Source organism: Dermacentor variabilis, chromosome 2 (assembly GCF_050947875.1).
Source record: "Dermacentor variabilis isolate Ectoservices chromosome 2, ASM5094787v1, whole genome shotgun sequence".
In the NCBI taxonomy this organism is placed as follows: Eukaryota; Metazoa; Arthropoda; class Arachnida; order Ixodida; family Ixodidae; genus Dermacentor; species Dermacentor variabilis.
In genome coordinates, this window is record NC_134569.1 from 140,684,955 (window position 1) to 140,757,043 (window position 72,089).

Sequence of the window (72,089 nt, forward strand, 5' to 3'; positions counted from 1 at the left end):
CAGTCTCCGAATATACAAGCCTCACCTTGACAACAGATATATGTAGGAGCAGTTCAGCAACAGCAGATTCAGCTTTCGCCCAGAAAATCCCTAATGTTTCTGTCACAAAGAACAAATCGTAGATAATATAGGGATCAGTGATTTGTTCTTTGTTGATAGAAAAGGTTCAGCTTTTCAAGAGGACACCAAGTTATTTCGAAATTACTTGAGATGTCACTGTAGGTGACAGGGCTCGCGAAGTTCATCAAAATGGAGTACTATCGCTACTAACCCTAGCTGCGAGTGATGGACGTTGTCTTTTAAGAAAACTTCGTAGTCGAGTGTCCAAATAAACTTGGTTCACAAATGGTACGGAAAACACCAGATAATATGCGATAGACCCTGACGTGCAGTTAACCATATCTGTGAAAACGAGGCGTACAATAGAAATAATTCATAAACGCTTCTACCACGAGATAGAAAAACAACAACAACATTGCTCTGTGCTCTTGTAAAGAGGCCAAATAACACATAAAGCGTCTGCTATTACACTGCAAAAAAAAAGGAAATATTATACTCTCCATCCGAGAAATTTTGTGAACATACATGCTCTGTATAGGAAGCCAATATCACTAGCTATGATCTTGGGAGCATGGCCATGTGTGCTTGTGTACGCGCTGTTTTGCACCTACCAGGGCCGCTTTGTGTGCACCAACGTGAACACTAGAAGGATGCTTGAGAAGCAGTCAGTAAGAAATTTTTGGAGGGTGTATGCGAACTTTAGAATTGTTCCCACTATATTCTTTTCTCTATACCTTATTCTATGCATTAAGAGTAGACGAGCAGCTGGCGTAATCTAACAGGCACCACTTCCTCGTGGATATACCTGACTAGCGAAGCATGCACCAAACTTGAATTTTCTACGTGTATTGTCTCCTGTTTCGCGACAACATGAAGCGCTAGTGTTTTCTTTTCGCTCTATATTGTTGCGCATCCCTACTTGTGCACCATCAATAACCTAGAACTTATACTTTGAAGTGATCTGGTCATGGAAAAGGCCTGTTGTCGTAAGTTCGGCACTCTGCCTGAGGAGATTAAACATCGCTGCAATCTGACGAGCTGTTGAAAAGCTCAACTGCCCAAAAATGTAGCTGTTCAATTTAGAGTACTTCACGGCATTCTATGTTAACTAGCTGGTGCAGGTATGTTCGTGCCTCAATTGAAAAATGTGTTGCCAAATTTAATAGCCAGGGCATTCCTGTACTCCGGGGAAGACTTTGCTAACTATTCTAAACTTCGCTATTTCAACGAGTTCACTGCGTCCCGAAACTCTCCTACAGTATATCTACGTTAGCCACCTACTTGCGGCTACGGTACGCCGCAACCACTACTTGTGGTGGGAAAGTTGGGCCCTACGTGCAGCCGCAGTCGTTGCTATTCTGGTCCTGTTTACCTTTTCATAAGTCTATGTGCAAAACAAATCTCGGAATATTGTAAGCTCCTGCGTCCGCCAGCGCTTCCATCCGTATTCAAGTTTCAGACAGACAAGGAAGGGCAAAACCTGTAGCGCAGATACAGCAGCTGCCGCCAGTCGTGTGTGGCAGTCTCCTGAGAAATCTGCTAGGCCAATTCCTTCTGGGAACTGCTTCCTTTGGTCGTCGGCTTCCGAGAAATTCCGAGAAACGACGAGAAAAAGTTGAAGCAGTAGTGTAAACCTAAGCTGCGTGGAGTTGAGTATTGAAGACACTTAAGCGCACCAGGGGCTCATTTTTGAGGAGGTTTATCCAAAGTCGCAGCAGCAGTAGCACAAATGCTGGATTGCTCGGCCATGAGGGATTATATTTTTTGAAAGCACTGGCTATGGCGCATAATGTCTGGCAAATTATGTTTAATATATGAAAAAACATTACCGACAGAATGAAAGAAAAATGGTGCAATAATGGCGTCAGAATGAAAGTTGGTGACCTGGAGAGCAAATGCAGCATAGTTCTTTTTTAGGAAAACATTATATAGCAATAGTCTCAATGAGAACACCACCTTTATGCGTTTCAGGTTATTATCACTGCGCGCTTTTCAAGCTAAGCAGAGGTCAGTGCAGCTTCTGTTCTGTAGCGTGCAGCCTGTCGCTGCTGCTCGTTATTTCATTTATTTTTCAAACTAAAGTATGTTCAGACTGCGGTCGTACCGCTAGAAAACGGTGCATCTGTCGTAAAGCTCGTATCGCGCATTACTAGCGTTAAGATTGTTAACAATGCTGGCCGTTCACATTGTAAGTTGCTTACATTATGCGTCTGAAGACTGGCTAACCGAAACGTCAGCTGACCAATTGCTTCTCAGTGGATTTCAACACGGCGAAACCACCGAAAAATTTGAAGCGAAGGCATCAAGAGAGAGAGAGAGAAAGGCAAAGGAAAGACAGAGAGGTTAACCAGAGATTATATCCGATTGGCTACCCTGTACAGGGGGAGGGGCAAGGGGAGGTGATAGGTCAGATAGAGAAGGATAAAAAAATATAAAAAAACACCTACACACACACGCACGCACGTACACACGAACTGTTTCTGTGGGCACTGTTACGCACTCTGCAAAGGCGTTCCTAGTGTTACGCAGTGTCACCGTAAAATCCTACGTCACACAGTGTACAGTCACAATTTGTCAGAGATTCGCGTGTCTTTTAAAGGCACCAAAAAAATACGGGCGCCGTTGCAGCTCGAACAACGCACACATACGTCATGGCTGTTGCTCTCACTGGGGATTGCTCTCCCTGGAGTTGCGTCACATGAAATTTAAAACCGGAACGTGTGGCGCTTCCTGGCCACGTCGGAACTGTCGCACCTGTACGAAACGTAAAACTAGTGGGCCTTCCAACAAATACGCTTGCATGTGTGACGGCCGTTCGTCTGTTAACGCTTCATGCGATTGTAGTCTGAACAATTTAGTTGCGCTTTTAGCGTTTGCGCTTGCGTCTTCTCGCGAAATATCTGCACATTAAGCACGTAATCTAAAAACAGCTTTAGACTACGAAGCGCGTAAGACAAGCGGATCTATATACCACGTGTGTCAGGTTGCCATAACATGGCTTTAAAAACAAAATGTCATGCCTTAGACAAACGAGAACCACGCTATAGTTCATGCAGTAGTCATAAGTTGTTCAGACGGTTCTTTTAAGCGTGTTTAGCGAGCTAATTAGTTTCGTCTATTCACGCAAAGTCTTACAGTATTCGTGTTAGAGGATATGTCGTATTACAATAGTTGTGAAGCGTGCTCGAAAACACAATCAAGTTCTTTGCTTGACATTATATTTTTCGTGCTTCATCTTTTAAGGCTATGAAGAAAGCCCGCGAAGTATCAAAATATGACTTGACTGGCACGATTGGATCGGGCGCCTTCCATCGCGTTTCTCAAGAACGACGCTTGCGTGCATATCTCAAAATAAAGCTAAGTGAGTGAAAAGAGAATACAGCGTGCACTTTGGTTCTCAAGGTCACCGTCCACCATCGTCTAAATGACAAGAGATTGGCTGGCGATTAAGAAAAATTGCAACACACTTGTCAGCAATTTTTTTTTGTACTACAGACGTGCGGGGTTCGTTTTTTCGTAAGTTCAAATTTTTGGAACAGCGTTAGACGACGGTGCAAGGAAGGCAACAAATGGGTGCGGACTAAAGAGCTTTGAGGTAATAGTTGCGCGGAAAGCTGCAAGGTGGAGAGAAGTAATTAATACAGGGAAAATGACATCCGCCCAAGCGTAGCTAAGTGCTACGAAGGAAACCCGTACGGGTTCCTCGATAGAAAAGCCTCGCATTTGAAGAAAAATACGTACTCATCCGGGACTCGAACCCGGGACGCCGCATTTCCGGGGCAGCCGATCTACTATCTGAGCTAACCAGGCGGCTAGCACATGGCAGGTCGAAGTCAAATTTGTCAACAACACGAAGTAAAGGCAAGAGTTTTACGTAAGCGTTCTACGGAAACCAGCAAGGTGGATAGAAATAATCAATAAAGGGAAAATGAGACATCCACCCAAACGTGTATAGCTAAGTGCTACAAAGGAAACCCATGCGGGTTCCCTGAACGAAAAGCCTCCCCCCCCCCCCCCCCCAGTTGAAGCAAAATTCATCCTAATCCTTTGGTCTCACTTAGCTACGTTTGGGTGGATGTCTCATTTTCCCTTTATTAACTAAAATACTTTATTCGAAAGAACATGTATCACAGGGTGTCCCAGCTAACGTTAACCAAGATCATAAATATAGAATATACGAGGACGCAATCAATGATGTTCGGTCAGCAGTGACGTACCGCATCAGGAGGCTTATTTTTAATAATTGAACTACGGATAATTGGATGAGAATTAACAAACTTAACTTTTTAATTACATAATTGACGGCACGAAGTTTGATAGAAAAGTAATAATTATGTTTTAAGAGACCCGTTGCTTTTATTTTTCAGTGTGATATGTATCGCGGAAATATTTGTTACGCGTTATAAAGAAAAGGCGCGAAATATACAAATAGCCACATGATTAAGCGTCCGCGCGCCGCAGAACCAGCGGTCCCAGGCGTTACGCGGAAGAACACCTGGTATCAAGCTGAACACAAGCTGGACTTCTCATATGGTCAAAAGTTGGCGTTAGTGGCCAATTGGCTCTTCTAATTCAAATGCCTTTAAGAAGAAAAAGCTAAGAGGCAGAAAGGGAAATAAACTCTTCCGTACAACAGTAACCACTTCAAACATAACATGTTGATAGTTATGTTCTGTCCAAAAGCACCACTATTATCATCATCATCACCCTCATCATCATCAACATCAACCTGGCTACGCCCACTGCAGGGTAAAGGCCTCTCCCATACTTCTCCAACTGCCCCAGTCATGTGCTAATTGTGGCCATGTTGTCCCTGTAAACTTGTTAATCTCATCCGCCCGTCTAACTTTCTGCCGCCCCTGCTACGCTTCCCTTCTCTTGGAATCCAGTCTGTAACCCTTAATGACTATCGGTTATCTTCCCTCATCATTACATGTCCTGCCCATGCCCCCCCCCCCCCCCCCCCAATTTCTTTTTCTTGATTTCAACTAAGGTGTCATTAACTCGTGTTTGTTCTCTCAACCAATCTGCTCTCTTCTTATCCCTTAACGTTACACCCACGATTCTTTTTTCCATAGCTCGTTGCGTCTTCCTCAATTTAAGTCGAACCCTTTTCGTAAGCCTCCAGGTTTCTGCCCCGTAGGTGAGTAGTGGTAAGACACAGCTGTTATACACTTTCCCTTGAGGGATAATGGCAACCTGATGTTCATGATATGAGAATGTCTGCCAAACGCACCCCAGCCCATTCTTTTTCTTCTCATTATTTCAATCTCATGATCCGCACCCGCGGTCACTACCTGCCCTAAGTAGATTTATTCCCTTACCCTTTCCAGTGCCTCGCTACCTATCGTAAGCTGCTCTTCTCTTCCGAGACTGTTAAACATTACACTATAGTTTCCTGCAGATTATTTTAGACCCACCCTTTTGCTTTGCCTGTCGAGGTCAGTGAGCCTGCATTGCAATTGCTCCCCTGAGTTACTAAGCAAGGCAAAATAATCAGCGAGTCGCAAGTTACTAAGGTATTCTCCATTAACTCTTATCCCCAATTCTTCCCTCTCCAGGTCTCTCAATACCTCCTGTAAACAGGCTGTGAATAGCATCGGAGAGCTCGCATCTCCATACCTGACGCCCCTCTTTATTGCGCTTTTGTTTCTTTATTTATGTAGGACTACGGTGGCTGTGGAGCCGGTATAGAGATCGTTCAGTATCTTCACATACGGCTAGTCACACCCTGATTCCGTAATGCCTGCATGACTGCTGAGGTTTCGACTGAATCAAACGCTTTCTCGTAATCAATGACACCTATATGTAAGGGTTCGTTATATTCCGCACATTTCTTTATCACCTAATTGACAGTGTGAATATTGTCCATTGTTGAGCGGTCTTTACGAAATCCCGCCTGTTCCTTTGGTTGAGGGAAGTCTAAGGTGTTCCTGATTCTATTTGCGATTGCCTTAGTAAATACTTTCTAGGCAGCACAGTAAGCTGAGTGGTCTATAATGTTTCAAGTCTTTGGCCTCCCCTTTCTTATGGATTAAGATTATGTTGGCGTTCTTCCAAGATTTCGGAACGCTCGAGGTCATGGGGTATTGCGTATACAGGGTGGCCAGGTTTTCAAGAATAATCTGCCAATCATCCTACAACAAATCTGCTGTTACCTGATCCTCCCCAGCTGCCTTCCCCCTTTGCATAGCTCCCAAGGCTTTCTTTACTTCTTCCGGCGTTACTTGTGAGATGGCAAATTCCTCTAGGCTATTCCCTCTTCCATTATCATCGTGGGTGCCACTCGTACTGTATAAATCTCTACAGAATTTATACAGCACCGCTATATTGACACGTAAATGAATGCTTTCGGGTCTGTGCGTGCATGTTCTTTTCCGACTGAAACATGACCATTTATTGAAGACTATTGAATTTTCCTCCATTGTAATCAGCTTAAATAAATTGGAATTATACTTTGTTCTGCATTAAAAACAGTAAAAATTGACTTTTCTCACTTCGTGCGTTGCAGCAACTTTCCTGATAGGTTTCTCTAGAGCGACTTCGCCCACATCAAATGAACGTCGCCTGATGTTGCACATCGAAAACTGGAAAGAGCAGCACGACCAAGGTGGAGGAGAGTGAAACACCTGATTGGCTGGCGCGCGCGCGTGACGTCACGCATTAGCGGATGACGAGGCGGGCGCTCAGCTATGAGCACCGCATCTGCAATGTGCATGTGCTGTGCCGTATTAACATGTCGCATTTTGGTTGGCAGCAAGTCTGCTACTTCGTGTGTTTGCTGAGGTGCCACCAAGGTTTTGGGCTTCAAAGGTGGCATGAGGATATGCTGTGAGTTACACAAAAAAATCTATCGCTGTATTCGGTAATCACCTTCGACAGTCTCTACCATAACCGTTTTGAAGAACAGTGCGTTACGTGTATGTGCAATAATGTGTTACAGCCATATATATATATATATATATATATATATATATATATATATATATATATATATATATATATATATATATATATATATATATATATATATATATATATATATTTAACGTCTTATTAATAATCAACCATTCTAATTTTGTAAAATATGAATGGTCGATTTTTATCTAAATAACTCCTTCGCTTTGTAATCTTTGGATGCCGCTATATTATCGCCTGCTTTCAATTGGAGTTGGGGCCAGTCATGCATCTGTCACACACTTTTCTCGTACCAACACCGCGGCATATGTACATCTGTTGTGAAAAAAGTGTATATGTTTACTCTAAATTATCGCAAAATCACCAAGCAACGTATGTGAACAGTATTAACTGCAAATTGCACGACAAAATTGGTCGTGTTCCATCTCTCTACTCGTTCTGAGAAATCTAAGAAAAAATTCTTACACGCGTCCTCTAGATTTGATTTTAATGGCCTCACGGGTCCCTACGCTTCCTTCTGTGAGCAGTGATGCCTAAAATTGTATTTCAAAAAGAAAAAAAAAGAATTGCCAGTGACATCATATAACCCAGGCCTAACACCATATAGGGAATGTCGTGCCATCATTCCCCTAATGCGCGGCAACCCCGCCCTTAATCAAGCGAGACGTGCCCGGCATTTCCGCGCGGAGCGTATCACGCGTAATGTGGCGAAGACTTCGCAAGTGCTCTTGCGTGCGGCATATTTTCGCACTCTGCATTTCTTGAATGTCATTCCCCGTTCGGGTCGCCTGCTGTGGATGCTTTTGTTTTCCCCGTGGGGAAGTTTCTTCCCAATGGGAAACCTTGGCTGCATCCGTGGCCACAGGTACGGCGACAACTTTGGCACCGGCGATTAATCTCTTGCTGGGTCGCGTGGGCGTTACTCAGCGTGACAGCTGCGTGACAGAGTGTACGCGTGAGCTTACGTGGTTAATCAACATGCGCCTTCCTGTCGTGGCAAGCGTGCGAGCAAACCCCCGGGCTTTAAAGACTTCAAAAATTTGGCATTACCCAGCGAGACCTCCGGCACGCTGTTTTGGATGATGATGGAGATACGGCGGGCGTTTCGTAAAAACGTTCTCCCAAACTTTTCCGTGCGCATAATTTTTTTTAAAATTTTCTTGTGTCTTTCCCTTCACATTCTTTTAGTCTATACGCTTCTATCGGTTGGAGATAGCGCGCTCCTCGATAGCAGCCCGTATCATACGGATAAAAAAGTTAATTAGACGTTGAATTTGGATGAAATTGGCAATCATACTCGCGCGATAGCAATGGTACCAAGAACAGAAATAGTGATGAAAACATACGACCCAAGAAATCACCTGGATAAGCATCGCCTTATTTTTTTCTCCCATGCACTATCTTTCTCTGCCTGCTTGCTTTTTTTTTCTGCCAGTCTCTGCCAGTGTTTCAGTCCTTCACAATAAGCCATTTTGTTCATTAATAAAATGCATTCTATTCATCTGAACTACATTGTGTTGGTATACAGAAGACAAAATTTAGTTCTCGTTCTTTGTTTCCATGTCATCTGAAAAGCAAATGTCAATAATTTCCCACCAGCTGTGACAAAGTAGAACACGAAAGTTATTTAAATCTGTGCCCTGTCATTCAACTCATGCCTTATTTTTTTTCAAGCCCTTTGACGGGGAATGCATACTTATTTACAAATTCCTTTACAACCCGCGCGAGTAAAGGCGAAATTTTCATCCGAAATTCTAACCTGAACTGTGGCCCACTAAAGTCATTTAGACTGCCGAGTCAAGAAATCCAGTTAACATGATAATCCCGTCGGTTTTGTACAAAAACGTACACTAGGACAACATACCACTGAAAGTAAACTATTTTCTGAACCGTAAATTACAAGATTAATTCGAATTGCGGCAAATAAATGGGATTTCACAGTACCAGACGTGCAATAAACCGATTTTTTGCGGCCGCCTACTATGGCAACAGAGGTAAGAAGGAATTATTCGAAACTTGGCTCTCGACAGACAAACAAAAGGGGGGTTTCTGTTTGCAGGCACAGAGACCATGGATTGCGCAAAGTGGCCTGTTTTCAGCGGATACATATTTTTAGGACTAACGTTCGGCCGTCTTTGGGAACTGTACAGGGGGATGATTTTTAAGCGTTACAACATTCTTAAAGATCGCCTGGGGCAGATGTCACAATTCTTGTCCTTGAGGCAGATTATTTGAAGAGGCGGACATTACAAGCCCGAGAAATCAAAACGCGTATTCGGGTATTTAACGCAAACACACTAATTAGCTTCTTCATTAATTACTTTACGACACATATTGCAATTCAAGGATTGTAGCCGGTGAGATTGCAAAACGTATCCACTTGAAATAAAATTCCAGGATAACACCAGTTTAGAGATATTGTTTCCCAAAGTGGTTGGACGAAATACATGGGCGTTCCAGATACTTTTGTGTTTCAATACATAAAAAGTGCGTTTTCTTTAAAAAAAAGTAAGTAGAACAACAGCGCATTTTTACGGCGACTTTGATGTCGCACATCTCCAAACTGGCGCAATTCTGGAAATTCATTCTAAGCAGGTATGCCTTGCAGACTTACCGGCTACGATTCGTAAATTGCAGTATGTACCGCAAAGTAAATAATTCAGACGATAATTAGTAAACTTTCGTTAATTAGTGGAGCATGTGTTATGATTTCTCGTGCAAGCAGTGTCTGCCTCTCTGAATAGTCCAGCTCAAGGACTAGAAATACGTTACCTGCAACAGGCGATATTTAAATATTCTGCAAAACTTAAAATTTGATCACCCTGTATATCAAGGTGGCAGGGTATTACGAATACACATGCAAGCACGCGCGCACATTCTTGAATGTACAGCGCGAAATTACGCAGTGCGAAAACAGTCCACGATACACACGACCACGCATTCAACGCCGTCCTCTGCTGCCAAGTCTAGGCTTTCAGTTACTTCGCACGGTGAATATTTTCGAAGTAAGCACATACAGATTGTTTCACAAAAATAATTGACCCTAAAACACAGCGACACATGCGGGAAAAAATATAATTGTACGTGTCTGTTTATGTGCATTGGTGCGTCGTACAAGCTGTTTGCGCTGGCACTAAACTTTAACCTAAAAACCTATCTGTATCTTTTAGGCCAACAAAATCTCTCGTACACCAATTACCAACGTTAGTTTACGTTGGTAAGCAAAGCATATGACGCTATGTGTTATTCACTATGCCGTCGAAAAAACAACCTTGCTACCTATTGCGAGGAACCAGATTGGGATCCCGTACCAATGCTTTCGAATATATGCCTCGTGGTGGCGCTAGTAGTACTAGCGCACGAGGCGGATAGGCTGCCATGATGTTGGTCTCGTATTGCCTCTAAAATTTAAGAGGTCAGTAATATACATAGCACTGATACTCTTACAATTTTGTTGGTCGAGAACGGAAGCGGTAGAGGCTGTGCTTAGTGAAGCTCAGATGATCGCACAACGATCGTGCCTCACCGAACATAATATGTATTGCTTGCCAACGACGACAAGCGAGAAGTGAAAGGCCCTAAAAGACGAGGCAGAGCGTCCGCTCAGCAGGAGCTTTCTCTCCGCGGGTGTTTGCAAAGCTTTTTTTGCATTGACTAAGAAATACTTTCAGGGCTCAATGTAGGATCAGTGCAATAACATTTTCTGCCCAGCAGACTTTCTATAACACACCTTGCATTAATATGGTGATTTAGTTGTTAAGTGAATGTCATCTTGAGGAGTCCATTTCGAACACCATAGGCAAAAATTACGCTGCCTGGTGTTGAATATTACGTAATGTATGGGCGTCGAGAAAAAAGTCGCAGTTTCGCCCGAAAGGCGCTGCACACGTTACGATAGCAAGTTAGTAGAAAGCTACACGAAGTAAGGGTAGTAGTTTTATCGGCCGTATAAACTTGTACACATTCGCTTACTAACTAAATCAACAATGATATAATATGTAAGCGTGACTGAACGAGGACGTAGAACGAAACAGACATACAGAGACAGAGCTTCTTTGTGTGCCTGCTTCTTTCTACGTCCTTCTTCAGTCGCGCTTACACATTCTATTATGAATTCCAACCAACTAGCCCGCCAACGTTTTTTAACTAAATTAGCTGGCACGGTGTCACACGCGCACAGGTAAACACGGACACATCTCGTTGATGAGCGCGGAAACGTGCTGTGAAAACGCTGGAGTGAGGAATCGCGGCAGCAGCAGCGATCGCATTGACCTTCGTGCATCTCTCGGTTCAACGCGTACGAAACGTCGCAAGCACAGCGCGCACGAAGCTACCGGCACTACGCGCACTCTGAAAACATCGCATGTCGCTTTGAAGACGGGGCCCGCGCGGGGGCGCACTTTGGCCACGTCGCAGATTTCTTTCAAGATACGGTCATAGAGAAAGAAACTATACGGCGCCCGCACGGCCGCGCTGTAAGCAGCAGCTGCCGGAGAATAACGGCCCCTCTCCCTCGCCTCACCCCCGGGCTTCGCGCGCGACAGGAGAGGGCGCGCTTTCGGCCCGCTTTCCTCGCTCACGCACGCGAGATTGAGCTGCCTTCGTTGGCTCACCTTCACACGCTTTCACTCGAATATACAGCATACTGCGAGTGGCGACGGTGCTATCGCCCTTGGACTTTACACGGAACCTCACGGCGATGGCGACGCCGACGGCAGAAATGCGCCTGGAGTGTCCATGTAATTGCCATCGGAATAATAGTATCTTCAGGAACGCTCAGGTTCCTCAAGCATATAGACAGGTAATACAATCCATGCTTCTATGAAAAAGAAAAAAAAGGAAACCTTACAGAACTGGTTTTCAGTTTCACTATTTGTGGTATTCTGTTCCTCACAAAATTTATTGAATGACAATGCGCACATCGCGCTCACGAAGTATTCCTATTCCATGAGCTCAGCGGAACCTCAACCTCAATAGTTGCAGACTTATTATTATAATTATGTTCAGAGGGACTGCGCGACTATCATGACGATTAGAACTTGTTGCTGGGCGAGTTGGTCGAGATCTTATGAATACATTGTTGCGCCAAAAGGAAAATAAATAATTAGGAGGGAGAGTAAGAAACGATAGGTTCATCGCTCGACCTGCCGTTTCTTACTTTCCCTCCTAAGCTTTTATTTTCCTTTTGGCGCAGCAATGCATTCATTATATCGTGACGACGGCACTAAGAGTTGTAACTCGTTGTGGACGGCGAGCGGGATATATCAAGCCTGAGTATTAATCATGTTGGTAAGGATTCATCACCATCAATCCTTACGAACTTACTCAACCTTCAGTTCTTTTACCAAGCTCTCCATTACAATGAAGCTCTTGGCAGGGATAACGTGATGATTATACTCCCATGTTATTCCTTTTCGTTCTACGACAGTGCTTCAAGCGGTGATCTGCCCATGTTACTTATTTTTTATTTATTATTCTTCATTATATCATCGTAACAGGCCCACCGTGAGCAATGGATCGCAAGAGAGGGGTAGTGAAAGGAGGCTTACATTACACTTCTTTTTGTCTGCAGACTTATTCATACAATATGCAGGGGCCCTATAACGTAAAACTATTCTAATATGTTTCTATTCCAATTTCCTGACGTCAAATTTGCGTAACCAGCGACGCAAGCACCGGGCGGTCACCCACAGGGTTGTCTGAACAGACCAATCAAACGCTCTCCTCGTTCATAGGAGGTCACTTTTGTTTGCTTGAAAAGCTAATAACATTGCCTACACTGAACGGGTTGCCGTATCTAATTGGCTGACAAGAGGCGAGAAGAACGCTCAAGTGGAGAGGGATTCACTGGAGCAGAGCCAGTCCACTGAAAATCGATAACCGGATGAAGAGGGTGGTGCCGGCGTCTGCGATTCGTCGGCTTTGCCTTACTCAGCTTGTGGTGGCTGGTCGAAAATCGCGGCGGCATGCAGCGGAAGCTTGAGAATGACGCTAAAATTGACCTTCAGCAAAGAAGAGTTGGCAGAATGAGGTAGTAAACGTGCCGAAAGTGCTTGAAAACGGTACACGGTCACGCAAGAAGTTTTATTATACGCAAATACACCCATGCTCTCCGGCAGGTGCGAGTAGCCAGCGTCTCAGTGATCGGCGGCAGCCATCTTTTATTGCTTTCCGAACGGGGCAGCCTGCGGCTATTCCAAAACAAATTCAGTTTTGTTCGGCCTAATAATGCGTCTTAATCGCGTACACATCACTTTGACGCGGTGAGTTCGTGCGGTTTTGTGACATCGCGTGACAGGCAGGTGAAGTGGGTGCAGCCCGAAAACTTTTTACCAATAGCCGAGGGCTAATGGCGAAAAGGGGTCGAATCAGAAATAACTGTTTTTCTTTTTTCTGTCAAATCATGCGTAATCAGTGTGTACACATCAAATCAGATGGGGAGGTATTGCGGTTTTCGTGACGTCGCGTGACAGAGAGGTGAAGTGGGGCATGGTCGAAAAAAGCTTTTGACCAATCGCGGAGGCCTGATAGCAGAATTGGAATAGAAAAGTTTGGAATAGTTTTACGTTATAGCGCCCCTGGTAAATTCGGCGCGATATATTTAAATCGTCAGCTTTCCATATATTTAAAATTTTTGCCGAATACCTTTAGGAAGGAAACGTGCTTCTCGATCAGCTTTTGATGAAGATCGGCATGCGCATGCCGCAGAAACAGAGAAGATGAAGACGAAGAAAGAGACATCTGGAAATCGTATACAGTTTTATCCCGCCTTTATTACAATTTGGTGCTCGATAAGCGTATTGGATATTAGATGCTGCTACAGGCTGCGGAATTTGCCTGAAATCTGCTGATCATCCGATAAAATATCGAATGCCATGTGGAGCAGTTTGATCTACAGAAAGAAGAGGAGTAGTAGCGCAACCTTGTCATTGAACGTGCCGAAGTCGGTGAGTAGTAGTTGCTTCGAGCGACGTTCTAAGCCGCCGCCCTCGTTCTTCTCTCCGTGCCCATTATAGCACGCAACGCGCCGAACGTGTTCTTCCTATCCATTAATGCAATGATAATTCTTAGGACACGTCGCATTTTCCTCGGGGTATCTATATTATCTGCAACCGTTTTCCCGACAACTTGGGTCGCTCGGTAGTCCATGGTGCAATGCGTAGCGCATTGGGCTGCTGGGCTGGCATCAGGGTTCACAACCAACCATTAGACCAACTGGGGTCTCTGGGTATGTGACCATGGGTATGTGTCTCTTCAGTGAACCTCTCCCCCCAATTTCGATCACTGGGTAAGTGTCACTGGTGTGTGCTTCTCTTGATCGGCAATAAAGTCCCTTCAAAATTTCTGCAGAACTGGACGGACTCGAACCCGCCTTATGCATATTTGGAACATTTTGTCCGAGTATATACCATCACTAGCTGACTTCCTGGTGGCGCCTCTAGATGGCACAGTGTGTTCAATGGGAAACGTGAGAGAGGAGCCCGGCTGCATACATGCCTCATGCATGACACATTCAGGCGTTGGCATTGCGCTGTGTCGCTAGATTGCTTCAACGCTAATTGAAATAAAGTCGATATTTATCGTGCATAGGTACTGCCCTGCCCGAATGTTTAAGCACGAAATGCTTTTAGCGCCCGTTCAGGGCAACCTTCAAGTGGCCTGAGCCAGAAACCAGAGCCGTCATCCGGGCACTCAAGCGAGAACAACCGGGGAAGTAGCGAGAACCAAACGAGATCCCCCCCCTTTTACAGGACCACATTACATACGCTAGTTACTCCCAAGCAAGCTACAAAAATTATTGCTTACGAGTTCTTCCTAATGTTTCTTCACAATATCACCCAAGCTTTAACTTCTAGTACGCTGAAGTTTTATCTGATTTCCAATAGAGGCGTTGAAAAGGCAGATACAGGACATGATACACGTTAATTGTGGGAAGTGGATCTACTGCGGTCGCCGAGCTGCTGTGTGGCGTGGCGCCGGACGCGTCTGGAAGCGCTGCTTTGCCTTCATGATGGTCCAACGACCAGACTTCTGTCAAATGTTCAAGTATCAGACATTTGTCATTCCAATATTTGGAATAACTTGCCGAAAGACATAACTTCTTTCTTATGTAACTTGAATCTTATGAATGAATAACTGCACTAAAAAAAATCTTATGACTCAATGTGCGACACTCACAGAGCTGTGGTGTGGCGTGCTGCCGGAAGTGCCACATGCGCTGCTTTGCCTTCATGGAGGAAAGAAAACGTTAGGAAAAAGCATTACGCCACGTAACCAGCCTTGGCAAGCGAACGCTCCGTGTAGCCAGCCCTTTGCTCAGTGCTGACTCAACACGGAACCTCTTGCGTCGAGATCACGGAGCAAGAATCGAGATTTGCTGAGATGTTTGGTCGCGTCTCCTTCAGGCGCTTAAATTTCTTCTAGCTGGGCAGTGCGCTCGGTCTCCTTGGCGTGTTTCGCTGCCTGTCGTGCACAACGCACCACGCCATACTGTGCACTGGTCCATATAGACGTTGCCCAGCTAGAAGAAGAAAATCGGCTGAAGTCGGCACGACTCTGCAACATTGCATTTTGATGCAATTACACGAGGGCATAAGCGCAGGTAGACTTCGTGCGACAGTCGCGCTTTCTCAATTTTCCTGAAGCAGCTGATCGCGATGCCAGCGTCACTTGTACGTATCGCTACTACCGAACTCGCTAGTTAGCTCTTAAACAAGTACTCCTGTCTCGCGTTTCTCTGGTCTGCTTTGTAAAATGTAATTACAGAGTTATACATGCCAGGACCACGACCCGACTATGAGGCACACGGCGAAGCTTGGAACTTTGCAACAATATTGACTGCCTGAGGTTTCTTCACGTTAGCCCAATTTACAGTACACGAGCGTTCTTGCATTAGCCTACGTCGGAAGGCAGCCGCTGTGGCTGGAATTGAGCCAGTAACCTCGAACTCACAAGCGTAACGCCATAACCTTTGAGCTACCACGGCGGGTATCAGCCGGTATCGAGAAGCTATAATAGCTGCAGGTGCTTGTGCAAGCGATCAAGCGCCAAATTTCTCGCTTTTTTTTTTCAACTAACCTTCACGCCGACGCAGGGTGCTGTTTCACCCTCGGAGCGCTCTGCGGGGCCAGTGTCGCCAAGCGGCAGCATATGCCAGACACGTCGGGATGCCCCCCTGTCACGTCGCCCGAGTCAGCAATCTGCCAGGCAGGCGCTGTTCTCCGAAGGCGCCCACACGTTCTGGAGCATGCGTACCGGAATGCAAGCTTCTCGCACATATCTGTGAGTGTTCAGGTCTTTCTTTAGCATTATCGAGCTGTGCCTGATATTTTACGCCAATTTGCAAGAGCACTAAAAAAAAAAGAAAAGACGGGATCCAGACGTGGCATTTTCGCTTACGTTTTTGTTTCTTTTACCTGTTCCTTATGTTATAAGGGTCACCGAAACTAACCTTGCGCCTGCATGGCTCGTTGAGTGCACTGCTAGGTTTCGATGCTTGGTTTTTCTGGCTCAAATACACGCCGTTCCTTCGCGCACGCAACCAATTGGGTCAGAAAAAGAGAAGGAAAAGCGGCAACGTCGGGCAATATGGACCGGCGACAGCACAAGTTATGTCAAAAATATTTTGCACGAGTAACAAGTATCGGTATCGCATCGTAGAAATGTGTCCTTTTCAACGAAAACAGAGGCGAAAAGTTCACTTGATGAAGCACCGTCACTAAACCGGAGTGCATTTAGGGCATGGAGGAAGCGAAAAACTTACCAAGTTAGGTTCGAACGCAAATAAACTGGCCTACTCACTCGCGTAACATACCTACGCCACCGCAGCCGACATGGATAAACGAAAGAAAATTCTAAGGGTTAAACCCTTAGAATTTTCTTTCGTTTATCCATGTCGCAGAAAAAGACGTGCTGCCTTGAGCACGAATGACGGTGCGAAGCCATGCCAACGGCAAGCATGGACATGGGTCACACTCAACCCTCCCCTTTTTTGCAGGGCTAAATAATTTCCGACGCCGAAACCAATCGGACGGCTTAGAGCCCATAAAGAAGCCCATCAATACTTCTTTTTGGGCGACTCGGTTCATCTTGAAACATGTGGGTAACAGCGCAAACAGACGATCACACGAAGGGAGGCACGTACACACAAGCGCTCGCTATGCTGAATTAGATATTCGGGACGCAGCTATCGAGGGTTCAGATTGCGAAGGAAAAGAAGAAAAATAATTGTTTCAGTTTTGTTGCGCTTGGTTGGTTCTATTGCGCTTGCGTTGCTGGCACGCTATCACCCTTGACATGTTTTTCCCCTTCATTTCCTTTGCTTCACTCTGGCATATGTAAGGCGTGCTATCCTTGCGATTAAAAGGATTTGTTGGTCAGCGCTTGTGTGTACGTGTCTTCCTTCTTGTGGTCGTCTGTTTGCGCTGTTACCCATATGTTTCAAAGAAGCCCACATACAGCACAGCGCCAGCGATTGAGTCGATGCTCCACGTTTTCCACTTTTGCCATGGACAGCGCTAGCTAACACATCAATACTTCTCCGGCTGCGCTACAAATGCTTGCCAATGCTTGTCTCAGCAGAGAAAGCACAGGACAGCCGCCACCAAGCTCGCGTAGTACACAGTTGCACACGGCGTGCATGCAGGTTTCTATCATCGCATCGTCGGCTCCCATCATCGTCGTTTCCAATCCGTGCCTCGTTATGACAAAATTGCCGCCCTCCGGCTGTTCAAGAAGACAAGTGTCGTTATGTCGCATGAGCTGATACAGCCCAGCCACGTACGTAAGGCGCGCAATGCTCGCAAAGCCAACCCGTATAGTTTAACGCACGTCCACGGGTGCATGAGGAAATTCGCGACGTTCTGCGTTCGCGCACTTCGATGCCGCAAAATTTTCGCCGGTGCGCAGCTCCGCCGCACATGCAGCTAATACTGTCGTGCATTCCGACCGTAATCGCATTTATCTTTCATGGGTGGTTATCCACAGTAGTGAAGAAAAAGATATGCTATTTTCTTATTGGGTCCTGCGAGATACTGTTCAGGAGGTTGGTGCTGCGTTGAGCCAGACCGCTAACTTTAGGGCGATAGTGGGGTGGTTTTTGATAGGGGCCCTCAAATGTAGGGGGGCCCCTATCGTTTAGCGTTTCGCCACAGCGCATACGTTGAACCCAAACGATATTATTGGGCTTGTGTTTCCGTGCGCTCCTAGCGCTAAACTAAAAAAAAAATAGCGTGGGTGTTCCAAACGCGCCTAACCGGCTTAGCGTCGTCTCAATGTCACCGCGAACATTTCAGAAATGCGTCAGCGCCTCCTCATTAAATATAATCAACACTCAGGTATACTTCTCTTTCTGAAAATTATTACGGATTGTACTATTTCATGTTTTATTTCTCTGGCACGGTGTTTTCATTTTCCTTCCGCGTGCAGTAAGGGCGCTGCAATTGCATGACGCTAACGCAAGCTGGTACTCTGAGGGACGTGAGCATGGCTAAAGAAGGGAGACAGAAGTGAGGCGCGTGTCCCTGAGGAATGAAACATGTACGACCGACTTTTACAGCGATAACTCTGCTACTGTAGATACAAACCTTGAAAGTGCCTCGTTCCGTCAGGCAGACCTTCAAATTGAGCCAACGTCAAACTGGGGCTTAACGTGCCACTATGAGCGGCTGCTGCATACGCCGCGTCGGCGCACATATCTTGAAAGCGACCTGTGATGTGAACAAAGTGCGCGGCCGCGCGGGCCTCATCTTCAAAGCGACCTGCCATGTGTACAAAGTGCGCCGAATGCTGGTAGCTTCTATCCTTAATTCACATAGCTGTGTACCAATTTCGTATCTATCGATGCTTCGCCATTCGGGCGAAACTGCTAGTAAACTGCCGAGGCGAAATCTCGGGAGCTCAGTGGCGCTGCTCACACACCATTCTCCTTTTCCGCACACGTGATAACACTACGGCGATGATGAAAAATGAGAGAGGGTGTCTCGGCTGCCTTTGTATACTGTGCTGCGGCCGCGAGGTCGCCACATCACCTCCCCTCCTTGAGAGTTAGCAAACGTTTATATAATAACTGATGTTGTTCAAAGGTCCTTAGGACGGAGCATCAAAGGTTCTACGACGAGGTGCCCTGGACCGGCGTCCACTACGTGTCCATTGCGCGGGGTATGCGGGCTTCTTGGATATTTCGCCCGTCTGCACTGTTGGAGCCTTGGCGGGTTGTGCAACAGTCACCAGGGCAGGTGAAACGCCGTCTACATCTTCAATGTACGCCGGCTTCGGCCGATCGAGTGACACTACTTTGTAACGAACACACAAGCCGATCGTGAATGGCTTCTAACCTAGACGTAGTATTCGGAACGGCCCGCCGTACGGAAGCTGGAGAGGCCGATGAACTGTGTTGTGGTGTACGAACACATTAGTGCTCGAAGAGAGTTCTGATGGTAGGTGCACCACACGTGGCGCTGCCCACCCCAGAGGGGTAGCGCGAAGGTTGTCCATTATGTCACCTAGTCTAAGTGCGTAGTTTAAGGCCGTGTCCTGCAGATAGCGGACTGCCCTTGAGGAGTTCTCCTGGAAGTTGGAGTGTCGTTCTGCAGACCAATTCAGCCGCGCTGCAACCAATGTCTGTATTGACATCCGTCCGGACTTCCAAGAGAATGAGTGGCATTGCCTACATCCAGCTGCGATCTTACATTCTAGCCAGCGCACTTTTCAGCTAGCGATGGAAACGCTCCCCCATGCCGTTGCTAATGGGGATGTAGGCGGTTGTTCTGATGTGAGAAGCGCTGATAAGACGAGTGACGCTGGCAAAAAGGAAAGATTTCAAGTGCCTGCCGTACGACGTCGTTATTACAGACGGCGCACCGAAACGAGTAATTCAGAGGTGGAGAAAGGCGTGGGCAACAGGGTAAGCGGTGATGTCCACAATAGGTATGGCTCCACCCAGCGCATGAATATGTCGATGCATGGCAGCCAATAGTTATGTCCTCGGCAAGGTATAATATAGGTTCGACATTGTTGAGGTGTAAATGGACGAGCCTTGCGTCGAGAGGCGCGAATGTTGCAACGGAGTCACAGAATGGCGATGAATTTTGGCCCGCTGACACGACATGCATCATCCTCCCGCGCCGCGAACGTCCCGATTGAACCTCGCCATGAGAAACGTTTACGTAGTTTTGATTCCCGCATAGGGTTGTTTGTGTATAGACAGGAAAACACGGCGACGTTGATTGCGGGGCCCAAATGGGCGTGGGTTGCCTGTGGACCTGTCGCAGCAAATCTGTTCGCATGATTCCGTGATCTGCATCCATTGTAGTTTGAGAGCACTTTTTCTCGTTAGTGGGCTCTTTAGCTCTCCGTCTCCAAGATGAGCTGCCGCCAGGGAATCGAAATGAGTTCCTTCTGCAGCGTTGACAGGCTTTATGGCGCTTCGCGAAAGGACATTTGTCACGACGTTGTCTCTTCCCTTGTCGACGTTGTCTGTCGTGAACTCGGAGATGTATGTTAGTTAGCGAAGTTCGCGGCCCGTATGTGTGCCACCGCCCGAGCGTATAGAGCGCTGAGCGTAAGTCATATCGTCTATTAAAATGAAAAGCTCGGCGACTTCCAGAAAATGACCGAAGTTGCATTTGCTGGAGTAGATGGCTAGCACTTCGCGCCCGAAGGTGCTGTTAGGGCACTCAGTAGGTGTGAGCTTCCTTGAGAAAAATGCAGCTGAGTGCCATGTACCGTCACTGAGTTGCGCCACGGCGCCGATAGTTGTGTGAGAAACCTCCATCACTACTCACTGTGGAACGCCCGGTCGTACATACGCCAGGAGAATCGCTTTTGCCAAGGCCTGTTTGCTTCGGTGGAAAGTGTCTTACCTATCGTCGTACCAAGACAGGTCGCTTGTGGAGCTTTCCGTTTCCTTCAGTAGTCTGTGGAGTGTCTCTATGATTTGGGCGCACTTAGAAACAAAACGGCGTAGGAGTCACGTAGTCACGTAGTCACGAAGTCACGTAGCTGATGCTTCGTAGTTAGCGGCGGAAAATGTGTGTGGCCATACTCCCGAGGCCGAGATTACACGTGTCCCAAGAATGGTAACTCCGGAACTCCAAGTTCACTCTTGACCCCACTAACGACAACGCTATGTCAAAATAGATGCCCAAAAACAACTAGTAAGTGATCTTTCTGTTGTTTTGGAGTGTTGCTCGCTATATTCAGGTCGTCAAGATAGGCGTCACAAAAAGTGAGGCCTCGCAGGATGCCGCCGGTGAATCTTTAGAACGTCTGACCTGCGTTGCAAAGGCCGAATGCCATGCGCAGGAATTCGAATATACCGAATGGCGTAGTGATGGCCGCCTTCGCGACGTATTCTGCTGCTACAGGTATCTGGTGGTACACTCGCACAAGCTTAAGTTTCGAAGCGATTGTTACGCCGTGCAGACGACCCGCCATTTTGTCATGAACATGTTCTATGGGATATATATCAGACTTCGTAAGACCGTTTAGCGCTAGATAGTCCCCGCAATGACGCCAACTCACCCGATGAAGGCTTAAAAACCATGTGGAGAGGAGATGCCCATGGGCTGGTAGAAGATTGAATGGTGGCCACCTTCAACATATGGTCAAATTCTTGCCTTTCCACCAGCAACTTTCGAGGTGGCAATCGACGTGGTCGCGCATGCACATGGTTTATCAGTGATAGCCATGTGCTGGCACACAGTGTTTGACTGGGGATCCGACTCGGCGTTGGTGCGTCAGGTCAGTAAGTTCGCTGAGTATGGAAGTGATGCGAAAAGCACCAGCTGGCCTGAACAGCGCCAGACTGAGCGGCGTATGTTTAGAAGGCTTGCGTTTAACATCACTGTGTAGGACGGGACCTAGCAGTCTCCGGTTACGCACGTCGACTAAGAGAACGAAGTGGCGCCGAAAATCCCCCCCGAGGATGACGAATTTCGCGTTAGCTAATGTGAGAATCCAGCGCATCTCTGCAGGCCTAAACTTATAGTTAAGGAGCGGATTCGGTATGTAGCGATGGCCTTATTGTTTACCGCTTGCGGTCCACGGGCGATGCTGGGACCACGCTTAGTTCGGCAGCTGTGTCAACGAGGAAGCGCAAGCCGCTGCTGTGGTCTGTTAGGAAGAAGGCGGCTGAGCGACTTTGGGGTGTGGCAGAGGCACTGATCGCCCTCAGGTTTTGTCCGGGGCGTTTTCCGAGAGCTGGCAAGGCAGTAAACATTTGCGCGAGGCATTGTGAAACTTGAGATGTCACCAACATAGCCTCTCGCACTTGGGAGGTGGCGTCGTAGCACACTGACCAGTTGACCGCGACGCTATGAGGATGGCAGCCACGGCGTCCACTAGGCATGAGATATCGTCCTTAGGCTCTTAAGGCAGCTCGTATTGAGACGGTTCGCTTGTGAGCGATAACCATAAGCTTGTCGGCTAACGCGCCTAGCTTGGATAGGTCTTTCTCCCATCAGGAAGCCACAATCATTCTGTAGTTAGGGGAATTCTCTAAAGAAATATTTGTTGGATCAGTACAGTGTCTAGACCGTCCACTCTCTTGCCCAGTAGTTACTGCGTATGACGCAGCAGCTAGCTTGGTGCACGGTCACCGAGGTTGACTTCATGGAGAAGCTGTTGCAACCGCTGGTCTTCAGGAGGCGTAACCATGCGAAGGAGTGTTGCCTTCAACGTGTCGTAAACGTTGTCTCCTGGTGGAGAAAGCAACAGGTCTCGAGCTTCACTAGCAGTTGACGGGACAGACTGCTCACCACGTGGTGGTATTTCGCGAGGTCTGCCGTAATGCGCCGTGCAGCGTATCGCGATACCACCTGGATCAACCAGAGTTCAGGGTTCGCCGTGCAGAAGGGAGGCAGTTTAACCTCGACAACGGAGAGTGTCGCCACCGTGAGGTGTGTCCATAGCACTTGCGGCTAGTCCGGGTCACTAATGTTGTGAGCGATGCGAGCGCAGATGAAGAAGGCAGGCAGAAGGCGAGGTGTACGTGCGACCCTGAGGAACAAAACACAACTGACTATTTCTGCTGCACTCAAACCTCGGCAGCTCGGTAGCGCACCCTCGAACCATTCCCCTTTCGCGAACACAACGCGATAACACTTCAGCGATGCTCAAAAAAGAGAGAGGGTGTCTCAGAGTCGTTTCTACACTGTGGTGTGGCTGTGAGCCCGCCACACCAGCAACCCTATTCTAAAGCACCTTCCCGATGGGGCAGACGACGAACGCAAATTCGTCGCTTGTTGGGGCACCCTAAGCTCTCGAACCCTATTCTAAAGCTCCCTAAACTCTTGAACACGCACTGCCGTCATACTTTATTCCGACACCACTGTCTTTAAACGATTTAAGTAAAGTGCATATTTTATGACTATATCACAACGAAACCGTAATACGAACCAGTATTGAAAATACGTGCGTGCTAGTGAGAGGACATTTATTGATAGGTGGAAACTGTAGCCGAGCAATAAATTTGGCACGCTACTACAGGTTTACTATTTAACAATCGATCAAAAGACGAGAGAACAGGAAGAAACTGAGACCAATCTACTTGCACCAAACCACCGAAACTTGCAAAAGGGAGCGTTGCGAACTGAACGCTCTGTTAAGTCAAGACTAGTGGCATAGGCAACAAGCAAAATGTTATGCGTTCGCTGTGGTCCATGGAGCCAAAAGCACTGTTCAGTTATTATCGGTGCCAAAGAGCTCGACTTTCTCCTACTTTGTTCATTTCACTGTGCTCACTGCGGCCCGTTTTTGGGCTTTCCTGAAAAATAATGGGCCTGTGTTGTTTCTTTTCTCTGGTCCCTTGATCCATCGTTCTAAATTAAACCTGTAGCAAAATGTCAAACCTTTTTCACGGCTAGCATCTCCACATATCAAAAATATTTATCTCACCAGCACGCACATAACTTCCGTAATGGTCGATGTTACGGTTCCCGCGTGGTGCATTCCTGGAATATGCAAATTGTGTACGCTGTGGATGAGCTATGCCATGTGCATAACTTACGAGGATAATGCGTGTTCCAGACACTATTTCAATAGGTTAGCGGCCTGCCAGTTATTGTTATATATATATATATATATATATATATATATATATATATATATATATATATATATATATATATATATATATATATATATATATATACATTTGAGTTCTTCAAACCATACCCACATCTATCAAACCTGTTTACGAAATTCTTATCCTGTTATCATTTCATATTGAACCCATAAGGCTGCCATCAATCTCGCATTCGATTTTCTCGTAACCGTTTTCTCTGGGATCCAGCCAAGACGTCCGGACCAGGGACCTGGTGTGCATGGTGGCGAGCATCGTGTCGATCGCGCTGGTGCTCGTCTCGGTCCATGCGATGATACAGGGGATCAGACCCGAGATAAAGAGCGTCGTGGTGGACGGACACTTCGGAAGCGTGCACGGGAGCGTCACCATCGTCGCTGGCGTGCTCGTCAGCTCGTTCCTGGGTGTGCCGTACGCCGACCAGAGGACGCTGCGGTTCGCCGCGCCCATACCTTGGCACAGGAAGTTGTATCAGTTCGACGCCACGTCGCCCGCACCCGCATGCGCCCAGTCCAACATCAAGCAAGGTTAGACAGCAGTACGCGATAAATTAAGTAACGAAATTCAGAGTTGAATAAAAACCAGGATGTAGCGTAAACGCCTGACGCGCCTTAGCCGGGAACGGTATGTTACTCAGATATCCCTGAAGGCAACAACAAATTTGGTTAACTCAATTGTAGTGGACGTCCAGGAAATGCGAAGCATTAAGTTTCTCTCTTTCCTAGAAGCGTGACAACTATCGAAGTAAGCAAAGTGCAGTAAGAAAATATTAGCACGAAGCAGAGATCAATAAGACAGAAAAAATACAAGCGCTGCTCTTTCCGCCATCAGCGATTGTATGAGTAGAGTAACTGTAGCGTAGCGAACGGTTATGTAAATATTCATATGGTGTAGTTTCTTAGATTTATAGTAAGGAAGACAGAATTTTTCGAGTGGCAATAATGTCATGGAAAACAAACTAAAATCCCAATGGCACATACCCAGTGGAGATACCCAGCAACATATACTCAGTGGCCTCAGGTTCATATAACCAGTGTATGTACCGAGTGGCCCTAGTGCACATATAGAGTGCAGATACCCAGTCACCCCGTGTTACAGAATTTCGGACCAACACCGGGATCAGCCCACCAAAGCGGCAAGACACTCCGACCGCGCACATGTGGCTGCAGTTGAAGAAGAATGCTTTGCATTGTTCAGTATTCTCACTCATCCTGCCATCTATAGCTTGATGTGGCCCATGATGTTGAACGAACTCTTACCTGAAAACCATATAACGCACAACGGCACAGAAAAATATATTTATTATTATTAAATAGGCTGACATAGTATATATAACAGCGCAAATGGGGATAGCTGTTATGCTTGAAACGAATAATATGCATCAAGCCTGTTTGGACAAGCAATATATTGCGCATTCCTATTGAAAAGCACTCATATGCCTCCCATATCCAATAATCGATACGAAACGTGCAGTATCCCATATAAAAACCTGTTTTTCTCGTATGCCATATGTCTATATTGATATAGGAGTTACGCAGGATATGTTTTTTTTTTTCACTAGAGAACGAAGCCTTACCAGACCTCTGTTATAAATTAACGGAATAAATTATCAGGTAATGCAAACACAATCAAAGAAAGGAGAGAATTGGGCGAGACATTGATGCAGATGGGAAATTTGCAGGTGACATATGGAGCCAGTAGTCGCAGCAAGAAGTGTCTGCAGAGTGTCGCGAGATGCCATTTTTCTGCAGCGAACTAGGATAGGACCTATACATTAGAGAAAAAAAGAACACTGCAAGTTGGAATTGGCATCGTCGCTTAACTACGCGTTACAAAGTTTTTACGAGCAGGACCAACGAATAAGCTAATTAATAAGGAGCAGCTTACTCTGGTAACTAGGTTACTGCAGTGTTTTTGCTCTAGTCGTCTATGGGGAGATCAGTAAATGATGACCTTGATTTCTTAGCTCATGCAGCATTGGCGTCATCGATGGCAATATCTCACTCCCTCCTACGTCGGAGGCTTGGCATACTCAGAAGTACGCCACCAGCACGGTCACTGATACGGATCAAAGGGCTGTCAGTCTGCATATAGTGTGACAAATCGAACAGTATATACTAGAAAGTCAGCGGCAAGAAAAACTCTAACAGGACATACCTATCGAACGCTTGAAGAAGCGGATACTAAATATACAACGGACCGGTGACTATGTTCTCATGTCCTGATGAAGGTATACAAAATTGAAAGCGCTGTAGATCACTGAAAGCGTTTTCGGTTGCCTCCAAAACGTGGTTGCTTAGTTCTAATATTTGTATACGTTGCATACGTCGTCAATTGTGCTTTTACGTTTTTGTTCTTGTAAACCGTAAGCTAATTTTCGTGATAATGAAAATTAAAATTACGGCAAATTGAGGCGCCATAGTGGTAGCCATAGTGGTGGCCATAGCCATAGTCATAGTCATAGTCATAGCCATAGTATTGCTAGCCATAGTGGTAGCCATAGTGGTGGTAGCCATATTAGTGGAGTGGTGCACATAGTGGTAGCCTGTAACCTAGGACAGCGAGCTGTGCATTCGCCTCTACATTTAATGGAGCACGCATCTTCCCCAGCGTCTGGAGAGCAGAGCTAAATTTTTATTTGTGACCGCGTTTCGCAAGGCTGCATGAAGTAACTCAGTGTCTTCCTGGCGCTTCACAGACAACGCTGAAACGCGCCCTTTTGATGTCTTTCAGATGAGATGAATATAAGCACATCGGAAGACTGTCTGCACCTTAACATCTGGACACCGTCGTGCGATGGACGTATCTGCCCGGGCAACCTAACCATCGTCTTCTTCATACATGGTGGTTTCTTTCAGGTATGCACCCTTTTCAAGCTGTATAACTTGAACGTCCATTACACATCTGACACTGCAAGACTAACTAAGCAAGGTCCTATTTTTATTGAGAATTCTATTTCCATAAACCTTTATAGCCTATTTATGATCTTTGCGAGTGTTTGTCCTATATACAAACTGGTGTTTCTTACGCCAAGACGGCGACCTCCATCCTACGCTTTGTGTTTCTCTTCAAGAAGGAATGCAGTTGAATTACCTTTTATAATTTAATAGTTTCTGAGATAAGCAAAGTCAATTTTGAGTGATCGTAATAGAGGATGTACTAACAGGAGCATAGTCCTGACCTGCCTGCAAAAAACAATGTGGATCTTGTAAGCACGCAAAAAGTATAGCATTCAGCACTTTCGGTACTCCCTGAATAATACCATTTGTCAAGCAAACATGAAGAAGTTATTTCATGGATTACAAGCCGACACTTTGAATAGGTTCATCAACACAGATTTCCACGCAACGCTTAAAAGCGTTGCGTAGAAATTTAAGCATGCGCATGACCGTGCAAGACCCAACGTGGTCCTCAACTACATCATGAACTTAAAGAAAGTGGAAATAACCGTGCAACTCAAGCTCTGCAGAGAGCAAAACAGTATGGCGACGCAAAAATGAATATTTCTTAACTTGCGATCTATTGTGTCAGTAGCAAACTGAGATTTGTATTTGAGAATATTTTTCCATAGGATGTTCTAATGTTCCCGTAGACAAAGGTACTTCACTGCACACCGAAATATTTTCTATGTTCAGTTGGAGCCTCTTGGTAATGCCTTTAATTGTTAAAGCAGCTTGCATCTAAATTGTCCGCGGCCAGAGTAATCCTTATTGTTGTTAAGTCGTTGCACTTACGTTTGTTCGTTAAGTGCAGGAAAAGCCCGACTGCCACGCAGACCTAGTCTTCTCTGCTCCATGAAGAGGGGGGGAGAACGCGACAGGCTTGCAATAATGTTTATCACTCTAATCACTTCCTTTTCTGACAAATTTTCCGACCCCGCATGCCGTGGCCGTCGCATGCGTGTAAACGATACAATTTATTTTTGTTGATACCGTTTTTCTCCAATACGCTCATCATCTACGTAGCTTTAGCTGCTCATTATTGCGACTTACGGTGTTTTGCTTGAGCCTCCCCATGCAACCTATGCTATATGACTCGAGATCGTTTACGTCGCAAGATGTCGACTTCCCCGCGTCCCTCATGATCACAAAGCCTGTAAAGCGACGATTGCGTTCTCTGCGAGAACGTATTCAACATATTAACGTTTGTTTTTATTTTACAGCTCTTGCACCAAGCAAGTTTAAATGACAGTCAATTATTGGCGCGTTCGACTGGTTATATACCACTCTCGAATTCGGTTTGCACCGTTGCGGAGCCCTCTCGAAATTGCAACCAGAGGAAACCTGCCCCAGTTGAACGGGCTATAGGTTTTCCCAGAGAAATCCGAACAGGCGACCGGGTTCCTGTCAGATTTCGACGGCGCCCTCAGCTCGAAGGTGGGAGCGCCTCCGACCTCTCGGAGCTGCAGCACGGCGCTCCGAATAAACCGGGCGAATGTGTTCCGAGCCCTCGATTTTGACCAATCGAACGTACACTGCACTGCGAGAGAGCGCTCCCAAGCACTAGAAAGCGACCAGTCGAATGTAACGTAAGTAAGCAGTTTTTTTTCTTTTTATCTGCGCTATCGCACTACACAGGCGGGCAGCAACAACGACCCGTACCACGACGGCCGGATTCTGGCGGCGGTTGGTGAAGTGATGGTCGTGGTCCCAAACTGGCGCCTGGGCCGGCTGGGCTTCGTCAGCATGGCGACTGCCGATTCGCCCCTGAACGTGGGCTTCATGGACCAGGCCGAGGCGTTCCAGTGGGTCAGGCACAATGCGGAGCCTTTCGGCGGCAACGCCTCGGACATCGTAATCGTTGCGCACGCCTCGGGCGCGTCTGCACTCGGCTACCACATGTTCGCCGGCGAAGGGATGGTGCCGGGCGCTCGAAAGTTGGTCTTCATGAGCGAGAGCCCATTCACCAGGTGGAACCGCAGTGCCCGTTAAAAAATGAAAAAAAAAATCTGTTTTGCAACATTACAAGTGAAATACTGTAATGTTACTCGTGTAAAGCCCGCAGCACCACTTTAGAATGCGAAAATTAGCAAAGATGTTTCACTAAGCCACACGCGAATACTCGCGTGCTGACTCGTTTCCGCAAGCCGCAGCGAGATGGCACTAGTCCGCGCCAGAAAAATTGGTCGTCGACTTTAAATGTTCTCATACTCCACCGCCAGTGGTTATATTTAGTTGCATAGCAGTCTGAGTGCGGTCACAGGCTTGAAGGAGTAGCTCTAAGCCTGCCTCGTGCATGGCCCGCACCTGGCGAATATTCAGAAAGAAAGTGCGGGGCTTGCGCGTGTAAATACGGTTTTTTGCCGTTTCGCGGTTACAGCTGAAAGCTAAATGAAAGCTACAGCTGAAAGCTAAAAACGGTTACAGCTAAATGAAAACATTGAGCCGCCTTGTATCCTTACGTTATCGGCCTAGAAGATTATCATTGTTTTCCCTGGGCCAATATATGACTTTGTCGCGTTGAAGAAGGCCACCGACTGTCACGCTCCCGCTGCTCGAGTGGAAAGGCGCGCGCCACAACGTACGAGTTGACAAAATCTCCCCTTCCTTCACTGTCGTTCCAAGTAAATCAGTGACTGCAGGAGTCACACCAGAGGTACCATTGTCGAAAATATTATTACGATATCATCGAACGATGCTCAAGGGACGAGCCGCCGCGAGAACGACGACGAAGTGGGTCCATACCCATGGCGCGAGCGAGTGTTGGCCTTGTGGTCTGGCTCCAGTGTAAATAGCCTGTATATAGCCTCTTTCATCTGTTTCTTTCCACATGTAACATTCTGGTGGAGGTCAGCGATCGTCGTCCTCGCCACGGAACTCCGAAGTGGTCGGTACATCGAGCTTGTCAACATGCCTCCCGGTGACGAGACCGCCTCTGCAACGGCTTCGGCTTGTCTGACTGCTCCAATCATCACGGTTACACAACATCGCGACCCTGGTGTGTTCTCTGGCCTGCAGGGTGAGGACGTTGACGAATGGATCAAGCTCTATGAACACGCCAGTGCTAATAACAGGCGGGACCCGACGATCATGCTCGCGAATGTCATCTTTTATGTCGGCGGCACCCCACGCGTGTATCCCCGAACGCATGACGACGAGATAAACAGTTGGGACAGTTTCAAAGAAAAGCTCAGGAAACTGTTCAGCGACCCCACTGGGCGCAAGGCTGCCGCGAGAAAAGCTCTTGCGTCTCGTGTTCAGACATCTACAGAGCCGTATGTTTCATGCATCCTGGACGTCTTGGCTCTCTGCCGCAAAACTGACGATACTATGAAGCAGATAAAGTGTCGCACGTGCTAAAAGGCATCGTCGACGATGCTTTCAATTTGCTTGTTTTCGGCCACGTCTCGACTATCGACGCCATCGTCAAAGAATGCCGTCGCCTTGAACAAGCTAAGAGCCGCCGTATCACACATCACATCACGCGGCTACCCAACACTGCTGCTACGTCGACAAGTGAGGGTCGGCCGCGTCAGATCACCCCCTGTGACGACGTAACCCGTATTGTTCGCCGCGAGCTCGAGGCTGCCCATTTGCCAGCTTTCTCCGCGACGCATCCCGATTCACCAGCAACCACGATTGCGATGATTAAGGCCGTCGTCAGACAGGAATTTGAAAACATAGGTCTCAACTCCGTGTGTTCATCGTCTCCACCCACGGTTCCCCAGTTCTGTAGCAGCCCTCCTGGTCCCCGGCAGTCCTTTTCTGCCACATGTTGCCGCAACCCGTCCGAATGGCATACCCCTGATGACAGGCCAATCTGCTTCCACTGCTGTCGCATGGGCCACATCGCTCGTCACTGCCGCAACCGATGGCCACCACCTCCTCGGACATACACCGCCGCTCATTCCCGCCCCTTTGGACCTTCTGTTCCCTATGCCACCTGCCATTAACCCGTTGCCGCTGATGCACCTGCCCCGAATCTTCACTACAGCCGCTCGCCCTCACCTCGACGCCATCAGTCTCGTTCGCCCCAACCCCGTCGCTTCTCCCCGTCGCCTATCGCCTCCCGGATCCAGCCGGAAAACTAGGCACTGCAGCTTCTGGAGGTGAAGCTGCGTTGTCCACACTGCCCTCAAATCCTCTGCTCACGTTACACACGAACCAAAACCTTCTTGACGTTGACGTTGATGGCTATCCTATCATGGCACACATCGATACAGGTGCACATCTTTCTATTATTAGTGCTGCCTTCCGACGACGACTGAACAAGCTCCTCATCCCAGCGTCGGCACGCGTCGTCCGCGTTGCGGATGGCGGTACTGTGCCTATCATTGGCATGTCTACGGCACGTGTTAGCATTGCCGGCCGTCACAATCCTGTCCGCTTCACCGTGATTGCTCATTGCCCCCACGACCTCGTTGTCGGCCTCGATTTTCTCTCCGCGCATTCTGATCTTGTTGACTGCTCTGCCACTACCCTTCGCCTTGAGTTGCCGATTCTCGCAGAACCATCTGACGCACCCCAGTGCCACCTACGCCCCACCGGCTTTATTGGCCTGCCGCCAAAATCAATAGCCTATATTGAACTCTTCCCACCAGTCTTCCCACCAGTCCCTGATGGCGAGTACCTCGTCACTCCTCTGCCCGACATTCCACTACAGTATAACGTTACCGTGGCTCACAGTATACTTACTATTACTGCGAACCGCACTTTCATGCGTATCTTTAACTTTGGATTGGCAAAACAAATTCTACCGCAAGGTATTTGCCTTGCCAACATTGATTGTCTCGGCGACCATCGCGTAGCTACTTTATCGACCGATGCTTCTTGCGAGCTTATCAGGCCCATCGTGCCAGCCTCGGCCGCCGATCCCAACATAAAGAAAATGGTTGCGAAGGACCTGTTCTCTGCGCAGGCTGACGACCTTTGCCAAGTATTATCGTCCTACAGAGATATTTTCGACTTCGACGATCGCCCTTTAGGCCAGACGCTTGCGGTCAAGCATCGGATTCTTACTGGCGATCCTACTCCTATTCACCGACGACCGTATCGAGTTTCTGCGTCGGAACGCCGAGTAATACAAAGTGAAGTGAACAAAATCCTAGACGAAAACATCATTGAGCCTTCTTCGACTCCCAGGGCGTCACCTGTAGTGTTGGTTAAGAAGAAGGATGGCACTCGGCGCTTCTGTGTAGACTACCGTAATCTGAACAACATTACTAAGAAGGACGTCTACCCCCTCCCACCTATAGACGACGCCCTTGACTCCCTCCACGGTTCCAGCTATTCCTCTTCTATTGATCTTCGTTCTGGATACTGGCAGATTGCTGTTGACGATATGGACAGAGAAAAAACCGCGTTCATCACACCTGATTGTCTATACCAATTTAAAGTAATGCCATTTGGATTATGCAATGCCCCTGCCACCTTTGAGCGTATGATGGATTCCTTGCTCCGAGGTTTCAAATGCTCCACATGTCGCTGCTACCTCGACGACGTCATCGTCTTCTCGCCCACGTTCGACACTCACCTTGGGCGTCTAACAGATATACTTTATGTATTTCGAAAGGCGAAGCGACAACTGAACTCGTACAAATGTCGTTTCGGCCACCGCCAAATTACTGTTCTGGGCCACCTCGTTGACGCTTCCGGAGTACAGCCTGATCCCGCAAAGCTCGCGCTGTCCGAGACTTTCCGGTTCCGAAGACAGCCGCAGACGTTCGAAGTTTTGTAGGGCTATGCTTGTACTTTCGTCGTTTTTTTCAAGACTTTGCGGCAATTGCTAGACCCCTCAGTAATCTTTTGAAGAACAGCGTACAATTATCGTAGCGTACTGCAGAAGCCGCCGCCTTCTCTCGTCTTGTCACTCTTCTCTCCTCACCACCCATTCTCGCCCACTTCGACCCTGATGCCCCTACAGAATTGCGTACAGATGCTAGCGGTCATGGCATAGGTGCCGTCTTAGCCCAGCGTTAGCGTGTCCAGGATCGCGTTATTGCTTATGCGAGCCGCCTCCTCAAACCATCGGAGCGCAACTATTCCATTACGGAACGAGAATGCCTTGCTGTAGTCTGGGCGGTTGCGAAGTTCCGTCCTTGCCTTTACGGTCGCCCTTTTTCCGTAGTCACTGACTATCATGCTCTCTGCTGGCTCTCATCGCTAGGAGATCCTACAGGCCGGCTTGGTGGATGGGCTTTGAGGCTACAAGAATTTTCATATTCCGTGGTCTACAAGTCTGGCCGCCTGCACCAAGACACTGAGAGCTTGTCGTGTTACCCTGTTGACGACCCTGACTCCTCCAATAATACCAGTGCTGCTTCCGTATTCTCCGTGTCGCTGCTGCTTCATTTCGCCGACGAGCAACGTCGTGACGCCTACATCAGAGCACTCACCGACCGATTTGAACACTCTCCGGCCGACGCCACTCTACGCCTCTTCGTCCTCCGCGACGGTACTCTGTACCATCGTAACTTTCATCCGGACGGCTCTGAGTTCCTACTTGTGATACCTAAACACTTCCGCTCAACCGGTCTAGAAGAGCTTCACGACGCACCAACGGCAGGACACCTCGGCGTATCTCGAACCTTTGACCGTGTACGTCGCCGTTTTTTCTGGCCGGGCCTTGCCCGTTCCGTACGACGTTACGTCGCCCCTTGTGAACTTTGCCAACGACGCAAGAAGCCTTCCCAGCTCCCCGCTGGTTACCTGCAGCCGCTCGACATCCCTGCCGAGCCCTTTCATCGTGTCGGCTTAGACCTTCTCGGCCCATTTCCGGAATCTACATCAGGAAACCAGTGGGTTGCAGTCGTGGCGGACTACGCGACCCACTACGCCGTAACCCGCGCTCTTCCTACCAGTTGCGCAACTGATATTGCGGACTTCCTCCTGCATATCATTTTGATTCCTGGTGCTCCACATCAATTGCTAACAGACCGTGGCCGTGCGTTCTTCGCCAAAGTCATTGACGACATCATGCGTGCCTGCTCTATACAGCATAAATTTACTACCTCCTACCACCCTGAAACGAATGGCCTCAGTGAGCGTTTGAACCGCACCCTTACAGACATGCTATCCAAATGCGTTTCAGACGACCACCGGGACTGGGACCCCCAGGCTCTACCTTACATTACTTTTGCGTACAACTCTTCCCGTCTCGAAACTGCTGGCTTTTCGCCTTTTTACCTCTTGTATGGTCGTGAACCGACGCTACCACTGGACACTGTGCTTCCGTCCACCACAGCTTCAACTAGTGCTTATGCCCGTGATGCTATCGCCCATGCTGACCATGCTCGCCAACTTGCGCGCGCTCGTCTGCAATTCTCTCAAGACAAACAAAAGCAACGCTACGACCTCCGCCACCGTGATGTCCATTTTGTGCCCGGCACCCTCGTGTTGCTTTGGTCACCCTCGTGTTGCTTTGGTCACCCTCGCGTAAAGTTGGCCTTTGTGAAAAACTGTTTTCCTGCTACACAGGCCCATATCGCGTGCTTCGCCAAGTGACCGATGTCACCTACGAAATCGTTCTAGCCACGCCCACTACATCCTCCGCTGTGACAACCAGTGACATTTTCCACGTCACCCGACACAAACCTTACAACTCTCTACGCGCCTTGGATATTTAACAGCACCGTGACGGCGCTTTCGCCGCTGGGGGGTAGCTTTACGATATCATCGAGCGATGCTCAAGGGACGAGCCGCCGCGAGAACGACGACGAAGGGGGTCTGTGCCCTTGGCGCGAGCGAGTGTCGGCCTGGTGGTCTGGCTCCAGTGTAAATATCCTGTATATAGCCTCTTTCATCTGTGTCTTTCCACACGTAACAATATGTAGCGCCACTCCCCTAATTGTATCGCTTGCCAATTTCGAAGTGGGCTCTCATTACGAACAAAGAATTTCTTATTAAAGCAGCCTAGTCGATCAATCTAAGTTCACCTAATATTTTGCTTGGGTGCCACCTTAAAAGTAGCTTTCGATCTTATGAGAACGTACAAGGTTATATATCCTAAATGATATTCAACACTAAAAATCTTCACTAAGCCATTTCTTCGTTTATTGAAAATAGAGTTGAGAAGAGTTGGGGCCGCTGCAATACAGATGCACAAGCTTGCTGTGAGGCCATTTTTTTAATCATTTACCGGCTTTCATCAGATAATGGAGAAAAGAGCCTGGCACAGAATGATGTAATAAAAACCATTTCATTGGGTATTTTTTGCTACGCCTCCACAGTCTCCTAATCCAACTTACGCCTTTAAACAAGCCTAAAACATCTCTAGAATTGCACTTGCCTATTTAACTAACTAATCGCACGTTAACAAAATACTCAGTATAACTCAGAAACACCACAATATATGTAACATTATATGCAGATGTACCGGATTAAAAGAAAGAAAAGCGGAGCTCAATATACCTAAAACACATGGCCGATCCGCCGTTCTTCCCTACCATGCGTATATCAAAACGTTTGCTACAGACAATTTCAACGAGCCCGAACAGGAAAGGCTGCGGCATAATTGAAAGTTGCTTTTTTTGTTTAGAAGGACGCGTTACGATTTATTATATCTTCTCGTAATAAAAGAAACATTTTGCTAATCTTTACTTGTGATTTCGACACCAAGCAGATACCCCGTGTACGGGCTTAACCGCGCACCGGATCAGATGAGGGCGATCCTGGCCCGTCTGCTGTGCGGCGACGAGGCATCTACTAAGGGCGCCTGGCTGCAGTGTTGGCGCAGGCTGCCCGTGGAATCGCTGTTCAAGACACCGCCCGGAGCATTGCGGGGCCTGCCTACATTCTTTCCCAACCTGCCGATCATGTGGAACCCCGTCATGTGGAAGAAGCTCAGGGTATGCGTACGGCATAGCGAGGCCGCTTTAAAAACCCACATACCCAGGGAACTTTGTACATCGTCCCTTAGGCCATCGCCTAAACTTTGTCGCAATACATCAAAGTAAATGAAAGGTCAGCACTTCAAAAAAAAAAAAAAAAGAAACGCTCGTATTTCATGTTATCGGCCGACTTTGAGCAGCTTTCATTTAGCAACTTCGAGAAGGTACTGTCTTCTAATAACGTACGCACTTACGGTCTTTAGTCGCTACTTAAGTACTGCAGTATAGCACTGATTTAATCCTAATGAAAATGCTGCTTTAAAGCATCGGTGAAGTTACGATCAAGTCCCATACACGCCTCTTCCATTATAAGGAAGTATCCTGTCGACATTGCTACTGAAAGGTGTTGAGATTCAACCGATCATTTGATATGTCATTTCTTATTAGAATAGCTGCCCGTTAAGTTTGAACTGACATTGTGGAGTGTGGACAAGCTTGAGATATGGCGGAAGTTGCAATGTCCGAAATGTCTGGAAATTCGGGGCATTATAATGTAAAGTTGTTCCTACAAACTGTTTCCATTCCTTTTCTGCCTTTAGCCCCTCGAGAATGGCAAAAAAAAAGATGTGGCCAGGCAAATTTTGCCTGTCTGTCATGCGACGACAAAAAAACAGCCAGAACGCTAGATGTGATAAGACGTGTGCGATCTGATTGTGAATGATACGGCTGAACAAAGAGAAAACATTATATTTTTTATTTTACTCAATTTTCATCATTAGGCATCGCCTTTTGATCAATCTTCTTTCGGGCTGTGCCAACTTTATCTATCTTTCATGCGACGTCACAAAACCGCGCAAGCTCACTGCATCAAAGTGACGCGGATTAATTAAAGATAAATTAACGTGGCTAACAAAAGTGAACTTTTTTTTTTCGGAATAGCCAGGGGCTACCCCGCTCCGAAAGGAAATTAAAATGGCTGACCACCGATCACTCTGCCGAAATGGCTACTCAGAGATGCCGGGGAAATGGATTCATTTGCGTATATGAAAAAAGATATTGTTTGCCAGCTTAACGCTGTCAAGCCCTTTCGGTCACGTGTAGAACATCGCTCTGCTAATTCACCTTCTCCGAGGTTACACTTTAGCGGCATTGTCAACCTTCAGCTTCATGCATTCACGATTTTCGGCCAGTAAGGGAAAGGTAAGCGAGGGAAAGCAGACGCGCCGCGAATGCCGGCACCGCCGTCCCCTCTCAGTTAACCACTTTCACGGCGCGAGCTCAGCGTCCCGAAGCAGTCAGCACTTCTGCACACTCTTCACCTGTTCTCAGCCATTCAGATCAGAACGTAGGCAATTCTATTCCCTTTGAAAGCAAACAAAACTGACCTTTTATAAACGAAAGAGCGTTTCATTAGGCTGCTTAGACAATATTGCCGGTCATTACGTAAACTTACGTCAGAATATTGGAATAAAGTCAAAATGGAATACGCTGCGTTTCAAAATGTTTGACATGGCATCATTTCCCGCAGTTCGTGGGACCACCTTCATGTTGTTTTCTTTATTATATCGATGGTTTCCTTAATCACCACGAAGAAAAAAAAACCATTAAATAAAATGTTTAAATATTAAGTGTTTGTTTCTAACCATTATCTGGAACGTCTCCAATCGTGCCTACGATACCACAAACAATTTAAAAACTGCGTTATTGGACTTTGAAAACAAGCTAACTAATCGCACTTCAACCAGTATACATTACTAGCTCAGGTCAACTGAAAACAGTAATCCGTTCATATTATTCGCTTAAGGGTGCATGCTTGGCCAGTGCGTCCGTTGATCTTATTTGCTTAAGATTGCAGAGTGGCGAGTGCATGTCTTTTGGCACCGGTATGTTTGCTCGCCAAACGAATTTTTGTCGAACACTAGACTATGTTCCCTTGAGATGTGAGACTTTCTTAAAAAAAGACTGCTTGAAGTTACACGTGGCACCCTGTATCTAGGGCATCCCAGCTAGCTAACGTTAGCCAAGGAGTTCAATAAAAAATGAATAGAAAAACCTATAGTAAGATATGATTTTAAAAGCGATGGTATTTGGTCGACAAGCCTCTCACAACCTAACACCATATGTCTTATAACTGTACCTTGGACCTTGTATTTTCAATACTTTGTTTCATTGAACAGCTTGCCTAAAGTTAGCTGGGACACACAGTGCAAGGAATTCGCCGCATTTTAGTTTCATTGTCGACAATACGCCTTCTTGCGGTTTCAAAGGAGCAGCGGTTGTGCCAGCCATTTGTATGATAGCGATTGGTTAGAATTGAGAAGTGAAAAGATAATTAATTATGAATTCTTGCGTTGTACATTTACCAATATCAGCTGCACTAGCAGTAGTCAGCAGTAGTTACTCAGCAGTAGCCTGCAATATCAGCTACAGTATCGTCCCATTGCTTGCAGAGTAACGATACTTACTGAGAGGAAGTGGTTGTTTACCAAGAAAAAAATATCAGCATGCACTGCTATTTTTCTGGAAGGCCGTTCAGTGGTGCAATGAACAGGCAACTCAACATTGTAGCGCACTGCCATCAGAAATCACCCGAACGCAAATATCCTGTGCTTTTGATGGAGCGCCCGTTAAAAATTTCACGCCACAATTTGCAAATGTGCAAATTAGTCTGTAAAATATTCGTCACAATCAGGTATTTGTTAGTATGTTCAAAACCAGCGCCGATGCTTGCGGTATTTGCGTCTCTGTGTGTCCTTGTATCAGTTGCTCTGCTTAAGAATCGTTACGATGCCGGCTCCTTCATTTCGAAAGCGTAGTGCCAAAATGCATTAAAGGTATAGCCTTTAAGTTCCGAAAATACGTCTTGGATTTTCGTTTCTTCCCCTCCGTAAACACTCTGCATACGTGGACAAACAGAGTAACCAGGTGTTATTCGTACAAAGTAGACGTTCTGAGGTTCCTGTGAGCTTGTATCTTGTCACATGCTTCTGTGCGCATAACAACAAACCTTCTTTATAAAGATTGAGAAATTGGGTGAGGAGCTTGGTTGTCTTTTACTGTAGAGTTTATGAATCGTGATTTCTAGTGTGGCACTACAGTCTTATGTCTTCTGCTTATCGGTACCAATTCCCTTGGCACGAGACAGCCCCACAGTTCGTAGCACCTGGTAGCAATTTGCTTAGCCATTTACTACGTTTAATGTTGAAATTGTACGTGATTCCGGAATTCCTCCATGTCACATAGGCAGTACCTGACATTTCTTATTTTTTTCACCCTGGTGATTTGTTCTCATCACGTACTTATTTTGCATAGTACCAATGCCACCTCGATACTACAACAGGAATAAAAATTAACCTATTTAAGCTGTATAAAGCAGTTCGTTCAGCCCAGAGAAGGCGCAACTGGAGAGGAGACAGGAAGATAATATTGTTTTTATTTAATGAGCTGTGATGTTGCACAATTAGGCATGTCGCTTTTAAATCTTCTGGTAAAAGGCACGAGTACAACGACGTGCATATAGACCGACACACACAGTGCTCTCCCAGTCTTTTTTCAAACTATAATTGTAGCAGTGATGGCCTAGTAAGTGTTCATGTATTTTAGCGGTTCGCTTGAAACAACAGACGAACTGGGAACAAGAGCACAAGCTCTATATCCAAGTGATTTTTGTTGACATTTCTGGCGATGAACTCAAGGTGGGATATCATGAGATGTAGTAAAGTGATCTTTGTAGCACCAGCAGTCGATTATTGAAGGAATGACCGAAGATCAGATAATCAGTCATAATTAGGTCAGCCGATTCAATAATTTTACCAGCTCGCTAGTGAGTCGCATATATGAGCATGGGGCACATGCTGTCGGTTATGTCTTCCCACTTCCACTTTTCTCTCCGTCTATACCTTTCAGGTATCTGGAATGAGTGTACTTATGGGCTTCTCCGACAACGAGGCGCCGGCGCTCATGGAGAATTTCGCCGACTATCTGAACGTCTATCTGCAGGAAACTAATACATCGGCTATGTCTCTTCTCTCGTGGCTTGGCTTTCCGCAGAAGGACGCTACTGAGGTGACGGAAAATTATGCTGAGGTAATCGACAACAGTCCCGAATGGTTGCGCTTCAAGCACGACGCAAATCTCAACTGCATCTGGTAGGAAAGTTCGTCGGCCTGTATAATCTGAGAGAGCCAGTCTCACAAGGTTTGAACCGGGGAACGTCGGCATAATCGTGCCTTCTTAGCTCATTGCTTTCAATGTGGAACGCTTTCGCGTGAGGGGCAACTGAGCTTCTCAACTTGCAGAACTCGTGAAAAACTCCTCCCCCAGTTCCATGTCTGGGAGATCGCTGCGAGCACGCTCCAGGTAAGGAGGAACACTGCCGGTATAGACAACGCTTGAGACTGTTGTCGCCAACGCTCTGCGAAGCGCCGGGTCACACTGGGCCGCGGCAGGAGGCGCGACCGCCTCACACCGTTCCGATGCAGTTCGCGTCTCTGCGAAACCTCGGTTGCCCGTGTTGCGTTCCTGATGCACTCTCGATGACGTTCAGCGAAGCAAACGCTGATACAACGTTCATCATCATCAGCCTATCTTATGTCTAGTGAAGAACGAACGCCTCTCCCCACGATCTCCAATTACCCGTGTCCTCCGCTAACTGATTCCAACATGCGCATGCGAATTTCCTAATTTCACCAACCCACCTAGATTTTGATGTCCTCGACTGCGCTTCCCTACACTTGCAACAAATTCAGTAACTCTAATGGTCCACCGGTTTGATTTTCGGTCACGCAAAAATCACGAGCCAGATAAGCACAGGGACCCATTCATCTGATTACAGGCGCGTTTAGCTGCCCCAGCCGCCGTCGCTATCGAATCAGGAATAGTATGCCTCTGAATTATCTGCGTCACACACGTCTCTGTCACCTAGAGGGCCTGATCAGGCCCTCTACGTGGTCTGACATGGTTTTCGCACTTCGCACAGAGAGACAACCATGTAATCAGTGATTACCAGAACAAGTAATGCGGTACATCGAAGGCCAAGCCATCCGCCTTGACTTATGTGGTCTGGAAGGACAAAGCTTTAACTAATTTACGCTATAAAGCAGCGCAAAGCTAACGGAGCGCGACTTAACGTGATCATATAGGTAGCACTACGTATGTTGTTAACTGGATTCATACAACAATGAGTCGTCGTAACGCTGCCTTCACCTGGTCCTCTTAGCGCAATCGAGACCACTTGAAGTGCTACCCCATGTTCGGCTGCCTAAAAAAGTGCCCTCTCAAAGAGTTCGCTTAATTTCATCCATGCTATCGGCTGAAGTCGAGAGCGCACGTTAACGTTCCGACTAGTTCGTTATATCAGCTATTTCGTTTTCTTATACAGTCAACAATCTATACGTGATTTCTTACAAAAGTTGCAATGAGTGTCGAAAAGGCACGGACAGGGCACACAGAGATGGATGGAGGCAGACGCCTTGCTCGTCTGGAGGGTTTTTGTCGTCAAAGGCACGTCATATTTCGATAGGCCACACAGTATTTTCTTAAACGGCCCCTTAACAGGCCACACAGCAAATCTGGACTATACACTGGAAGTTGTTACGTGCACTTTAGGGAGTATTCTGCTGAAATAATTGTTAAAATTGTTTCATTGATAGCCGACATATAAATATTTCAGCGCTGCGAACCCTGGATTTCAAATGCCGAGGGCCACTGCCAAGAGGGACACTCTCTCCACTTGCCCCGTCTAACCTCTCCAAGCGAAATTCCTTCTCTGCGTTCTCCCATGGCAGAGCCGGAGAATCGCGCGAAGCATACGTCACGGGCCCCGCCCCTTATATTTTCTTTGTCGCCTTGTTTTTCGCTTTTTTGTTTTTGTTGCGCGACGCACTTCCGGTGACGACCTCGAGCGCGCGCTGTTCCACTTGTCTTGTTTCGCGCAGCGCTCGAGTTTGCGCGTTGTGCACGAGAACACTCCCCTAGCGGTATAAGTCAGTGCTGCATTAAAACCGCGGCAGATGCAAGCGGATCACAGCGCATGATCGCGCTCTGGAATACGGTAGAAAACGGCGTAGTTTAGTTGTCAGCGCGCGCGACTGGACGACATGGGAACGAGCGGACTAAACAGAAATACGCCTCTTTTGCGGCGGTGCGATGTAAAAACGAAAGCAGGCATTCTGTTTGTGTGCTTTATTATTTCTCTAAACTTTTATTCGTTGACTGAAGCAACAGATTGCACAAATACCTGATATTGCCTGGAATAGTTCTAAACATCAGTTGTCACTATGAGTGACGCCACGTCGCGAACACAAGTACGTAGCCACATGCGCACATATACGTGACCTCTCCGGCGTGGAGCTCGATGCACGCGAGGACAAGGGCAAACGGCATTCGGTTTGAAATGTCAGCTATTTCCGCGGCGCGTAGCGATGTAATACTTACCAGACACACTCGTTAGCGCGGATTCTATGCAATGCGCTTGTCAGCTCAAACTGACCAGACCTGGTGAGGGGTCCTTTACCTGATGATGTTTTAGACTTGAATGGCGCTGCGACAGATCCTTTTTGGTGATGTATGCAAACACTTCAATTTCCATTTTCGTGGTTGAGCAAAAACTGCCGTCCGACATACAAATTATTGCTCATCTTAACCCACTTGGAAGTGTGACAATGAGCCAAAATTTGGCCGACGTCTCAAGTATATATTTTTGGTTCAACTGAGGCAACGTTCTTAATGAGCCATTTGGTGACTGTCACCTAAGTTTAACCGTATTTCTAATACCCATGACGGCTTCAAACTCCGATGAGAAGAAAAGCGGGAACAACTGTTCGTGTTAAATAAAGATTTATAGCTCTTTACAGACGGCGTAAAATGATTGCCACAAAGCTGAAATTAGCATAGTATCGCTGAAATTAGCATAGTATCGTGAAATTGGGGTTGAAGCTTCGCGTACAATAACTAGTGATATGGCCTCAATTTACGCGGTCCCCCATGTCGAAGGGAATCTTTGAAAAGAAATCCTCCCGAGCGCAATACCGCTGTCATTGTAAATATAGTTTTGTGGCATACTCAAAGAAATGTGCGCCGCGACCAGCTCAGCGTACACGTATGCTGCTTTCATTCGACCTAAAATGCAGGGCGCTGGACAAAGAAAGTGGACCCAGGAACTCTTGAGCGACATCGCCGTCGTCTGCCCAGTGCGGCTGTTCGCAGAGCAGCTGCACGCCCTGGGCAATCGCGTACACACCTACGTGTTCCATCGCAGCGACTCGACGAGTGAGGAAGGCGTCGGGAGGGATGACGTCGTGCGGTTCCTGTTTGGCAGCGCCACAGCGCGGGACTTGACCATCGAAGAGCGAGTGCTCAGCCGACGCGTCATGGCCCGCATGGTGCAGTTCTTCAAAACGGGGTGAGGGCCTCTACGCGGCTTTGCCACGCTAGAGCAGTTCCGCTCACTTAGCCAATCTATACGTAACGTATTTTTTTTATTTTTTTGCTACACTGCATTGGTCGCATTCAGCGCTCTATTTGCGCGCCAGCATCGTCAAAGACTGCTTTAATGTGGTGTAGATAAACAAAAGTGTCATAGTAGCGATATTCTGTTTTATTATCGCCGTAGAAGTGCACACACGAAACTGGGCTTTTTTTTTTGTCGTTCTGGTGGATATTATTTTATGCTTTCTTTCGTCGATTTGCCTCACGTATGCTCAGAGTATAAAGCTCGGTTGTTTCGTTACAGGACATTGTGGCGGCTTCAACGTGGCGCTCCAAAACGAATTGTCGGGTGTGCTATTCCAACTGTAAAACACGTAAACACGTCCTTTGTGCTCAGGCTGCGCGTTGTGATTATAAATAGGCACGTCGCAGAATTTTGCCAAACCTCGTTCAAGCAATCAAGATATAAGACGCGTTCGAACTGAGATCGCGTGTACTGGTCATTCAGGAGTAAAATGGCTCCACAGCGCGTGGCGTTCACCTCCATATGTCTGCGTTAAATACACACGTGATTTGGCTGTCTTGCCGGAATAATTTTGAAGGCAAAGTCTTACGTGGCATGTTACCGTCAGTTTCTTTTTTGTATGAGCTATGTCTTTTACTAAGTTCTATCCTCTTTCAAGAGCCAATCCCGAAGATTGTGTAGTCTCAAAATGTAACACGATCCATATCAAAGATAGTGCAGCCTAAAGTAATTCGCTACTCGCCTTCGTATTGCCAAACCAATCCCGAATAAATTGCCGACCAAAGCGGGCTGCACAAGAAACGTGCATAGGTTGCCAGACAGTCGCTATGCGTGTACTGAAAAAAAGGTGGAAGGCTATTCAACCACTAGTTGACGTCGATCAAGCATTGTCACTCCCAGCGCTGCTCTCTAACTAAGTTACATAGTTCCTTTATCCCCCCCTCGCCCTTCTTATCCCCCAGCTATAGCCCAGGAAGCTATTGCCTTCACTTCAACTACATCGCCTTCTAACTTTCTTGCGCCTTCGGTCTACCAAGCTGATCCACAATTGGGTCCACAGACTAAGGGATTCAATTTTCTTTCCTTTCGCCGAGCATTGTGATTCCTTGGGTGGCACCGTACGCCGTCGCTCAGCGGCTAATGCGTTGCGCTTCTGACGACGACGTCACAGATTAAATTTTGGTTGCGCTGGTCTTATGCAAATGGAGGCGGATTGCAAACGCGCTCGTGTAAGTGCCGTGCGCTTTGGAGGCACAAAAGAATCATAAGTGGTCAAATATATCCGGAGTCGTCCTTTATGGCGCCCTTCATAATTTCCTAACCCAATTTAGTGTTTTAGGAAGGTAATTAAACATCAAAGTGTAGTATAAGTACTTGGACTGCCTTTGGGAAAACCATGTGTGATGGTTATGGGACACAGTTAACAGATCAACTGAACATTGTCGCCATGAACCTTTACGCCTGTCAAGAAAATGAGGCGCCAGACCAAGCGACGAGAAAGGAAATCATGCTTCACGTCATGTCTCAGAAAAGCGTTTCCGCTTTTCTGAGACAATCGCTGCACCAATTTGACTAAAACTTGTATTTACTATAGAACGGTATAGTCTAGCAAACTTGAGAAGTAGGATTTTATTTAAGGCACTAGGGTTCTTTAGAAGAGTTGCGGAATATTGGTAACTCGCAAAGAAATAGGAGCACAAAGTTTACAAATATGGAACGCTGTATCACAAACATATGGCAGTTCCATGAACTACAGCTGTTGAGCACCTAAAGCAAAAATTATTTATATAAGGATTTGCTGCTTACGTGAGATAATTACAATTTTGCGAGGGTGTTGCTAAAGTCCGACTCGCATATTGTTGAAATATTTCAGAACGCTTTTCAGTACATGTATTATGTCCGCTATAGACGTACTGTTAGGTGCAGTTTCCATAATTGTGATATCGTTCTTTATTGCTTAGTTACGAAGTTTGCATGCAAAATCGCGCGACTGGCCGCTTGAGACACATTGCGTGTATTCGTGAGCTTCTTTCACGCTCGGAAAATATCTTTATGTAGCATGTATTGAGCAACAGAAAGCTGTACCGGGAGTTTTTCATGTCCCTGTACAATTTTCTCACTGACAGTTTTTATGCAGTTATAATATTTGAGAATTTGACTAGTTAATTACGACTGATTATCTGATTAGGTGGAACGAAAAAATAATTTGAGTATCCTACGAGAACCCGATACTAATGCACGCTATTTATCCAGAAATATACACAACAGGTAGATGCAAAGTGTGTGGCACCAGAGCCACGCTACAACACTTGCTACGGCAATGCCAGGAACTAATACAGGACAATGAGAGCGAAACCTCCATCGACAGCCTCCGCGCGCGATGGCAGGCCGCGCTGCTCAGCTCGAACCTGGAAGACCAACTCCAGGCACTACAATGGGCCAAGGAAGCCGCCGAGCGGCGAGAGCTCTTGGCCGTAACCTAGGCGGGTGCCCCAGCTCACTAACACGCCAGACGCGAATCGTTCTGATTCGAAATAAAGTTTCCTCACTCACCCACTCACTCACTCACTCACTCACTCACTCACTCACTCACTCACTCACTCACTCACTCACTCACTCACTCACTCACTCACTCACTCACTCACTCACTCACTCATTCACTCACTCACTCACTCTCCAAGCAAAGGCAAACAACGTCACCTTGCTTCTGTCCAGCTGCTTGGCATTCGCCTATTTTGAAACTCCAGGTAAAGTTAGCTGATACCATTACCATATATATATATATATATATATATATATATATATATATATATATATATATATATATATATATATATATATATAGAGAGAGAGAGAGAGAGAGAGAGAGAGAGAGATGAGAAGCGCAACTTCGTGGCTATATTTATTTTATTTACCGAACTGTTTCGGTCGGCCGGCCGAAGGTGGTCTGTTCTGGACCACCATCAGTTGTACGTCGCTCCTCGTAGAGGTAGGGCGTGAGCCGAGTGAGCTACTGAACAACAATTTCCACTGTGTTGCACCAGGTTTATATCATGGATAAGGTGCGACATTATGTTCACGCAGCTCTCTGGCATTTACAACTAAATCGCCGCTCCTTTCTTTAAGCGAGTAACTTTCCTTGGTTCTTCCGTGAATTTTCGTGGTTGGTGCTTTGGTGGTCGCTGGTTAGCGGTTTATGCATCCGCTCACTAAAATTTATTAGGGACTACCCATAGACACACCCAACTGGGACACAGAAGCCCAGAGGTCACGTGTTTGGGCGAGTTTTAGCATGAAGCTGACGACACTGTATATGAATATGGTTTCAAACTGCCGGCATTGTTGTTCTCGCCCTCGTGCACGGAACACGTAGCCCTTAACGAAAGGCGGGATAGCTAGAAAGTACTCAACTCTTGCCATCACTGAGTAAACGTTTGATAAATTTTGAAATGTTTGAAATGTTTCGAAACAATCGGAACTTTTGCGCTGGTGGGTTGTGGAAAGTAGTAGTGTTGTTAGAACGACTTATGAGTTCTGGCGCACATCGTGTAGCTCCTCAAACCTTAGGTTGTGTGGGTGATTTTTCGCATTGCAGTCGCATTAGAGCATCACACATTATTTGTTTTCTGTTCTTTCTGCGAACGTATTCTGGTCTCACGATGAACCCGCTGCCTGTCGTTCTGACACGCGCTCTTTTTCGTTCCACGTAGCCCTCCACCTTTCGTTGCAGCTAAAGCAGTGAGCAGATGTGGCGTAGAATGTCCCCTGGGGTCGTGGACTCAAGTGTATAAAGCTCAACTTAAAAAAAATTATAAATAAAATGTTCAAATTTGTGCTATAGGTGATCTTCTTGGTGCTTGCAGGGGGGGGGGGTAAAAATTTGCTTTTTGCAAATTGCAGAGTGTGTCCAATTTAACCTTCGCAGGAGCACGGCGTGCATCTTGGTATACAGATAGGTCGTACGAATTTGGAATTGCTAGCTGTTTCTAGGTGTACAACTTGTCAACGAAATAAACGGAAGGCCCTCAGACTCAGTCGAAAATACATTCCTTGCTTACAGTTCATTCAGAGTCAGTCACCAAATTCTACTCCACCTGGATCACCGGCATTCCGACTAACAACGGATCCACGCGAGCTCACTAAGACTAAATTCTCGGGTTGGTCCGAGTCTGGTTTAGTTCGCTGACAAACGGTTTTAATTAGTTTTCTTTTCTTTCTTTGGATTACGCTTATGGTATGTACGCTGCACTCTCAAGTACTATTAAGGTGCATTGGAGGGAGGTTCGATCTCAATGAACTAGTAGCTTTTTAACCGGCCGCAACGGGGAGACGTTGCCACCGGAGAAGGCGCCGTACAGAAACACGATGGTTGCCATGATTATCAAAAGCCTAACGAACAGTCGCGCACTTGTTTACAAAAGATGGTACTCTAAAAGTTCACACAGCAGCCACGACACACCCTTGCGAGTTATGCACTTGTTCTCTACATTTCTTCTGTATCGCAGCGAAATCCACGGGGAGAACGACACGGTGGCTGATGGAAAGTACTCCGTCACTTTTACTTCTAGCTCCAGCGAACTTCCTCGCTGGGTACCGGACTTTCGCAAGGAGGCCTGCGAGAATCTGCGGAAGCACTTCCCGGTCATAGTCGAATTGCCCGATTCGGGGCAACGTTGATTGCGAACAAAAGCTGATTGACAGTGTAACCATTGTGCTCTCGTGCGCTCACAGTGCCGGATTTTGACAGACACTTTTTAATTGAAAGTTTGAACACATTTACCTCTTGTGATCGAATAATAAATTCATTGCAGTAATGTATCTTAATAGCCGCAGCTTTCTTGTTGACGCACAGCAAGCGCTTTCACGTGTTATGAACCATATACATGTTCAGCGTAATTTCAAACTTAAGCAGTGCGGGAGCGAAATAAGCTATTCAGCATATTTGACGCAAAGAGCCTCAACGAGACGTTTATGATGTGCAAGCAACGCAAATGGAGGTTTTGTACGAAGGTTGTGACCTCGACTCATGTAAAGCTAAGCGTGACGAATGCATTCTCGAACTTGGCATTCTAAAGATAGGACACTCCAAGGATGTATCGGCTCCAGGAAGGTTTGTTCTACACGATGAGTGGCAGAAAACTTCGTGGCCTGTTTTTTGCAAGCTTGATGATGGTTCTCTAAATAAATGTGTAGTCAGCATTTCCAGTTTATTTGGTTTTCTCTATGCTACGTTGTTAAGCATAATCGTATTGCCCATATAAAAATTTACCATTCTGTTGTTGTCCTGTTCAAATTGTGTTTGTCTTCTGTTCAATGATAGCATGTCCACAAAGAAAATGATTGTTATTATGTTATAGGTTATGGCGATGCACCACCAATTGTATGCACACACACACACACGCACACACACACACACACACACATATATATATATATATATATATATATACGCAGGAAAGAGACGACGAACTTTTTGGGAGACTTCTTTTTCTTACTTAACGTTTTCGGCTGGTGGACCAGCCTTCGTCAGAGTACAGCGCACTGTACTCTGACGAAGGCTGGTCCACCAGCCGAAAACGTTAAGTAAGAAAAAGAAGTCTCCCAAAAAGTTCGTCGTCTCTTTCCTGCGTATTTTACGTCGGGTCCTGCGTGCTGAACTTTGAAGAAAACCCCTATATATATATATATATATATATATATATATATATATATATATATATATATATATATATATATATATATATATATATATATATATGTGTGTGTGTGTGTGTGTGTGTGTGTGTGTGTGGTTACCTTACTTTCGCTGTAGAACATTGTGGATGAGGCAGCAAAACCGGTTTTTCTTAAGAGCATAGTTAATCTATCTCTGTAAGTGGAATTTTGTAAGTTTAGTCTTGGCCATTAACGTAATCGAATATGAATATCCCTGACGTAAACGCGCTTCTGATATTGAAGGTAGGTGTGCATTATGAAATGTCAGTAAACCTATTTTTTCCGATTAATACAACCAGTTCTCTAGCTATTGCGCCTATAATTAATGCCGCAAATAAACCTGACAAAACAAAAAAGAAAATCACTGTTTCGTCCGAAAGGCCAAGCATCGATAACGGTAGCAGTTATACTCAGTGAGGATATTAGTTTTCTCGACCATATAAACTTCTAAAGATTCCCTAACTAACTAAATGAACAATCGTTTTCCACGCGTGCACAGGCAAATATGAACACATCTCAGACTTGATGAGCGCGGACACTCGCTGTCGAAATGCTGGCGTGAGGAATAGCAGCAGTAGCAGCAGCGAGCGAATTGACCTTCGTGCTGCCTCTCGCTTTAACGCTAACTGAGCGGCGAAAAGACAGTGCGCACTGAGCTGCATCAGTCCTCAGCGCGCCTATAGACGCTCTACCCATCAGAGATCACTTGCGAAATAGGGCCCGTGCCGCCGTGCTCATCCGCGCCATACGCAGCCGCCACCGCTAAAAGCGCACCGGGTATTTGACACTGGTTCCCTGCAGTCTTTAGTGAACCTCTACGATGCCAACTTGGGTCACTGGGTATGTGGCAGTAGGTGTAGGCTGCCCTGACGCCAAGTTGAGCAGCTAATTCTGTGCCATTGGGAATGTGCCGCCTTCCAGTGACAAACAAGATTCTTTAAATTTTTTTCGATGCTGTGCCGAATTGAACCCATGTCGCAAGGGTTCCTGAAGGACAGGAGCCCGACGAATGATCAGGCTACGCGATAGCTGCACTGGGTATGTGCCGCCATCAATGAACACCTTTAACGTCAAGGCTTTAGCGTGCTGTGACATGAATTTACTCGGTATGTACCGCTCTTCAATGAACCTCTCGGCGACTTGGTTCACTAAGTGCCACTGTGTGTGCGGCAAGCGAGGAACACCTGTCAGCCTTCTCAGGCACCGGCACACCGCGCTTCCCCTCTCGGACTCCACGGGCGGACTTACAGTATCCGCGGTGCCACTAGATGGAGCAGTGCGTCCAGAAAGAAGCGCGAGAGAGGAGCCCACTTGTCCCTTGACGCGTTTCACAGCTTTCGCGCGCACCGGCGGGCCACGGATTTCGAAGGCCATTTTCGGGCTTCGTGGTTGGGGTGTTAGATGGCACCGTCTGTTCTTAAGGAATAGGGTGCCTCGATGTACCGCGCCGCCGTACAGGGTGGAGACACTGCCTTCGTGACCGTCATATTCAGGCGAGCGCAGACACGACGGGCAGGGCAATGGAGCGTCAGCCGACATTCTTGTTTAGCATTGTTACGAGCGGCCTGCGGAGGCTGGCGAACTAGAGCAGAAGCGGCCGACGAAACCTGCCTGGCCCGCTGCGATGATTCACTTTATGAAAGCAACAATGCGCTGAGTCAACAAGCGAACGGCGCTGCCATGTCTACTGCGGCGATTCGCTTTCTAAGGACGACAATATGACAGTCGCTGGATGTCTACGGCGCTGACTTGTTTTGTAAGGACGACAACGCAACAGTCTTGAACCGAATGGCGCCGGGATGTATACACGCAATCGGCGGACCAGGTATTGTTAGTGGATTCGCCCTCACCGTCACGGTTTGTTTGAAGCGGTGGAACTTCTAGAAGAAGGTGTTTTGCGGCGCCGTCTCACGGGTCTTAGATGTCGTCAGTAAATGGACAGCCGCGGCGACCACTGACTGCAGGGTCAAGTCTGGGATAAAGAGGCACCTGCTCGGATCAAGGCCTCTGTCTGCGAGAACTCTCTCACCTCGGTGTGGTCAGTGAAACCTGTGCGGAAGTGCGTGTGTAAACCCTCCCCCTCAAAGGCGGGTCGGCTACGATGACTTTGGACGCTCCGAATTGGTCGGCGGCCGAACAGCCGTTTTCCCTCACCTAGGGATCTAGGGAGGACAGAGTGTTTATTAGCAGCTGTTGCGCGACTGCTCAGTGTGTATTCTCTTTCAGTCATGCTAGACTGATGAACTGTAACGTTCTCATGTATATACTGTAAATAAATTCCCATATTCCTTGTTCTCGATGAGAACAAGTCCCTCCTTTCAACAACGTCCTCAGCATAGATGAGTTGGATGACGACATGGGCCAGCTACCATCTATTTCATGACCGACCCCAACGAGTACAGCACGCGCTTGCGCCAGCAAATTCAGGTGTATAAAGGTCTTGCGCATTTACTCGCAATCGTAAGTGCTTCTTACACAATGAAATAAAACATCGTATGATTTCATGCATAGATCTTAGAGCAAATGACTACTCTGCAGCTAGGTCCGCATTAGCCAACTGGGATGCACAGACCGATGAATTATTTGACTAGATTGACTTCTTTATAAAGGAACGCCTTACGGGGATGTCGGGCATGAGAGATAATAAAGTGAATAATATGCAGTAGGCTTCAATTGTATCTCTTGCTACAAATCAGCAACCAGTTGAGGTTGAGTTGAGGCTCCACAAAAACACTATTAGGCCGACTTTCGCCTACTAAGAACTGCAAAACTTCACGGCAGCCATACACTCTTGTCGCGGACGTCGAAAGCATAGCGACGTCGGTGCACCAGGCCGATGCTGCGGCCCAATTCCGGGCCACCAATCTTGGAACGCGCTTCTCAGAACAGCAAAGCGAGTGAGCATCGCGTCCCAAACAGCAACAACTGAACCTTTACTAGCCGCAATCCTTTTGAAGATAAGTCAGATTGTTCCGCGCACATGCGCTTTTGGCACTACCCACAAAGCGCCGTTATGCATCGCCACACACTCATCTAGCTTCGAACAACGCGAAACGAAAGGTCAGGCGACACGTACACTTGCCAGTGTGCACTCCCATCCGGACTCTCCTGGCAGACATCGCTTCGTATTAAACTATGATAGCGCTTCAAAATTCGCAATTTGTTCTAGCTGGTGCGAGAAAGAGCGAGTCCACGCCAAGTAGCATGGCCAGACTGGCGCACGTAAGTACGATTGCGCACTCAAGCTGCGTCGCGAATATAGCAAACGAACTACAGGAAGCCACTACCATTGCATGTAGCGTCTGCTGAGTTGCGTAGGTATCACGACCACCACGTGGTGCCGCGACGAGCCCGCTCGCTGAGCCCGCTGCGGCTCGCTGATAGCAGCAGCGTGTATTCATAGGTCTCTGTTGGTGAGGCTTCAGGTCCACGTTGAGCTGGCCCGAGCTCCATCGTCTGACTGAAACAGGTCGGCAACTTCGCGGGTTGTACACCTTCAAGGTGGGTCATTATTATAGTCGAGGCTCGCCGCGTTAGGAATGCATTCAACGCAAGTTAGGTGTGTGACATGAATCGCTAATCGCCTAGCCGATGTGTGCGCGGCCGATGTAATCGCACGTGCGAACATAAAGATGGCGTTTTGTTCTACCCTCGGAAATTTTATGATTGTCGCAGAGATAAGTGAGAAATGAAAATGTTCTACTCATGCCACTCGATGCCATCTTTGATTGGCCAATAACTGCGCTTCTGCTGAATGAATTGAACAACTTTTTGCTGCAATGTGTTTATGAAGTAGCGTATTTTAACGTGAAATGCAATCCACAGCGAAGATCATTTTGCAGAACGATGTCGTATACCACGCCGAAAGGGGTCGACAGTATTGTACTGCTGAGCATTTTTTTATTCACAAATAAATCCATTTTCCCCGGCAGCTCCAAGTAGCCAGTGCCAGAGCAAGCGGCGGGCAGCCGTCTCCTATTCCTTTGGGATAGGACCGTCTCCGGCTATTTCGAAAGAAACAAAAAAGTTTTGCCCGAAACATTAATGCATCTTTAATGCATGAACGTCACCTTGACGCGGTGAGTTTTTGTGGTTTTGTGGCCTCGCCGGACACACAAGCGAAGTGCGCGCAGCACGTAAAATAGTTTGACCAATTGCGGTGAGAGATAATTACGTTTCTTCTATTCGGTCTAATCACACAGAATCAGTGTGTACACGTCATATTTGATGTGTAAGTTTCACAGTTTTCGCATGGTCGCGTGACAGACAAGTAAAGTGGTTGGGGCCCGAAAGAAGGCTTGACCAACAGAGAGTTCGTTGCAGAAAAAGAATAGAAACGGTTTGGAATAATTTTATGTTATAATGCCCCAACATTCGAGCCTTGGTTAGAGCGCTTAATAAGGGCTAACTTACCCTTTTAATCTTGGTTTACTCAAAAAGTGCTAAGCCTACTCATCTCCAATCTTACACGCACTGAACGCTGTTCCCTTAAGACGTTGCTCTATTCAGCTGAAGACGTTTACTGGGAAGAATTTATTAAGCCTTTTTTTTATAACCACTTCCTCGCTCGAATGGCACTGCTACAGTTTACGTAGTGCTGTTGGCATTGAGCTCAATAAAGGCCGATGCAGTCTGTTTTTACTGATATACCTGTTGGTTCCGGAATAAAGACTTTATTTGCAAGTCAGCATTTCCGTCATCGTCTTACATACCTTTCTTTCTTGTCTTTTGCGATGTCTTTCACCTGCTGAAGTGGGAGCTACGTCGTTTCTAAGTAATCCCGATGGCGCTGCGGCAACAATTAGGGAACTCAATAAAAAGGCTGTTACGTAACTCTCAGAATCTTCGCGCACGACATTTTTTAACTAACGGAGCTTTTCGCAATTTGTTCATAGACATGATGTTGCCAATTGCATCTACATAACATGATTTGTATCACAACATAAAACTATTTTTTAACTTATTCGCTTAACTCCTTTATTCTCTATAATTTCTCTGATTAATATATACATAACCTTCCGTCCATTTACTTCATCCTTAATGTATTATAAGAGGTTTTGTAGAAATGTTTTCTCAAAGGTAATAAATCCTGAAGCTATACTCTTGTGAGGTAGTATTCCATAAAACAAAGATATAAAACTGCGAATGTAATAAATGACGCTTGCGATCTTAATTAGTTAACCCCTCTGCTCTGGAAGGGGCTCATTCCGGAACCAACTGTTCTTAACTTTGTAGTGCCAAATGCAAACAGGCTTGCGGAAAGACCATCAAAGTGACACACAATCAACTTAGTTTCCGAGTTGAAGACGTGTCTGCGGCAGTGGTGCAACATGCCAGCCTAGGGCACTAAAGAAACACAGTTGTGGCGGTCGCAACTACAAATAGTATTAATGAACAAGAAGATGTGGTTTCAAAGCATAGGCCTAGTGAAAAGTGACGGTTGACGTAACCGCATCGTTATCTTCTGTTACAATTCGTTTTCGTAATGACCTGTTGTGTTGGTGATTTGCTTTTATGCAGGAGAAGAAAGACACAGAACGCCAAATTCATACGTAGCGATTACAAATAAGTATATTCTTGATTGCATGCACTCTATTTCTGTTTCACGGTCAGTATTCTAAAGAAAAAAGAAAGGTAAAAACTAAGTAAACTACAAGAAGCGGCTTTCAAATGCTTTCAAATGTATAAGCTCTAACTAGAACCAACGTTCGGAGTGCTCTTGTGGCGTTGGAAAGTTCAACCCATATCCACTACTAACGCAGCACGCGCATACCACACAACATAAGTTTACTGCAACGACCATTCGCGCTAAGGTCACTGAAGCACTTGGCTACGCCTCTCTAAGGCGCGACGGAAATCACACATGAACGGGATTGGCGCAAAGTACTGTTTTCGGTCCATCAGTTTTGCACTTTCCATCTCAAAGAGCAGGCAAACGAAAACGGTAAAGTCGTTAAAACCATAGTTTTATGTTTTTGTTGTTGTTGACGGTGTAACCTTGCGACTGTGAAATTTAACGGCGAAATTAGAAAGCGCTCCCTAAACGTCTCCTCCGGCTTTGTGGCAAAATACTCGCTGCCAGCGGTAATACGCTTCGCGGGCGCTGAATGTGTCTTAGCTTTACGGCTCAATGATATGAGGTGTTTGGAAAAGCTTGAAGAAACCAAAACAAGCTCGTAGTGAGTCCGCGCCTATGGGAAATAGCTTTTCTGTCGTAAACGTCCAAGGTCAACCAGGCGAAAGCGACAAAAGTGTCATGGCTAAAGCAGATACAGGAGAAAAACCAAGCGACCATTCGCCATTTGTGTGTGGCACAGCCTCATTGTGTGCTACTGGATATAAAAACTTACCAAGACCGGCTGTGTTATTGTTGCTATTTCGTCAGTCTAGTTGTGGCGTGTGCTAGAGTGGCGAGATGCGCACATTACGGGCCAATGCTGTGATAATGTACCGCGGAAGATCTCGTAAATTTGCGTTGAAACTGCGTCTCCGCATTCGTTTATTGCTTCCGGCACCAGATCTGTGCTTTAATTATTACACGTGTTCTGTAATACTACAGCTCAGCTTTACTTGGTCTTCCTAGATGCACGAGGGAACGCTTCCATCGCGAGCGCATTCCGTAACTGCGCCGAACGATCAGATGATAGGTTAGAAACAGCTTGGTCTCATGCATCTCCTCAGTCAGCCGAACCACTAAATACGGCCGCCCTCGTTACTATCTGCAGCGGGTCTTACAAGAAATGCTTCATAAAATTTAGCGTTCTGTACTTTATTGCCTCAAATCTTGAATAGAAAGTCAGGATATTTGCGCCTCACACGCAACAATAAACATTCGCTCGCAAGGTTTACAAGTAAACATTCGGCCGTTTCATCTCATTGTCTCGCATACTGCAGAATTCTGCCGGTGTGCCTGTATTGCGGCGGGCTGCATTATCCGTACATTGGTCGGTGACATTCTAATTCAATGCAACTGAAGCGTAGAGACTACGCTTGGCGACACTTAGCTATACGTGTACAACGACGGCTTCTTCTTTGCGCTCGCGCTCTCGTCCTGAAGCGTGCACACGGAAGCGTTCAACTTTGAACAGGCTGGAATCGAGCCTCGAGATGCGACACACTGTTCAGGCCGTGAAAACAGCAGGATCATTTTATGGTATACGGAGAAAATCGTTGAATATTCAGATCACTATACCACGCCGCGCGCCAAACTATGCAAATGGCCATTCCTACACGGACGGCAGATTGTTTTTATTTTATTTTTTTATCTATGATTGCTTCGCTTTTCTCCCGTATATTTTCTCTTCTTCCGCATCATTACATTACGAGCAGTAGCTTGCGCGCCGAAACTAGTGCCAGCGTACTTCGAATAACTTTACGCGATTTAGATCTTTCCGGTCCACCATTTAAAGCATTCGCTACGCGTCTCACATGCCCTCCGAGCAAAGCTTGCTCTCGCCATCCCGTTGTAAATGTTTTCGCGCGTCGTTTCCGGCCGCGCATAGGCCAACAGTATCGTTCTTTCGGCGCGGCGAAGCAGCATAACTAGTGGCGCTGTCCTAAGTAGCTTCAACTTTATATGCAGCTACGTGCAATCGCAGTGCGCAGCGCTGAAGCTTTCCATGAGAAGATATCTCTTTTTACCGTCTAAGGAAATGCTGTATGGGAACATCACTTTTGTGCAATATATGCAGTAATTCATGCATAACAGGTAGTTATGGCCATTGAAGTAAAGCTGCATTTGTGGCAAAATTGCCCGAGTGTGAACGCAAGCCAGTGTTTCTCCTAACGGCCCAGTAAATGTTTAGATGTACCTGAACTATATTTCCACCTAAAACATGATTTCACAGTAAAGCCAACAACGAGGCTGCCAGTTCGGTTAAATAGCTAACTCTAGGAAACAGTTGTGGAATTCACAAAGCCTCAGTTTGTAAGTGCTCTGCGCCATTGACTGGCAGCATTCGCTAATCGTACGTCGAGCATCCGCATTGGCTGGAATTCATTCTTACGAACAACTGTAGCGTCCGAGCTTCTTGCAAATACGGGGTCAGGTTTTGTAAGTGTGTAAGAGTACGTACCTATCGTGAACGTAAAATTCGCTTGGTATATAGATGGTACGTGAAATATAAGAGATGGAGACGACGACAACATTTCAAATGCGGAGGGCGAAAACTTCGACATATTTCGCAAGAATGTTTCAGTTACCAAAATAAATGGTGGCGTTAATGGCGTGAACGGGTCTGGAGTGTCCGAATAATTGTTGTCGCAGTAAAATGAACGCATATGTTCTCTTAAATGAAGCGAGATGTTTATTCTCATGGGAAACGAATGGGGAAGCATTGTAAACTGGCTACTGCATTTGCAACAGGCACTGCGGAAGTAAAAAAAAGGGTGCTGTGAACCTACTCAGCTTAACGAGAACTTATTTCAACACTTCCTGGTCATAATGAAATTGAAGATCCCAAATCAACTTGGCCATATACACGAAAGAACAGCCCCTAAATTTGTCTTACGCTATGAATGACGATGTAATAAACAAAGTTAGAGAGTTTAAATACTTAGGCGTTTGGGTACACTCCAGAGTTATCTTGGCAGTGACAGGTAAAGTATGTAACTGCCAAGGAAGAAAAAAAAATTTACACTTTCTACGTAGAACCTATAGATCATCTCATCAGTTCGTACAAAAGCTACTATATAAAATTTACGTACAGTCTGTCTTTGAGTATGCCAACGTGGAGGAACGAGTCCGAGGGCGCGCGGCATCAATTAACCTCAGAGTGTACAGAATTTAGGTGTACGGTACGTGTCAAACAGATACGGTGTGAATTTCAGCGCTACAGAGGGTAACGAAAGCTCAAAATGGGAGGCATTACTAGGCTGACGAAGGACGTAATTCCTAAAGCTTTTTATTCCCGTATACCATGGTACGAATGGCATACGAAGAGACAAATGTGTACTACAGCCTCATCACTGGTCGCAAAGCGTTGATCGCAAGTTCAATGCACGCGAAATTTCCTGTAAGACCGAGTTGTGTAAAAGGTGATTCTTTCCACCCGAAAACTATTCAAGAGGGGAATGGTTTGCCCACTTGTGTTGTCACTGTTGTGTCAAATGACTTATCTTTTGCCCCCTCGAAGTGAATCGAAATTCCCGTTTCCTCTCTATTGCTGCATTGCCTGTGTAGAAATTGTATGCTTCAAAACTGCTGTGATCATGGCTATTATTTATTTAGCTTTACACGTTATTTATTGATGTGAACAAATTTTCCAGGTACGTTTTAGTGTTTGTAAACCCCTCCTACCTCCACTCCCCATGTACTGGGCGTTTAGCGATGAGGGTACATGATAACTAAGTAAATAAATACATAAGCTAATAAATAAATAAATAAATAAATAAATAAAGTAGCAAATAACTCACGAAGCGTGCACCCTTTTTTATTCTAGCAAATATGGCGACCGCCGATCCCTCAGGCACTGGCTACTCGCGCCTGCCGCAGAGCATGGGTTTATTTTCGTACAATAAACCTTCTCGCGCGGCCGTGTAACGTTATCAAGCACCTTCGGCACGCTTACGACCTCACTCTGCCAACTCTTTTTTCCTGAGGATCCGTTTTAGCGACATTCTTATCCTTCTGTTGCATGACGCTACGATTTTTGACCAACCAACTCAAGCCAAGCAAGTGAAAGCGGACCAATCGCGGACGCCGGCAGAACCCTCTTCATGCGGTTATCCATTTTCAGTGCACTGGTTCGGCCCCATCGAGTCCCTCTCCACTTGAGCGTTTCCTCGTCTCTTATCAGCCAATTAGATAAGACAATCCGCTCACTGTAGGCAATGGGCCCTATAGCGTAAAACTATCCCAATATGTTTTTATTCCAATCTCCTAATGTCAAATTTGCATAACCGCCGACGCAACGATCGGGCGGTCACCCGCAGGGTTGTCTGAACAGGCTAATCAAACGCTCTCCTCGTTCATAGGAGGTCACTTCTGTTTGCTTGAAACACGAATAACATTGCTTACAATGAACGGTTTGTCTTATCTAATTGGCTCACAAGAGGTTCCGAGACTGCTCAAGTGAAGAGGGATTCCGTGGGGCCGAGCCACTGAACTGAAAATCAATAACCGGATCAAGAGGGTGGTGCCGGCGTCTGCGGTTGGTCCGCTTTCCCTTACTTAGCTTGCGATGGCTTGTCGAAAATCGCGACATAATGCAACGGAAGCTTAAGCATGACGCTGAAACGGATCCTCATCAAAGAAGATTTGGCAGAACGAGGTCGTAAACGTGCCGAAAGGGCTCGAGAACGTTACACGGCCACGCAAAAAGTTTTATTCTATGCAATTAAACCCATGCTCTCCGGCAGGTGCGAGTCGCCAGTGCCTTAACGATCGGTGGCAGCCATCTTTTATTTCTTTCGGAAAGGGGCAGCCTGCGGCTATGCAGAAAAAAAATTTAGTTTTGTTTGGCATATTAATGCATCTTTATCGCGTACACGTCACTTTGACGCGTGAGGTTTTGCGGTTTTTGGACGTCGTTTGACAGGCAGGTGAAATGGGTGCAGCCGGAAAACTTCTGACGAATAGCCGAGGGCTAATGGTGAAAAGGGATCGAATCAGAAATAACTATTTTTCTTTTGTTTGATCAAATCATACATAATCAGTGTATACATGTGCTATCAGATGGGAAGCTATCACGGTTTTTGTGACGTCGCGTGACAGGCAGGTTAAGAGGGGGTGGTCCAAAAAAGTTTTGATCAATCGTGGAGGGCTGATTGCAGAATTGGAACAGATAAGTTTGGAACAGTTTTCCGTTATAGCGCCCAATGTTATTCGTCTTTAAAGCAAACAAAAGTGACCGCCTATAAACGAGGAGAGCGTTTGATTGGTCTGTTCAGACAACCCTGCGGGTCACCGCCGAATGCTTGCGTTGGCGGTTACGCAAATTTTACGTCAGGAGATTGGAATAAAAACATATTGGAATATATTTACGTTAGAGGGCCCCTTGTTCGACATATGCTTATTCAAGGCCGGATGGGGTGTACTTTAAATTCCTCTTTAACACCGTTCGGATTTTCCTGTGGTCTAACTATTTCAGTCATGGAGTTTATACATACAGTTGGAAGTAATTTCTTGTTTGTTATAGATAAGACCTGAAAGGCAAACAAATGCGAAGGTAGCTCTTAATATGCGTGCAGGTGCAATCCTTTTAGTGACGTTAAATAATATCCTGAGTACGGTACTTCAGCCGTGATAGTAGTGTCAGTAGTCACTTTTACCACCGGCAACAACGCTTTAAGGGAAGTAAGACGTGTTTCTTTGTATCAGCGCAGCTATAGACCAGTTTTTTGAAGCTAAGCTTTCTTTTACAAATTCTTACATTTTCTGATTACAGTTTCTAGGTGCAACTGCTGTCGTGCGAAAAAAAAAAGAAGGAAAGTGAATCACGTGCCCCTGATTATGGGGTCGAACCTGTTTCTCTCCTGCATGACAGACCGATGCTCTAGCTATTGGGCTGCATTTTTTCTTTATTGCAATTAGGCCGCAGTTAGACGTCCACTTATATCGGCGTAGCAACGCCACCCAACTCTTTCTGGTGATCGCCGCTTGTGTAACATTGAGCAGGCCGGGTGCGTGAAAACGCACGCGCGCGTGCCACTTTACGTTACGCCAGCGCCGCAGGAATGGAACGAGCAAACTTATAGTACTTATCTAACCGCTTCGCGATAGCTTCATTTCACATGGATTTCAAGATGTACATTGGACCTTCGTGATCCTTGTTTTTTTTCTCTTGAGTACCATAGCCTTCTTCATCAAAGTTTAACTGTCATGTTTTGCTTCTAGTGAGTGTTTCTAGTCTTTTTTGGAAAATAGTGGGGTCAATGCCAGCAGAATACTCACAAGCAACTATGCTTGAAAAGCTTGCGGCTTTTTATACTTAATATCTCACGATTTCAACGGTCCCAGACAACTGGAAGAATGCCAACATTATAGTTATCCAAAAAAGGGAGATATTAATAAATTGAAGAATTATACGCCCATAAATCCACTTCTAGTATTGTGTAAATATTCACCAAAATAATTTCCAACAGATTAAGGGCAACATTTGACTCCATTCAATCAATAGAACAGGCTGGCTTCAGGAAAAAAAATACTGTACAATGGATCACATTCGTGCAATCAATGGAATATGTCAATCAGGTAATTGAGAAATCTGCACACTGCAATAAGCCTTTCAATATGGCTTTCATAGGTTACGAAAAAGCATTTGATTCAGTAGAGATACCACCAGTCATGGAGGCATTACGTAATCAAGCAGTACAGCAGGCTTACGCAAATATATTCCAAAATATCAAGAAAGATACCACAGCTACCCTAATTGTCCACAAGAAAAGTAGAAAGATACATGTAAAGTAAAGGGTCGCAAAAGGAGACACAATTTCTCCAATGCTATTTACTGCGTGCCTGGAAGTATTCAAGCTATTAAACTGGGAATGCTTAGGAGTGAGCGTCAACGGCGAATATCTTAGCAGCCTTCTGTTTGCAGATGACATTGTCCTGTTCAGCAACACTGGAGACGAGTTAAAGAAAATGATTCAGCACCTTAATAGAGAGATAGTACGAGTGGGGTTCAAAATATATTCAAAGACAATGATAGATAGCCTGGCAAGAAAACAGGAGTTCAGGATAGTCAGTCAGCCTCTAAAGTCTGTGAAGGAGTATGTTTACCTAGGTCAATTACGCACAGGGGACCCAAATCATGATAAGGAAATTTACAGAAGAATAAAAATAGGTCAGATCCTGGCTGGAAGCTTACCAGTCTCATTGAAAAGATTGTGTACAATCCCTGCATTCTACCAGTACTAACATATAGAGCAGTACCTTGTAGACTGACAAAGAAGCTCGAGAGAAAGTTAAGGATCAGGCAAAAAGCGATGGTTTTTAACCAGCGAATGTTAGGAGTAACGTTAAGAGACAGTAAGAAAGCGGTGTGGATCAGAGAGCAAACGGGGATAGACGATAATTTAACTGACATTAATAAAAAAGAGCTGAGCAGGCCGTGTAATGCGTATGTTAGATAACTGGTGCAGCATTAAAGTTCCAGAATGGGTGCCAATAGAAGGGAAGCGCAGTACATACGGCAGAAGACTAGGAGGGGTTATGAAATTAGGAAATTCGCAGGCGCTTGTTGGAATCGGTTGGCGCCGGGCAGGGATGATTGGAGATCGCAGCGAGAGGCCTTCGCCCTGCAGTGGACGTAAAAGGGGCTCATGACGTTTTGCCGACTCATTATTGGTCGCAAAAAGCAGCATATTCAGTCATTACACTGATTATTAATTATCTGGTATGTTTACACAGTGTTTCCAGTAAAATACGCAATTATTAAAAAAAGATTATGACACTCGATGATGGTTGTTTACTGAAGACAATAAGAATGCGAGATTTATCTCATAGGTATATAGTTATCTACGCGGCTGTAAGTACAACACGTCTCTAAGAAGGCCTGTCCACGGCGGAAACGTGAGCAAGTAAATGCGCTTTTTTGCTTACGTGCATGACCATTCTTTTAAACCCGAGCGCGCGCACGCGCGTGTGTGTGTGTGTGTGTGTGTGTGTGTGTGTGTGTGTGTGTGTGTGTGCGTGTCCGTGTGTGCGTGCGTGCGGGCGTGTGTGCGTGCGTGCGTGCGTGCGTGTGTGTGTGTGTGTGTGTGTGTGTGTGTGTGTGTGTGTGTGTGTGTGTGTGTGTGTGTGTGTGTGTGTGTGTGTGTGTGTGTGTGTGTGTGTGTGTGTGTGTGTGTGTGTGTGTGTGTGTGTGTGTGTGTGTGTGTGTGTGTGTGTGTGTGTGTGTGTGTGTGTGTGTGTGTGTGTGTGTGTGTGTGTGTGTGTGTGTGTGTGTGTGTTGCAAACAAATGCTGCTGAGCGAGGGACGGACTGCTGTTTCCCCACATTACATTACAGTACATTTGTTTCCCCACATTACATTCGCTTCAGTGGTGGTCTGGCTGAGTATGTACCCATGAGTGCAACGTAAATAAGCAGACCTGCTGGCTCAAGTGACCACACAGCAACGCTGACGATATTTCAGGCAGTGATCCCTGGAGCCATAAGCCAAAGCATCTGGAGATGCCTAGCAGTGGTGTGCGTCAACAAAATAAGCGTAAGGCCGGCGGGCTCATTATGTATAATGTCTCTTTCTCCTCGCTTTCTATTCCCACTCGCCCGCCCCTCTTTAACGTTGGCACTTCTTCGCTTCAGTAAGCTTCAAAGAATCATGGCTCTCTGCAACGTGACGTGGCTGAAATCTACTTTGCAAGGCGCAAGCACGTCGTCTTGCTTTTGTACAGCAAACCGTCCGAGTTGTGTACGTGACCAGCCCAGCAGTAGGCGCATAACACCGGTTCCACGTATTTTACTCCCTAGCGCTGTTGCTTAGTATAAGTGCGCTGTCCATGTTTTGCTTGTGAGTGCGCAACAAATTCACAGAATGTTCGGTAGCAGCACGGCCTGCTGCATACAGTATGTTTCGTAAAACGCACGTTTCGATTTTTCTTTGAGCCTCTGTCCCCTTTCAGCTCCAGCAAAAGGGTTTCGGAACTAATGGATTCCAAGCCGCTGGTTTGGGCCTATACCGTAGTGTCAGCTATAAATTTAACCCTCTCACTTTTTTCTTATTGTCGCACGTACACTATTTACCTTTTCGCTGATGATCACTTTCGCCGTATTATCGCTGGTATGCAATTCGAGTAAGACGAGCCCACGGTATCAGAACTTTGTTTAGTGCCGTGGCCAATGCTGCGATAGAGACTTGTCTAACCTCTTCGCGGGTAAAACGCCAACATTGTCCTACATTCTCGAGTATACGCGAGCTCCAGCGATTACTTTGTAATGTGCGGCGATACAGGAATAAACTCCGGATGGCCTCTGACCCGTGAGTTGAAAGGCCGAATTCACAAAACCTTCTGTTCACAAGCGTTCTTTGTCATTGTCCGGTAACCTTCGCAATAACAAGGAGTTCCGTAATAATCGTTGGCTGGAATTTGTTACTACGAACAATTTCAACGTAAACGGTTTTTGTCAATAGTTGCCCATGGGCCGCATTCGCAAAAATGCAGTGATCTTGGCCATTGGCTGGCTGCTTTGGCCGATGGTATGATGAGCATCAGGATTTGCGTTTTACAAAGAATTCCTACCTAAGATTTTTGTGAAGTACTTACATTAAATAGGCGATAGACATGACGATATAGACATGACGATACATGCGAGCACATGCTAGCCCATGGTCAGGATGAACATATTATAGGCGAAAGCCGCTCGCTAATGGGGAAACACCACACACAAACGAAAGCTATAAGTGCCTTCTAACTCAGATTCTTGAACGTTAACGGTCTGTTTGATTCACACTTGCAGGCTTGGCAAGCGCACGCTTTGAGACTGGACAAAAGAAGGAATGCACAGGACAAACGCTAACTCGCAACGAAAATTTATTCGGAGCCAGCAGCATACGCATGGAGACTCAAAGGAGGTTAGCCTACCACACAGGACATGAGAGGACAGAAACATCGCAGATCCCTTGCATTTTATCAGAACAACAAAACCACCACATTTTTTTTTCTAGAAACTGCCGGTTTTCTAGTTTTTATATTGGAAGCAGAGGGGAGAGCGTTTGACTGGTTGTGTATCAATCAGAGATGATTCTCTTTTTTTTTTTCAAAGCAAAGACTCATTTCACGCAAATGTTGCTTGCCAATATTTTGGGGTTATTTCTTCAAACATAAATTTAAAGCTATAATTTTCACACAAATACGGTGAAAAACACACTGTTGGAGCTCTTTTAGTACAATGTTTATACGAAAGTTGAATGTATGAGCCATATTTTCGGGACCATCAGACGTACGCTTGAGTCCCCAAACAGGTCTTTCCCTTATTTTGATGCGTACCATCTTAATTCCCCCAGTCGTACATTTCTTGTTTAAAAGAATTGAAAGTATTAGTGTTCCCAACGCACCCCTCCCCCCCTCCTAATGAACAATATCAACCTTACAACTCTCTCATTCTGCAATCATAAATGCTCCTAGTCTGTAAACTGCACCCCGTAGGAACTTACTACTGTGAAATTAAGCAACGATATCAACGATAACGCGTTACACCGGCTATATAAGTTACGACTGACAGTTTTATAGACAACAATCCACGTACAGTGCAGATTTGCGCTTAATTATTTCCAAGTAAATTGAACGTCTGCTCGAAGATTCACAGTAAATGGAGTTTGTATCTGACTGCAACTGAAGCAATTACCCGTTGAAGCCACTTAAAAGGATCTTCTAGAATGCTGCAGCCGTCCAAACGCACTGAACAGACGCCAAGCAGTTATACCCTGCAATAATCAACGTTTGCAATTTAGAAATAGAGAAAAAAGATATGTATTCATTGAAGATCGAGAATTGCGACCAATGTACACGTAATAGATCATGGCTGCACCGAGTGTCACGAAAGCGCGCGAACGCAGGGACAATGTCATCATGAAATAAATAGGCACCCTTAAAAGTTTCTGAATCTTCATAGGAACCTGAAGAGTTTTAGTTCATGTACTGCTTACGTACGTACCTTCGGTCGATAGATCAAAGGCGCCGCAAACTTATTCCTGACAAAACTGCACTCTCCAAAAGCTACAGACATGTAAATGCATCACTATGCAGGTCAAATTCCAAGTAAAGAAAAGGCGGACTGAAAGTAACTAAGAGTGACTAACGAAAACTTTTATATTTAATGGACATCGCTTCCTTAACTCGAGAACTGCAAAGCGAGCCATGTGCGCTTACTAAACACACAGTGGTTATCGCTGATGATGTGGGAATAAACTTCGCGTTCACTCATCGCAAGTTACTTTTGCAAACATGCGGCCACCGCGGGAAATTATTTTACCTAGTGCTGAAAGTTTCTTTCTGTAAGGTCAAGTTCTTTCAGGGCAGATTTCTGCTATGAGTCCCCACTCATACGTCACTTTTTACTGTGCACCTTTCCCTTCTTCAAGCTTGGTGTCCATTAGCAAATACCTAAGTAAGAGCCCTTTAATCTTTATACAAATGAGCTCTCAAGGCATTTCTTCTTATCACATAATCTCGATGCGTGTTTTCTTGGGTGAATGTTTTTGTACATTTTCTTGTTTTAGTTCATGTATTTCGCACAGATGTATCTTTAACAGATCTCTACAAGCGTTTTATCGTGTTATTTCTCATTTTATAGCGTTCCTACCTTATTCATGTAAATTCACCCCTGTAACCTTGATCGTGGGTCCCGTTGCAGTCCTTTGGTTATGGGACACTAGTCCGAGATACTTTTGCTTGACAATTAGACGCACTTTTTACTAGTGATCATGATAAGTACAGAGAAAAGTATAATGTCAAAGATGATAAGTTTATGTTGATAAAAAAATGGATCTAAGCAAATTTGATGCAAAGTTGCAGAAGTGAAAGTTGAAGAGAAATATTGGCGAAAGTCTTTGCATATTTTTCCTGCACCGGACTTTTGTAAGTGTGTCCATGTGCCTTAGAACACCTTGTTCGTAAACATTACATCTTAGAACTATGAAAGTGAGAAAATTTATTTTGAACGCCCACAAGTGATCGCTTAAGCATGCACAAATTTAGAATGAAATTAAAGACTAACGTAAGAGAAGGTCGTACAGGAGGATCTAGTGTTTCGCGAGAAACGGCATTTATTTTTCATAGCTGACGTTGAATTCCTGGAAGAATGTAATGCAAGAGAAAACTAAACACTGAAATCCTTCGAGATTTTTTTCTACGCGCTAGCTTCACTGTGATGACCCGCCGTGGTTGCTTCGTGGAAAGGGCGTTGCGCTGCTAAGCAGGAGGTTGTGGGATCAAATCCCGGTCACGGCGGTCGCACTTAGATTGGAGCTAAATGCCTGTGTACCATGCATTGGGTTCACTGTAAGGAACCGCAGGTGGTCGAAATCTATCCGCAATTCACTATGCTGCGGTGTGCCTCATAGTTTATAAACTGTAATGCAGAAACACTTTGTTATGTAGAAACAATTAGAAAAAATTCTGACAAACAGCAACGCTGAGAAATTGTACAAAACTTTATACAAAATTTCGGCAGTATGTTACACTCCTGTAACACGTGAAAGCGAAAGCCTGCTGCATACTTGGTAATGCGCCGTCTCGCGTCTTCGCGTTGCTGCTCTCGAAGTTCGACTCCTTCGGCTCGTTTTCGCCGCTTAGCTGCGGCTTAGCGCGCTCGTATTGGCGGCGAGGAGTTACGCACTCGCCATCTATCGGAAGCGCCTCGCTGGCGTAGTATGAGGCATCATGCGGCGCGCTCCTCATAGGTTTTGCTGTCAGCGCTCACTGAAAACACCACGCGCGAGCTCTCCCGGACATTTCTATAAGTACTTTCGAAACGAGAGAAGTTTCTTACTGTCTAAATAATAATCTTGGGCAAACTGAAAGCACACAATCGTTTACCGACGCTATCTCCTTACCGAATACGTACAGTGAACGCCACTGCGCGCGGTCGCCGCGATGGAGTCTCCCTAACCGGCTTCTTGCATGAAAGGTAGGTAAACGCTGAGAGCAAACTATGTGAAATATGTTCTTATAGTGTTTGTATAACTAAATGGAGCGTAATATAACGAAGCCTCAATGCAGCGATCGCGCAGATTCGCAGCGACCGACTGCGTGTCTGCATGCTTGTCCGCGCACTGTTTCGCTTTCCCCGCGCGCGCGTTTTCGCACCGTGCCATGAGCTTTAGGCCGCAGAATATGAGCATTTGACAGTATACAAGCAACCATTGTTGCGTGGGCGCTATCAGAGCTGTTAAAAAATAATTTCATTGTAGAGACTTCGACGCCTGCGGGGACTGTGATGTCCCGTTGCGACGATTCAATCTTTTTTTTCTTCTAAATTCTTTGACCTTTCAATATTATTTCTCGAGTTGCGTCGCACTGTATGTTTATCCGTGTTCTCAGAGTGCAATTTCCCGCTGCTCCTTTTTTTTAATCCAGTGCATTAATTCATAACACAAACATGACCATATGCCATGCTTTTTTTAAATGTGCTTCTGACCGCTGCCTTTCCACTCCACTGAACTTGCGAGTATCTATAGCATCGACAAGTTCATAGACCAAACCTTCATGAGATTAGTCGGGCAGCGGACTCGGGCGAACGTCTCAGTGCGCGTTTTCAGAACATCGCAGACCGGGCGCCGTAGCAGAAATCTTCCTCGCGCTGTGCTTGCTGCATACCCGAGTTGTAGCCGATGACTGTTTGCCGGTTTTATGTTTCACGAGCCAAGCTTCACGCAGATTCTTGTCCTGCGGCTACGTGTGAATAGGCTGACACCGGCCTCCGTTTCGTGCGCCCGGGCCTGCGGCACCGAGCAGTCGCCTACCATGTTGCGCGCCCTCAAAGGCAGCCACTACCTATTGTAGTGCTTTGAAGCATTGTAAAGGAGACACTCGAAGCGGGAAAATTTCGCCACTAAATGAGAACCGCAGCGTACGAGGGAATTTAAACTCGTTTTCAGCTATCTTCGGCGCGCCCGAAGCAGCCGACGCGGCCGCTATGACCACGTGATCCCTCCTAGCATGTCACGCCGACGGTGGCGCCACCTTTTCCAGTGGTGGAGCTCGAGGCCAATAGCAGCGTTAGACTCGCGCCAACGACGTTTCTCTTCGACATTAAGTTGCATCTTCTCAGCGGGGGAGCGAAACCTATGCTGTTCTGTGTGTTGTATGGGTGATTTGAATGAATGTATGGGCTGTTCGCTTCCCTTTGCTGAGCTTGTAGCCTCAGCCCTAGGGGATTATTATAAGCCATTGCATTTTTAGCTTGCTTACTGGGTTATGAGCCATTGAAAAAACGTCGCGTGGTTGTTTTTTTTTTTGTTTTCTACAACTCGACTAGATTCTGCGTTTCTGTACGTTGCATGCGTGATTCCAAAGAATGTATGCACTGTGCACATCCCTTTGCTGAATGCGTATAGCCTCTGCAATACGAGAGTTATGAGTCATAGCATTTTTTGCTTGCCTAGGGGGGGTATGGCCCATTGCTGATGATGATACTTTTTGTACCATTGGACCGGACGACGGGTTTATTCAAGGCCATCGGGCGTATGAGTCACTTAAAGCTTTCGCCTTAATGAATCGGGATTACCGAAAAGACTAATACGACCACAGCAGAACCACATACCGCACGAAGAGCGTTATTCAATATACGTAAGCAAGAGAGAAGCCTTAACTTTTATTTTTCTAGGCCATATAAGCTAACGTGCATTCGTGAATATTGGTGAATCATTAGCGATTTCCTGATTTTTGTGTAGGAAATGAAATATTAGGTAAGCAAGCACCTGTATTTCATATTTAGTTCTGAACATTGATGTTCTAAGTCGGCTGCGCTTGAGACGGCATTATGTATTGTTCAGCAGATAAAATGAGGACTGAGCAATCTGGTCCCGCAGAATTCCCTTCTGTCTATACATGGAAAGCTTTAGTTAGAAAATCAGGTTAGCTTTGAGTATTTTAAGCTTAGAAAAGGATGTTACTGTGTGGCCTCTTCTTTTAGATTTTTTATGCAGAGCAGCCGTTTTTTGTAGCATCATTAAGCGGTCTAAATTTGTTTTAGTAATGATACCCCAGATGAAAACAGAGTACTGAAGATGAGAAAGAACAAGGTCATAGTATAACTGAAGTGCTAACCATTTCGGCAATAAATTTCGATTATTGTTTATTATTGATATCCCCCTACATATATTTGCATGAGTCAATGCTTACGTGATGTGCCCAGCTCACGTTCTCTTCGAAAACAACAACCTAAAAATGTGTAAGTACCTACCCGTTCGATAGCGCAATTTTTAAAACGAATACAAGCATTATAATTATGAAGCTTGTAACGACTTTAGTTTGATCCGTGCCAGGATATTGTGCTCGACTGCATCGAAAACAGTAGCCTTGTTCTTAACTCCAAGAAATGTCACTTTGGGGTTCGTAAACCCCTTTTGCTGGGACATGTTGTTGGCAAGAATGGCATCCGGCCTGATGCCCTCAAGGCGGCAGCTGATCAATTATTCAGTCTACTGCGGTCAGTGAACCAACTTCGTAGTTTTATGGGTCTTTTCTACTACTTTCCCCGATTTATTCCTGATTTTGCTGACGTTCTCTATCCTCTTACATGTCTTTCGCACAAAGACATCCGGTTTAAGTGGACACCCGAATGTAGTTCTGTATTTCGTCAATTGAAGTTCTTGCTGACCTCCCTACATATCATTCATCACTTCAATCGTATACAGCGCCGACAGAAATCCACACAGGTGCAAGTGGTGCTGTTCTGGGTGCCGTCCTGGTTCAACGCTATGACGACCATCAGCACGCGATTGCTAATGGAAGCCACTCGTGAGACAAGCTTGAACGAAATTATACGGTGAAAAAGCAAGAGTGCATCGCTGTAGTCTTTGTCTATTAGCGATTTCGCTCTTGCTTGTACATGCGCCCATTCGCAGTCGTCACTGACCGCCACTCACTCTACTGGCTCGTGAACCTCCGCGACTCTCGTGAGCACTTTGCGCGCTGGTTTCTGAAGTTTCAGCAATATAATTTCGCGTTGTTCTACAAGATTAGCTGAAAACTTTTTGACGCATACTGCTTTCCTCGACTTCCGCTTACCACGACGGTCTGCGACGCCGACAATATTGTTCATCTCGTCGCCTCTGTGGCACCCGATTTTCCTGATATCGATATCTTCAAAACCGAATAACGGACAGACAGTAACTTGAAGCCACTCTTTACTACGACCCGTTCAACTGCAACAATCAGCTACGGCGTACGAGACGGGCGCTTGTACCAGATGAGCTACTCAAGCATGGGTGCACGCTTCCTTCTAGTGGTGCCGGTGTGTCTCCGGCCAACAATTATTTTGGTTATGCACGACTACCCTACCTCCGGTCACTTAGGCACTGTTCGGACCCTTTGTCGCATTCAAGAACGCTTTTAGTGACTGCGGATACGACACTTTATTGAATTGTATGTGGACAGCTGCACACAGTTCCAAAGTCGGAAACGTTATACTACTTGACAGTATTCATAAAAACGCGCTAAAGACGAAGACGAAGGAACACATATGACATGACCGGCACGTATGTGTTCCTTCGTCTTCGTCTCCAGCGCGTTTGAATGAAAACTGTCAAGATGAACCAACTCGCCCAAATCAAGGGGTATTGCTAAACTACCGTCCCATCTGGCTTTCTTCAACCTTTACCACCTCCCTGGTTGCCCTTTTGAGTAAGTTGGAATTGATCTCTTATGCAACCACTGAATAATTGTCTACGGCGACTGCTTCACGCGCTACTATACGGGACGGCGGATTAGCCACTGCCACCGAAGTGCCACTCCTCCTACTTCCCTTGATTGTTTTGCGACCCCGACCGCGTTGTGGTATTATAGCCACCGGGGACGTCAACTCACATCGTGGAAAAGCTTCTACGTTTATGGGAGTCGCACCAGGCATTCGGCGCCATATCATCGACAAACAAATGGTCTCACCGAGCGTACTAATCGAACGATCACCAATATGCTCCCCATGTATGTTGCGTCCGACCAGAAGAACTGGGACGCAGTTCCACCTTTTATTACTTACGCATACAATACCGTCCAACACGACACCATCGGCTACAGCACCTTCTTCCTTGTGCGTGCTGACCCGCCCCGTTATGCGCTTGACACTGTACTCCCTTTTAACTAACATGACACCCCTACGGTCACCAATGCACTATGCATCACTGAAAAGGCTCCGCGACTTCCGCGTCTGTGAAATTTCGCGTCTGAAAAAAAAAATCTCTAAAGCACGCTACGACGTGAGACATCGACCTGTTACTTATTACCGTGGTGATCTAGTTTTGCTCTGGATTCCTGCAAGGAAGCGTGGTTTGTGCCGAACGCTGCTGGCAAACTACGATGGACCGTCTACCCACCGTGGTCGCTCAGTGGCTATGGTGTCGGGCTGCTGAGCACGAGGTTGCGGGATCGAATCCTGGCCACGGTGGTCGCATTCCCATGGGGGCGACATGCGAAAGCACCCGTGTGCT

At 46.2% G+C, this 72,089-nt stretch overlaps 1 protein-coding gene across 1 annotated transcript; it reads left to right on the forward strand.

The window, feature by feature from the left end:
- The first annotated feature begins 22,767 nt into the window (after window positions 1-22,767).
- Window positions 22,768-47,958, forward strand: LOC142570469 (cholinesterase-like). Its single transcript, XM_075678853.1, has 8 exons — window positions 22,768-22,877; window positions 24,272-24,588; window positions 26,795-26,919; window positions 28,639-28,937; window positions 35,621-35,846; window positions 39,735-39,914; window positions 42,959-43,230; window positions 47,787-47,958. The coding sequence occupies exons 1-8, from the start codon at window positions 22,768-22,770 to the stop codon at window positions 47,956-47,958; spliced, it is 1,701 nt and encodes a 566-aa protein (XP_075534968.1).
- The last annotated feature ends 24,131 nt before the right edge of the window (window positions 47,959-72,089 follow it).

Excerpts from the sequence above, each read along its gene's own strand:
- LOC142570469 (XM_075678853.1), top strand. The coding sequence starts at position 22,768 with ATGCGCCGTGCAGCGTATCGCGATACCACCTGGATCAACCAGAGTTCA. Across the intron at positions 28,938-35,620 it reads ATGGTGCCGGGCGCTCGAAA|ATACCCCGTGTACGGGCTTA; the intron begins GTTGGTCTTCAT and ends GACACCAAGCAG. Across the intron at positions 39,915-42,958 it reads TGACGGAAAATTATGCTGAG|GGCGCTGGACAAAGAAAGTG; the intron begins GTAATCGACAAC and ends CCTAAAATGCAG.